At 44.3% G+C, this 60,948-nt stretch overlaps 3 protein-coding genes and 1 pseudogene across 3 annotated transcripts; 2 read left to right on the top strand and 2 right to left on the bottom strand.

Annotated features, from left to right (window-relative positions):
- Window positions 1-24,882: 24,882 nt before the first annotated feature.
- Window positions 24,883-25,818, bottom strand: LOC112059636 (olfactory receptor 14A16-like). Its single transcript, XM_024105964.2, has one exon. It carries the CDS (start codon window positions 25,816-25,818, stop codon window positions 24,883-24,885), a length of 936 nt encoding a protein of 311 aa, XP_023961732.2.
- Window positions 25,819-34,180: 8,362 nt separating this feature from the next.
- LOC112059635 (olfactory receptor 14A16-like) lies at window positions 34,181-35,116 on the bottom strand. The gene has a single exon (XM_024105958.2). It carries the CDS (start codon window positions 35,114-35,116, stop codon window positions 34,181-34,183), a length of 936 nt encoding a protein of 311 aa, XP_023961726.2.
- Window positions 35,117-43,713: 8,597 nt separating this feature from the next.
- Window positions 43,714-44,637, top strand: LOC101945064 (olfactory receptor 4D1-like; annotated as a pseudogene).
- A 6,697-nt stretch (window positions 44,638-51,334) lies between these two features.
- On the top strand, window positions 51,335-52,282 carry LOC101944788 (olfactory receptor 4D1-like). Its single transcript, XM_005286734.1, has one exon. The coding sequence runs from the start codon at window positions 51,335-51,337 to the stop codon at window positions 52,280-52,282; it is 948 nt and encodes a 315-aa protein (XP_005286791.1).
- The last annotated feature ends 8,666 nt before the right edge of the window (window positions 52,283-60,948 follow it).

Genomic DNA, 60,948 nt, shown 5'->3' on the forward strand with positions numbered 1-60,948 from the left:
CAATGGGCAGCAGGGACTGTGGGATAACTACCCACAGTGCACTATTCCTTGAGTCGATGCTAGCCATGGTATTGAGGACACATTCCGCAGATCCATTGTCTTAGTGGGGACATACACGATGGACTGTATAAAATTGTTTTCTAAAGATTGACTTCTATTAAATCAACCACATTCATAGTATAGACATACCCTAAGGCTGCAAGATCAAATGCCCAACATGGGGCTTGAACCCACAACCCTAAAATTAAGAGTCCCATGCACTACCAACTGAGCTAGTCAGGGAGTGCTTGAAGATTTTGGCTGGTTGTGAGAAGGGCAAATTGTCAACACAGGCTGGGAGGCTCACTGTAGCTAGCTGTGTTGACATATCCTGGAGGTGTTTTTGAAAAATCTGTCCTGTACTGCCATTGTTCCTAATGGTTCTACAAGGCATAAATCATTGTCTATATGGTGCCATCAGACAACCCTTCAATAGAGGTCAACAAATTCTTTTCTCTCTTTTACTTGGTCTAATTCCAATGGTTAAACCCCTTATATATACTCTGAGAAACAAAGACATGAATGAGGCCATGAGGAAATCCATCAGCAAATGGGCTACCACCAATGGAAATCTGACTCTCCCAAACTATGACTTTAAGTTGCAATAAGACAGTGATACGAGTTAGTGTTGTCAAAGTGCTTAAGGGAGTTAGATGGCCTTTCAAAAATCCCAGAACTCCAGGAAGGACACCACGAAGCCCAGATCCTCCAGCTAGCTGTAATTAAAGTGCCAATAAGCTGGCCCTGGCCTCTCCACGCTGAGAGCGGCTGTCACGGTTGCCAGATGGTGATCTGACAATGGGGCCAGCCGGATGCTGGAGGTGTGGACCCATGAAAGTTGACAGTGTGATAGTAAATGCGGTCCAAACAGGAGTGACACGACCAATGAGTCTCCACCTGGACAAAGGTGAATGTTGACACTTCGTCTGGGTGGTGGACATGCCAGATGTCCACCAGGGAGTGATGGTCAACAATCTCCTGGAGGATGTCCACGGTGGCTGGACACCGCTCAGTCCCCGAGCAGTCCCACTCCTCAAGGGTGGTGTTAAAGTCCCCGCCCAGGATCAGGCACTCACCAGGATCCAACAAGCCAAGGAAGTTTTTTTGAAAAAAAATCGCAGCTTATACCTGAGAAAGCATAATGGGTTTGAAAAGTCTGAAGAAAGACGCCTTCTCATACAGCTGTTATTTATGACAATGTCGGCACATTTGTTTCGGCTATATTGGCCTACCTAATAATTTCAAATTATTATTTATGAGCCAGGTCTGAATGAACTCTCTCCTGACATCTAGTGATAAATTAGGGATGGATGTAAAGGCTTCAGGACCAGACCTTATTTACATGAACACACCTACTCTGCCTAGGTATCCAGCAGACAGCTGTGTTGTCCAAGTGATCAATTTTGGCTAGTGTTGGATCACAAATCACATAAGTATTAAATGTGGGGATCATGAAATGTTATTATCCTTATTGAGTAAAGGGCAGCATAACTGTTCTTAGCCTGCCTGAATGAGGGAGTCTCCCTCGGTGCTTAATTTGTGCTAGGGCTTGCCAGGGCTTTGCCCCAACACCTCTAGGCTCAGCAGTTCATAGCCCTGGGACCTCTGGGCTTGTCACACCAGTTATGAAAGTAAAAAACTTGCTTATGCCCCAGCACCTATTTCATTACAAATTAAGCATTGGTCACCCTCAACTGAACTGCACTCTCTAAGAAGGAGGTTTGCATGCCATATTCTAGTGAAGAGAGAGGGTGAGGCACAGATGTTTTGCTTGGTGTTGTTGGCTCTGCCTAAGAGTCACAAGCACTATTTGTCCTGCCCATCTCTCCTGTTTAGAGATAGAGCTGATTAGGCTCCATAGAGAGTCTTTTGGTTTGTTATGTGACCGCTAGAGCTGAAACCACTGATAATTAGGTCTAAGTGCTTAGTCCTGCTGTGGGAGAGTGTGTCTGTGGAAAAGACAGCCCAGCCTGCACTGAATCATAGAATATTAGGATTGGAAGAGACCTCAGGAGGTCATCTAGTTCAATCCCCTTCTCAAAGCAGGAACAACACCAACTAAATCATCCCAGCCAAAGTTTTGTCAAGCAGGACCTTACAAACCTCTAAGGATGGAGATTCCACCACCTCCCTAGGTAAACCATTCCAGTGCTTCACCGCCCTCCTAGTTTTTCCTAATATCCAACCTAGACCTCCCTCACTGCAACTTGAGACCATTGCGTCTTGTTCTGTCATCTGCCACCACTGAGAACAGCCTAGTGAAGTGAGGCTGTAGTTCCCCGCGTTCTCTTTCTTCCCTTTTTAAAATATGGGCACTATAATTGCCTTTTTTCAATCATCCTGGACCTCCCCTGATTTTCACCAATTTTCAAAGATAATGGCTAATGCCTCTGCAATCACATCAGCCAATTCCCTCAGCACCCTTGGATGCATTAGATCTGGCAGCAAGGTTCCCCTACTGAGAGCTGAAATCACTGAGAGGTGTGTGGAACCTCGAGAGTCCAACTTGCAGAGACCACAGTGACTCTTCCAGGTGCTTCAGAGGGAATGAACAGAATAGGGAATTATGGAGTGATCCATCCCCTGTTGTCCACTCCTGGCTTATGGCAAACAGAGACTAGGGGCACTGTAGCGGGGTGAACACCCACTCCGGCCCTGGAGGGATTGGAAAAGCCCTGCAGAGGGCTGGGGCTGGGCAAGGTAAAACCCTGGCTGATTGGGGGAAGAGGCTGCAGCTGGGCCATGCCCCAATCAGGCCACAGCTGGCCTGTATAAGAAGGCTGGGAGCCAGGAGCCCAAACAGTCTCTCTCTGCACTTAGAGAGAGAAGGGCCTGGCTGCAGGGAACTAGACACAGGGTACCTGAGTGGAGCGGGGCTGGGGACAGGCTAAGGAGCTCCAGCCTGGAAAGCCCCGGGCTGTGGCCTAGTAGAAGGCCAAGGGATACTCGGGGTTGCAGAGGGCAGCCCAGGGATAGGCCAACGCAGCAGGTCCAAACCCAGCCTTGCCTGTGATGAGTGGCCTATACTGCAGTCTGCCCCAGGGAGCTAGGGCTAGTTGGTGACTGGCAGTGGCCTTATTCTGAGGTGAGGTAGGGATAGTGGATGGGGGTTCCCTGGGGAGGAACTGCCAGGGGACAGCACCCAGAGCAAGGGGCACCGGGGACCTGGGAGGGATATGGAGCCAGTAGAGGACAAGGCGGATCACCGGCCTGCAGGGGACACTCCAGGATGCTGGAAGAGCTGATTCCCCGAAGCGACCAGCAGGAGGCACCGCAGGGGTGCGTCCAACCCTCTACAGGCACTCAGAGCATGGTTTTGCAATCCTGGCTAAAAGCCACTGAACGACTTAACCTCCATGATCTTATCTAGTTCTTTTTTGAACCCTGTTATAATTTTGGCCTCCACAACATCCCTGGCAATTAGTTCCATGGGTGACTGTGAGTTGTGTGAAAAAATATTTCCTTTTATTTGTTATAAACCTGCTGCCTATTAATTTCATTGGGTGCCCCTGGTCCTTGTGTTAAGTGAAGGGGTAAATAACACTTCCTTATTCATTTTCTCCACACCAGTCAAGATTTTATAAGCCTCTATCATATCCCCTCTTAGTTGTCTCTTTTCCAAGCTGAAAAGTCCCAGTTTTATTAATCTCTCTTCATATGAAATCTGTTCCGTACCCCTAATCATTTTTGTTGCCCTTCTCTATACTTTTTCCAATTCTAATATATCTTTTTTGAGATGGGGTGATGAGAACTGCATTTAGTATTCAAGATGTGGGGATATCATGGATTTATATAGTAAAAGTGGAGGAGCTTGGTTTGCCAGATTGATCAGCTAAACTAACCTGTATGAAAAGCCTGCCAAACACCATGCCTCTGGACTGCATCAACATGCAGAAAGCCTTATAAGGGAGTCACTGTCAAATCCAATTTTATAAGAACTTAATGAGGCTGTTAAGAATGCTGGAGACACAACTCAGTTTATGTGAACCAACATGGCTGTTGCATCATACCACACATTACAAACCGGAGGCCAATGTTAAGTGCATTGTCACTTGTCAATCCTGAACTTGGAGACTGGTTTCGAACAAGACTGGCAAATGCTCATTATCTTTCTGAAAAAACTCATCTGACACTCTAGAAGCATGTGGTGTAACAGTGAAAGACTCAGCAGTTGAAAAAGTGAAGAACTCTCTCACCATATTCCAAATATGTTCATACATGGCTGATGATTGCACCAGTGCAAATAGTATTAAGTATCAAGTGTTAAGTCATTGCGCATGTCATTGATGTCTGTGGTAGGCCAGTAGACGCATTCTAGATGTTCAGGTTATAGAAGACACATCAGCTGCATCTGTGACATCTTAGAAGAGTTAAATGCATGTAAATTGAACCCCAAACAGATGGCTGCTTGTGCATTTGATGGAGCTACAAACATGGCTCAAAGACATAGTAGAGTATAAGCTTTGCTTAGAGAAAAGTGTAACTCTAATCTCTCCTATACACACTGCAGAGGCCATCTACTCCAGCAAGTGCTAGTACAAGCTGCAGAATCTTCAAAAGACATTAAAAAGCCATAAATATGATGGTTTTTATACTCTTCTTTTTTTTTTAGCAAGAGTCCAAAAGGACTGAACATCTTGGAAACAAATAGAAGATACACTGGGATTGAAGTTCAAATTAGTCCAACCTGGGAAAACCTGCTGGCTTTCTCATGAGCGATCTTTGGCTGTTGTCTTAAAATTACTGCAACTGTTATTAATGGCTTTGGAAAGTATCCACTGAGATAGGACGGATCTAAGTAGTGAAGCTGGTGGATTACTTTTGCTACTATGTTCAGAGAAGACTATTGCCATTCTCTCTCTTGTAAGTCTCCTGTTAAAACCACTTGGGTCATTATACAATGTCATCCAAGCATCTGCTGCAACAGTAGTAGATCTTTGTCCAGCAATAGAAGCTACCCTTGGTTCAATCAGAGATATCCACTGAAAATGTACTAGAAGAAGCAAAGCATTCAGTTCAGAAGTTGACTAATGAAGGTACTTATACTGACTCCTTAAGTGAAGAGGACAGGAAGTGTTTGTTAAGCCAGCTGAAAAAGTACACAGACTTGATTCTTACAAATCTACAATAGCGATTTCTGGATTCTATCAACCTCCATGTCATTTTTAGAGATGCCTGTCTTATAAAACACTAACAGTTGAGTAGAGTGAGGCACTAACAGCAATGGGGTTGCCATGTGATGAGGATAGAATAGAGAATTTGAACACAGAGTCCAATATCATATGACGAATGAATGAAGAGTTGCCTTCTGCCTAATCATCAGCATGTCATGAAGGACTAGAAGTAACGGACACACAAGAAGACACCAAAGAGTGCAAGAAGTCAAAACGGATGTAGATGTTGTGCTTCCTAGAAGGCTTGAGTAGCCAACTTTAATATTTATGATGATTTTAAAACATGAGTTAAATCTAATAAAATGGATTTTTTTTTCAGTTTTTACTATGTTGCCATACAGCTCACCTTTGCACTCACAGTTTCAACCTTCATTTGCCCTCACCCCCCTGAATATGCCAACACCTCCCCCTAATTTCAATTACTGGAGAAAAGAATGGTGGGGGGAGTGTAGGGAGGTCCATGTGATTATCTCCAACTGCCTCCCTACAGTGGTTTATCCCCACAGACCCACAGCCTCCTCTCCCCACAAACCCAGGAGATCCACCCCCTCTGTGCAGTCCAGGCAGGAGTGTGTTTGTTGCAGGGAGCCAGCATGCTCAGCTGGCCAGTAGCTATGTGAACTCTCCACACTGAGCAAACAGGAAGAGCAATTTCAAAACTTCCTGGGGCTTTGAAACGGAAGGGACGCATGCCAGTGTAGCTCGATGCAGGGCAGCAGAGTTCAAAACAGTGACTAGAGCAGTCACGGTGGGCACTGTGGGGTACCTCCTGGAGGCCAGTTACAGTGATGTAAGGAATGTAGTGTCTACACTGATGCTATGTTTCTCTATCTATGTCACAAAAAACTCTATGCCTCTCGCCGAGGTGGTTTTATTATGCAGGCGTAGCAGGAGAGTTACATCAGTGGGCTGAGAATTGCAGTGTGTACATCACCACTGTTTCGTTGACAGAAGCTCCCTTTTGTCGACAAAACTGTGTAATGTAGACAAGGTCACAGCTAAATATGAGGTAGATAGTTTAGCATAAGTAGTTAGCGCATATTCCAAGGGACCATTCAAGATGAAGTGTCACATTAACATTCCTCCAGTCGTAGAACAAAACAAAGCACACCGAAGCCCAAGTGGCAGCTCTGCAATCTTCTCCCACTCAACAGCCTCTGGAAATGTGCCTCTACCCTGCCCTGGAAGGACCCTTTCTGTACATAAAAGGAGATTCCCTTTTACATATCCCTGCATGCTTCCTTAGTAATGGACCACAAGGGTGCAAATTATGGCCAGTAATGTTGATATTAGTGTAATGGGGAGACATCCTCTGGGAACTGGACAAAGATCCCCAGTGCATTTTGTACAGGCCACCCTAAAGAAATCAGAAAAAACTAACAATTATTTATCCAGAGTTGAACAGCTTTAAATGGAGTGATTGTGGGAGCCTCACACCAGAATACCCCTAACACAGATGACATGGATGGGGCACTGGATCCTTTCTCTATGCAAGCACTTGTCAATGATGATCTCTCTCTCTCTCTCCTCCATTCATCAGTGTGCTGTCTAAAGTCACTGACACACCAGGTCCCGGAATCCTAATTATTGAAAGAAGCCAGCAAGAGTGGAAGAATGACTCCCCATCTATTGAAATGGGATACTACTGGTGCTGTAACGCTCAGTGAGCCAAATCCAGCCCTGGTGTCAGAGGGCACAGCCGTAATGTAGGTAACATTGCCTTACCAGTTTACATTTATTTATTTATTTATTACGCTATTGGGAGTGGTGCATTATGGGCAGCTATCCCACAGAGCACCTTTTCCCATTCTGGCGCCATGGATTGTGGGAAGGGGGCATGGGTGCGGGGCATTCTGTGTCCTGTCCCAACACCCCGTGATGCATCGCTTTGCATCCCAGAAATCCATTTGTTTCCATTCACCTTTGGCGCCATCTTTCAACGGTTTCTGTGCAGTGCGATCTGTCTGCAGGAAATGGGGCCCGAACTGCTGTGACGTATGATGAGTTATCTCGCCAGCATGTCACGTTTGGTTGTCAAACTATTCCTTAAGATCCAAAGTGACAGTGAGAGTGAGGAGTCCGATGATGCTATCGAGCCGCGTCACGCGTACGACATGAAATTGCTTGTGGCATTCATAGACATGCTCAGCACCGTGGAACGCTGCTTTGGGGCTCGGGAAACAAGCACCGAGTGGTGGGATCACATCGTCATGGAAGTCTGGGATGACGAGCAGTGGCTGCAGAACTTTCGGATGAGAAAAGCCACTTTCATGGGACTGTGTGAGGAGTTTGCCCCCACCCTGCAGCGCAAGGACATGAGATTGAGAGCTGCCCTGCCAGTGGAGAAGCGGGTGGCTATTGCAATCTGGAAGCTGGCAACTCCAGACAGGTACCCCGGTCGGTCACAAACCAGTTTGAAGTGGGAAAGTCGACCGTTGGAATTGTGTTCATGCAAGTTTGCAAGGCCATTAATCGCATCCTACTCAGAAGTACCGTGAGTCTGGGCAACGTGCAGGAAATAGTGGATGGCTTTGCACAAATGGGGTTCCCTAACTATGGAGGGGTGATAGATGGGATGCACATTCCTATTCTGGCACCACCCCACCTAGGATCTGAGTACGTTAATCAGAAGGGGTATTTCTCTATGGTTCTCCAGGCGCTTGTGGATCACCGTGGGTGTTTCATTGACATTAACACAGGCTGGCCTGGAAAGGTGCATGACGCACGCATCTTTTGGAACACTTGGCTGTTCAGGAAGATGCAGGCTGGGACTTTTTTCCCAGAGCAGAAGATCACGGTAGGGGAAGTTGAAATGCCCATTGTGATCCTTGGAGATCCCGCTTACCCATTAATGCCATGGCTCATGAAACCCTACACAGGAAGCCTTGACAGCAGCAAGGAACGGTTCAACTACAGGCTGAGCTGGTGCTGAATGACTGTGGAGTGTGCCTTTGGCCGTTTAAAGGGCCGCTGGCGATCTCTGTATGGGAAGCTGGACTTGGCCGAAAACAGCATCCCTGTGGTTATATCCGCGTGCTGTGCCCTCCATAATATTTGTGAAGAGAAGGGTGAGAGCTTCGCTCAGGCATGGACCTCCGAGTTTCAACACCTGGAGGCTGAATTTGCACAGCCAGAGAGCAGGGCTATTACAGGGGGCCAGCGCGGGGCTGCAAGGATTAGGGATGCCTTGAGGGAGCAATTTGAGGCTGAAAACCAGCAGTGATATCTGGTGCCTTGCACGGGAGTGAAGTGCAGTAGTTCCAATCTTTAGGAATCAGTGTCTGCTAAGCAGACAAGCAGACTTGCAGTGCCTATTTATTTCCTGGGCTAAGGAGTCTTTTACTTTATGCAATAATAAAGAATGTTTTCAAAGCCAAAGAATCCATTTAGTGAAAAGAAAAAAAAATATTTATTGAAAAGAAACAAGGGGGTGGAGTGGGGAACTGTACAATCACAGGTTCGCGTATGTCCTGTCTGGTGTGCTGTGCAGTGAGTGCTGCACTTCAGGGCAGCTATACTGCATGGTGATGGGGGTTGAGTGCAGAGGGTAAGGGTCGTGGTTTTCAGGGCTAGGTGGTGAAGATACTGGTGTTGGAGGCAGTGGGTGGCGTGAAGAACATGGAAGTTGGGGAAAATGGGTTGGAGGTGACAGCGGGGCACAACGGAAAGAGTTTTGGGACAAGGGCAGTAGGGGGGGGTGGCGTTTGCATTTGCGGTACTGCTCCTCTTTCTGCATGGCTACGAGCTCCTGGATAGCGTCTGCTTGGCACTCCAGGATGCTTATGAGCCGATCCGTGCTTTGCTGCTGGTGCTCCATGCTTTGCCGCTGATGCACAGCGTTTTCCTGGCAGATCCTGCTTTCTCTCTCCCTCCAGTTCTGTGCTTTCTCATTCTCTTTAATAGATTGCCGCATCACTTCTTGCAGCATGTCTTCTTTGCTTTTTCGCGGACTCTTCCTCAGTCTTTGCAGTCTCTGAGCAGGCGATAAGAGGGACGGCTGAGGTCTCAAGGTTGATGCAGCTGTATAGGCAAAATGCAACATTTAACAGAGGCAGCATTGTTTATACCAGACAGAGTAATGATTCCCCCCCCCCTCCCCGCACTTAAGGAGTAGAAAACACACAGGGTCTACACCATAGCATAATTTTCCCGTCCGAAACAGCAAACATATCCCACGGGAGCTTCAAAATGGTAAGGGGGACTGATTGTTTCAGGGCTGCACTGTCCTCTGGGTTTCTGTGCCTTGGGGAGAGCCAACAGCTTCAGGGAGCACCTACACTGAACACTGTCCCAACATTTTCCACAGGAGTTCGTCCTGGACGATATCTCGCTGCCGAGGGTGACCTGGGAAGCAAGGGAGGGTCTTCTACTGCAATGCGACTTCCACCCTGGCCCATATGCAGCTTGCCTGTGTGCAGCAATGGTCCCCCAACCCCTCGTGGCACAATGGCGCGGACACGTTAGCCTGGCTGGGACAAGGACCACGGTGGCTCTCCCGATAAACCTGCGCAAGCGCATTGCATACGTTCTGGATGAGACATTCGAGGAGATTACCAAGGCCGATTACCGCGATGTGGTAAATCACATCAATGCACTATTCCGCATCTAGGCATGCATGCCTAACCCTCTTCTCCCAAAGAGCCCGCACCGAAAAAATTCCTTCCCGAAAAAAAAAACGCTTACCGGGAACCTGCTCTTCTGTTTGTCCTCCACCAAGTACCGGCCAATGTGACTGGCTACCTTCCTCCTGGCTCAAGAAGAGCTCCTGGCTGAATGGCTCCACGGATTCCGGGGTGTCTCCATCCGGCCCACCACCATCACTCCCGTTTTCCTCCTCCTCCTCCTCTTCTTCCCCCCCGTCCCCCCACTGGTTCTGAAGTGTCCATGGTGGTGCTCGGAGTGGAGGTGGGGTTAACCCCAAGTATCGCATCCAGCTCTTTGTAGAATTGGCAGATCGTGGGGGGAGCACCCGAGCGGCCTTTTGCATCGCGGGTTTTGCGGTAGGCACTCCGCAGCTCCTTCACTTTAATCCTGCACTGCAGGGCATCCCGGTCATGGCCCCTTTCCATCATGTCCTTTGATACCTTCCCGAAGGTATCGTAATTCCTACGGCTGGAGCACAGCTGGGACTGGACAGCTTCCTCCCCCAAACACTCATGAGGTCCAGCAACTCACCATTGCTCCATGCTGGGGCTCGCTTGGCGCGTGGAGGCATGGTCACCTGGAAAGATTCACTGATAGCACATCACGCCACGCAGGGCTGAGCAAACAGGAAGGGGATTTTTAAAATTCCCAGGGAATGTAAAGGGTGGGTCACATGGTTGGTTACCTGAGGCCAGGGCAGTAGAGTTTGAACTGATGACCAGAGTGGCTAGAACAGGCATTGTGGGATACTGCCGAATAACTCTGGAGGCCATTCACAGCGCATTGGGCGGCCACTCTGGTGCCACAGCGCTGCAACGGCAGCGCAATACTCGCTATTCCTCTCGGGGGCGTGGAGTACATGCAGCACTGCAACCACCAAGATACAGCGCTGCAAATGCCTTGCCAGTGTGGACGGGGAGTGAATTACAGCACTGGGGGCGGCTTTACAGCACTGTAACTCGCAAATGTAGCCAAGGCCAAAGACAGCACAAACAAAACCTCCCCCCCGGCAGATTTGAAAGTATCTTCTTTCCCCATTGGTCTTTCTGGTCAGGTGCCAACTAGGTTAATTGAACTGATTAACACCTTACACATAAATGAGTCTGTACTCTGGCCAGGAGAGATTTTATGTTACTGCATACATAAAGGTTGTCACCCTTCCCTTTATATTTATGACAGCATCAGTCTTCACAGCTGAGGATGTGAGGGAGATTCCCAAACCTGAACCATTCTTTATAGGTGACAGATCTGAGGAACTGTCCCAAATTGAGGTTTCATTAGAGGAGTTTTTGGAACAAATTGATAAATTAAACAGGAATAAGTCACCAGGACCAGATGGTATTCACCCTAGAGTTCTGAAGGAACTCAAATGTGAAATTGAAGAACTACTAACTGTAGTCTATAACTTATCATTTAAATCAGCTTCTGTACCAGATGACTGGAGGATAACTAATGTGACGCCAATTTTTAAAAGGGCTCCAGAGGTGATTCCAACAATTACAGGCCTGTAAGCCTGACTTCAGTACTGGGCAAACTGGTTGAAACTATAATAAAGAACAATATTGTCAGACATATAGATGAACATAACTTGTTGAGGAAGAGTCAACATGGTTTTAGTAAAGGGAAATCATGCCTCACCAATCTACTAGAATTCTTTGAGGGCGTCAACAAGCATGTGGACCAAGGGGATCCAGTGGATATAGTACACTTAGAATTCCAGAAAGCCTTTGACAAGGTCCCTCACCAAAGGCTCTTAAGCAAAGTAAGCTGTCACAGGATAAGAGGGAAGGAGCTCTCATTGATTGAAAAAAAGAACAAGGAATACTTGTGGCACCTTAGAGACTAACAAATTTATTTGGGCATAAGCTTTAATGGGCTAAAACCCACTTCATTGGATGCATGCAGTGGAAAATACAATAGGAAGATATATACACACAGAGAACATGAAAAAATGGGCGTTGCCATACCAACTATAAGGAGACTAATAAATTAAGGAAGTGTGGTTTAGCCCACAAAGGCTTATTCCCAAATAAATTTGTTAGTCTCTAAGGTGCCACAAGTACTCATTCTTTCTGCTGATACAGACTAAGACGGCTACTATTCTGAAACCTTTCATCGGTTGGTAACTGGCTAAAAGATAGGAAACTGAATGGAGAAAGAGGTAAATAGTGGTGTCCCCCAGTAGTTTGTTCTGGGACCTGAACTATTCAACATATTCATAAATGAGCTGGGAAAAGGGGTAAACAGTGTGGTGGCAAAATTTGCAGATGATACATAATTACTAAAGATAATTAAGACCCAGGCAGACTGCGAAGAGCTACAAAAGGATCTCTTAAAACTGGGTGACTGGGCAACAAAATGGCAGATGAAATTTAATGTTGATAAATACAAAGTGATGCATGTTGGAAAGCATAATTCCAACTATACATATAAAATGATGGGGTCTAAATTAGCTGTTACCACTCAAGAAAAAGATCTTGTAGTCATTGTGGATAGTTCTGTGAAAACATACACTCAATGTGCAGCGGCAGTCAAAAAAATTTACAGAATGATGGGAATAATTAAGAAAGGGATAGATAATAGGACAGAAAATATCATGTTGCCTCTGTATAAATCCATGGTACACCAGCATCTTGAATATTGTGTGTAGATGTGGTCGCCCCATCTCAAAATATATATTGGAATTGGAAAAGGTTCATAAAAGGCAAAAAAATGATAAGGGGTATGGAACAGCTTCCATATGAGGAGAGATTAATAAGATTGGGACTTTTCAGCTTGGAAAGGAGACGGCTAAGGGGAAATGTGATTGAGGTCTATAAAATCATGACTGGCGTAGAGAAAGTAGATAAGGAAGTGTTGTTTACTACTTCTCATAACACAAGAACTAGGGGTCACCAAATGAAATTAATTGGCAGCAGGTTTAAAACAAATAAAAGGAAGTATTTCTTCATACAGTGCACGGTCAACCTGTGGAACTCCTTGCTGGAGGATGTTGTGAAGTGTGAGACCACAACAGGGTTAAAAAAAGAAGTAGATAAATTAATGGAGGATAGGTCCATCAATGGCTATTAGCCAGGATGGGTATGAATGGTGTCCCTACCCTCTGTTTGCCAGAAGCTGGGAATGAGTGACTGGGGATGGATCACTTGATGATTACCTGTTCTGTTCATTCCCTCTGGGGCACCTGGCATTGGCCTCTGTCGGAAGACAGGATATCGGGCTAGATGAACCTTTGGTCTGAGCCAGTCGGGCCATTTTTATGTTCTTATGCTGCAGCTGCAGCAGTGGGGGCAGATCTCCCGATCCCACCCCTATTGTTACAGGCTGTGGATAGTGCAGAATCTGTTGCTAGCCCCAGTCAGACCCAGGTCACTGAACACCCCCACCCATAGAACCCCAGCATGCCCCAGTCCTGGTGCTTGGTCATGCCGTCCTTGATGGGGTACCGCAGGCACTCTGATATCAGGGAGTTTTCGTTGAGCTTTGCCGGATGCGGGGTTTGCAGAGGGAGGGTAGAAGGATAGCAAAATGGGGTAAGAGGTGCTATGGACAGTAGGGGAAGGGGGGCAGAGCACCCCATAGAGAAGGGCCATGCCCCAGGGGATTCTGGGTTTGAGGGTCCCAACACCTCATAAAGAAGGGCTGTGCCCCAAGAGGATTTGGGATTGAAGTGTTATGCTTGTACAAAGCATACAAGATCGTTTTTAGGGAAGAAGACAACATACCGCATTTATTGAGAATACAGCAGTTAGCATATGCTTTTCAGTCACACATACACACACCATGCACACTGTTCTGCCAGTCGATGTTATAGTTACCAGTCCGGATCAACCTAATAGCCAGTTAAGATATAAGGGTGAAGGCCATCACTGAACCAGATGTAAGAGGGAGCACGTCCGGCCGGCAGCACTGTTAGCCGCACATGCTCTGCATGGGAGGGGAAGTCCGGACATTTACAAATTCCCCCCAGACGCTATTTTTAGCTTAAAAAGCCGGACATGTCCAGGGGAATCCGGACGAATGGTAACCCTAACAAACATAAAATCCTACTACTACAGAAGGGCTCAGGACCACACAGAGAAGGGCCACACCTCAGCAGGGGCTGAAGTCGAAGGACCTGAATCTCCTCTTCCTTAGACCAGACATACTCCATTGTAACACCATGGACTTACCCTGGGGTGAGTGAGGGGGAAATCAGCCCCACTGAGTCCAATGATTACACCAGGGTGAGTGAGAGGGAAGCAGCCCCATTGACTCCAAAGGAGTTACATCTAACTTTTCTTAATGTTGGTGTGTTTTGGTGCTGATTTATTGTGCACAGACAGAGATCAAACCAGGGCTCAGATCCTCACAGCAGGGAGCGTTTCCAGTGCTCAAGGGCCACTTACCAGCTCTTTGGAGGAAATAAAGTGACAGCGTTATTAGCCAAAGGGTCGAGCTCTCAGTTAGGCCCGTCGGCCTTCGAAGTGTTTGGAGTCGCGCCAAATGGATTACGCTGATCACCTGCATGGAGGGAGGATGAGCTGGTTGAAAGCTACCACAGGCTGTGAGTCCGTGAAGAGGGAATGTCCAGTAGTGGCTGACAAACCCGCATGTCATCTGGGCATTTGAGTTCAGATCTAACTCTGAGCCAAAATCTGAACCTCAGAATAAGAAGGCACCTGGCTCTGTCTGAGGGTTTCAAATTGTGGGGAAATGTCACCTGGGCACTGCAGGATATTTAGAAGGTGATAAAACAAATTTTGAAATGCAGTTACCTGCTGGGAGGGAAGGATGATGAGGGTGGAAGACCTGGTGGGAATTGCGGGAGTGAGGTTTGGGGGGCAGCGAGGGGAGGGGGGTTATGGAGAAGGGGATGAATAGCATGGGTGGCTAGAAGATGAGTTGGGGGTCAGAAGATGAAGAGCGGTGGGACACTGGGAAGAGGGGACATGAAGGTGAGTGATGAGGGACTGGGAGAACAGAGGGGTGTGATATCCTGTCTCTTTCAATGTTCAGAGGGCTCTAAGCTCTCTCCGCTCCCCAATGCAAAGCCTCACTTTCCTGTTCGCTTCAGTTTTGCAACGGGAACAATAAAGCAAGCACAGCACCCAGCTGTGTTTCCATCAGCGCTCTCTGTGCCTGTGTGTCTATCTCCTTCTCTGCTGGACCCAGAACTAGAACAAGAGGCAGGGCACCCAACAGCCCCACATTCATCTCCCTTGTGTGTGCCAATATCAGGGGGCTCTCGATGCATCTATGGGTGTCTGATACCCCTCCGTCTCCAGCTTTTGTGATCTTGGGGGCTTTCTCCTTGCCTTGTGGCAGGAGGGGGAATTGAGCCTGTCTCCCTAATCACCCCTCCCAATGTGTGCCAGGGTCTCCGGAAGCGCCGTCCATCAGGGTGTGAAGCTGAGAAGAGGCAAAGGGGGACATGAACCCACAACACACAGGACAGCCTGATGGCACCTGGGTGACTGATATGAGTGGAGCAGTTCACACCTCTCCGAGCAATTGTTTCAGGCTCTATCATCTCCTTAAAAGAGCCTTTTACTTCACTCATTATCCATATCCATGGCCACCTCCAGCCGCCACAATGACCACTAACTCTGACCAACAAGATTTCTTTCTGTTAAAAAACTAGGAAATAAAATGGCAAAAAACTTAATTACCACAGAGTTAAGGTTTTCCAGTGACAGCTTGTGCCTGTCCAGAAGGTCAAGTTCAGCTAAACTCACACTTCTAACAAGGAAATGCAGAATTGAATTAAATGCCCTCATAATTTAGATAGATAGATTCTTATCTAATTCACAGTAGAGTTACTCCACTCACTTCAGTGAACTTAGTCTGCCTTATTGCTAGTGTGAACACAACATTTTTGCATAAAAGCCTGCACATCACATTCCCGTGGAGACAATAATGTCATCAGTTGATTATATCTGTAAAGAAGCACAGAATAAAAACATGGTCATGTGAGAAATCTGGAAATTTTGTTCTTTTTGAATAACTTCCCCTCAGTCAGTTTCCTCAGGGCACCCTTGATCTCCTTGTTCCTCATGCTATAGATGGCTGGATTAATCACCGGAGGCATCACGGAATAAAAAATAGCCACCATGACATCCAGACCTGATGTTGAGCTGGAGGTGGGTTTCAGGTAGGTAAAGGTGGCAGTGCAAACTAATAAGGAGACCACAGTGAGGTGAGGGAGGCAAGTGAAGAAGGCTTTATGCCGGCCCTGCTCAGAGGGGATTTTCAGCATTGTTTTGAAGAACTGAACACATGACACAATTATAAAAGCAAAGCATCTTAAGCCTAAAAATAAGAGAAAAGAAGTAATAACTTCACTGAGGTACGAGTCAGAACAGGTGATCTTGAGCAGCTGGGGTATTTTACAGAAAAACTGATCCACCTTGTTGCCGCCACAAAAAGGAAATGCAAATATGTTCCCAGTCTGCATAGTAGAAATGGGAATTCCACTGATTCAGGCACTAGCTGCCATTTGGACACAAGCTTCCCTGTTCATTATAGTCTCATAGTGCAGTGGTTGGCAGATGGCGACGTAGCGGTCGTACGCCATGATGGTGAGAAAAGCAAAGTCAACTGCAGCAAAGAAAATGAAGGGAAAGAATTGTCCAACGCACGCAGAATAAGAAATCGACCTGGTGTTCAATACGGAGTTGGCTATGGACTTGGGGACAGTGATGGAGATGGATCCGAGGTCTAGTATGGACAAATTCATCAGGAAGAAGTACATGGGGGTGTGAAGGTGGTGGTCAAGCAGTACAAGGATGATAACAAGGAGATTTCCCATCAGGGCTGCCAGGTAAATCCCTAGAAACACCACAGAGTGTAAAATCTGCAGCTCCCGAACCTCGGAGAATCCCAGGAGAAAGAACTCTGTCACAGTGGTTCGGCTGGACATTTTCTTTGTCAGTAATCATGGATTGCCTGTGGAAGAAAGGCAATGGTCAGGCTAGAGTCCTCCTACGTCCTCACCTCTGACAATCACACCACTAGTGAAGAGCATTGTCACACTAGTGTAAATTGCCACAGTTCCCTTACAGTCCATGGATGGCATCCGTTTCCTCCATCTGAGGAGCTAGTCCAAAATGAGGCTTGATAAAACGCAGTGTAAATATGAAACAAGTTACAACCGAAACCCAACAATCTTAGGAATGATGGTATCCTATTGCTACAATGGAGAGCTAGTTTAGGAAAGAAGAGTAAGACTACACCTAAACTATGAGCTAGGGGAGTGATCACATACACTACTTGCAATACCTCGAGTATGGCTAGCACAGTCTGAAAAGTAGTATAGCCATGGCAAAAAGGTAAACTGTGCTGAGTATATAGCCCCAGGGTTCAGGTGGGTTTATACTCAGCATGGCTACTGCAGGTACACTGCTATTTATGCTCACCAAGCTAACACATGAGTATGTCTATGCAAGCTGGTGAATCACAGCCCTAACTTGCTGAGTGGATGTAGCCTAAAAGAGTTTGGCTAATTTAACCTAGCAAAATGCTGGCTGAGAGGGGTTATGATCACTCTGTACAACGAGGGGCTTAACACCAGGGAGGGAGAAGAGCTATTGATGCGAAAGGACAATGTCGGCAGAAGAAGGAATGGGGATAAATTGGCCAGGAGTAAATTCAGCTTGGAAATGAGAAGTTTGTCCCCATCAGAGGAGGGACGATTTAGATTTAGATCGATTTAGACGATTTAAATCCCAATAGGATCCGTTGTGGACAAACAACCTAACTGGTGTTAACATGGAGCTGTGTAGGTTTAGGATGGGGATTATATGACTGGGTTGCCAGTGAGAGCAGGGGATTGGACTCGGTGACCCAGGTCCCTTCCAGTCATTTCTCCTTTGGACAAACAACTTGGACAGGAAACTAAACTTCTAAACCAGCGGCACAGTCTGATCCCCTCTTCCCAAGGAAACTTGACATGGACATACCCTGTGCCCCGAGCACTAGCTCGTCTGTGAGGATTCCACACCGAGTTCTGTGCAGAGATGGCCTGCTACCTGCTAACAGATAGATTCATGGCCTCTGATACCTTCGGCACTTGTATCTCTGTTTATAATGGGCTAGGAACATCCCTCTGTTACTGCTATGTGGCACAAGAGCCTCAGTTGGCCTAGAATAGCCTGTTTCTTCATTAAACCTACACAATTACCTCTGGAAGAACAGAGATATTTTTTTCTCTTGCATTGCACCAGCAGCTCTTGGGATGCAGCCACCAGAGGTACCTGTTGCTCAGGCTGACCTGGTTGCTTGAAGCCGGTCACTAGGAGATACCCAGAGGCAAAGACTAAAAACTAAGGGCCAGGTACAAAGCCAGTGGAAATTGATACAGTTCCATTGACTTCAGAGTAGTTAGGATTATTTACTCCAACTGGGAATCTGGTCCTGTGATTTGAATGGAGGTAGGCTGGTTTACACTGGCTGGGGATCTGGCCCGCTACACAGTTTCAAATCCATATTCTTTGCATGTGAAACTGTTCTGAAGCTGATTCCAAAGTTCCTAACCTGTCTGCACTTTCTTAGGTCTTTGCCCTCTGGGATGAATTACAAGTGAAACTTTTAATGGTGATGGAGAGATTCATTTTCACTTGGGATCGAACAAGGGGGGGCTCCAGGCACCAGTGCACCAAGTATGTGCCTGGGGTGGCAAGCCACGGGGGGTGGTCTGCCGGTTACTGTGAGGGCGGCAGCAAGGCTGCCTTTGACGGCATGCCTGCGGGAGGTCCACTGGTCCCGTGGTTTCGGAGGCAATTAGGCAGTGGGTACGCCGAAGGCGTGGGACTGGCGGACCTCCCACAGGCATGCCGCCAAAGGCAGCCTGCCTGCCATGCTTGGGCGGCAAAATACATAGAGCCACCCCGGATAGAACTTTGGAGAATTCAGTGTTGCTAAGATTTTCTGTATCTTGATCTTCAACTTCTGTGGGATGAATGGCCCAGAATCAGTCTTTCTTTCTTTCTTTCTTTCTTTCTTTTTCTTTCTCAACATTTACATTGTTTTTCCTCTTACTGCAGACAGCACTAAACTAAAGGGCTCATTGTGCTGCAGATGCAATACTGCATGACATTTTAAAAATATTAGTTACCCAGCATGTGTAAATTGGTTGTAGCTCCTTTGGAGTCTACATCCATGATGCCTACTCTGCAGAAGTGTTAATCGCCTACTTCATGTTAATTGTCCACTGCATTTTAATTGGTCTTATACAACATGTGTGATCTCCTTAGTGTAACAATCTGTCCCTCTTGTATTTAGCTTAGATACTCTGGTTTTCTTCTCCAGACCCAAGGAAGAGCTCTGAGAAGTAGGAAAGTTTGCGCCTTCCACCAACAGAAGTTGCTTCAATAAAAGATGTTACCTCACCTACCTTGTCTCTCTCAAAATCTTGACAAGTGTTGCAGGACAGGAAACCCATTTCCCACCCAACTTTACTATTCAAATATTCTTCTGTAGTCTGTGTCTGGTCACCATGTACATGTAGACAACAATAAAATTTAGCTGTCAATCTCAAAGTGATTTATCAAGCAGCGTCGGTATCATCAGTCACACTTTTCAGATTGCACAGAGAGGGGAAATGACTGGCCTGAGGTCACACAGCTGCTCAGAGGAACAGAACTCAGGTGTACTGAGTCCCAATCCTTTAGTCATGTTGGAACGACTGAGGAAGGATGGCCCATTCATTCGGATGCTAACCTGGAATCTGGGAGACCCAGCTCATTTCCCGGCTTTGTCATAGATTTCCTGTGTGATCTTGGGCACATCACTCTCTGGGCCTCAGTTCCCATCTGTAACATGATTATAATAGCATGGCACTGCCTTATAGGGGTGGGGTGAGGATAAATACAGTAAAGAGGTAGGGGTTAAAACAGAGGTGTTTGGAAATATTTGTTCTTTATGACAATGTTGACTTTTTCTCCAAAAAAATTCTAAAGCTGAAGATTTTTAGGTGAAAATTGCCCAAAACCATTACATTAAATTTTCAGCCAAAATGTTTCTTTTTTCATATTTCATTTTTTAAAGAAAAACTGAAAAATTGCAAGCACAGTAGATGTATCATTTAAAAACTCATAATTTGTTGACCAATAATATCAGAGCAAAATGCACGTAGCAGTGTTATATGTGAAGTTATAAACATAAGATTAGCTCATGACTTAAAGTATGTTTTCCAGATAAGCCTGAGGAGTGGACAAACGAGTTCCTCAAAGACAAAGAATAAGCCGATGCCTCAGCCAAGTGTCAACAAGGTTGACGGACCATTATCTGCTAAGTGGCCATGCTTTGGCAGGAAAGGGGACAGGGCAAAATTCTACATTTTAGCAAAGAAACAGTAAGGACTTCCCTTCCACATAGACTGCCTGTTGCCTTGCTCCTGGCTGCAAATGCTTCTCAAAAAGGGGACAGGACTATAAAAAGAAGGATCAGACACCCCAAGACACCTCTCTCTCCCTGTCCATAGCATTCAAAGCACCTAAGGAAACAAAGGAAGCTGCTGTTGGACTCTGGGGGATGGATCCTGACTTAAGGGGGTTGGTCAGTCAGACTGCTGGAAGCATGTGATGAGAAAACTTTGCTTTGAATCTAATAAAGTTTGTTAAGTTAGGCAGCATATTATCTTTATTTTTCTTGTATCCATTTCTGACTTTTATACCTCATTACTGGTACTCACTTCAAATCTATCTCTTTGTAGTTAATAAATTTATTTTATTGTTTTATCTAATCCAGTGTGTTTAAATTGCATAACCATTTAAAATAATAAGATGATATATTATTCTCTTAAAGGAACAACGGATTTAATATATTTGGACTGTCCAGGAAAGGGCTGTGTTAGAGCAGGAGAGCTTAAAAGTGGCGCCACATAGCAGAAAAAATGGTCAATGAGGTTGAGGCCACAATGTTGCAGCCAGGCCACCAAGAGAGTGGGCAAAATCAAGGCCAGGAACCCCCATGTCCATGACACAGCCACCAGCAAGAGGGAGACATGAGTGCTCTCAATGGTGGCATATTGCAGTGGGTATCTGCACATAGTGGTCAAAGGACATGACATCAAGGAGGAAAAACTCTATGGAGTCTCCCAGGAAGAGGAAGTAGGCCTGGGCATGGCAGCTAGAGAAGGAAATGGTCTTCCTCTCATTCACCATACTGGTCAATATCTTGGAGATGAGTATGCTGGTGAGCAGGCCCTCCAGGAGGGAGAAGTTGGTGATGAAGGGACATAATGGACTGGTGAGTCTGGAGAAGAAGGCCCAGAGATTCTGGGTTTGAGATTAACTTGTTATTTTACGTTAATACTCCAGACTTCAGAAGGGGAGAATAATTTCAATGCAATTTCAATTTGTTTGAGAAAGGATAGAAACTGGGGAAGTGTCTGACACCCGTTTGGTATTAGCCTTAAATCCTATCCATAGTCCTAGCCCATATACAACAGGGACTTAAACACGGCTTTATCTTTAAATCTTCAGTGGGCCTACTTATGTGTTTAATGTTAAGAATGTGCTGAAGCGGCTTGTGGAATCAGGGCCTTTGTATAGAATATTCAAAGGAAGTGAGTTTTGTTCAGTGCAGATCCTTAGCTGATGTAAATTCTCAGATTTCTATTGACTTCAGTGGAGCTAGAACCATGTATACCTGCAGAGGACTGAGTCCTTTATTTTTAAGGATCCCAAGTGTGATACTTCCATTTATTCAGAAAAACGAAAGAGATCACGTTTAAAATGTATCCAATCAAAACTGCTAAAAGTTTAAACGAGTACTTCTGATAAATTGTTTGTAAATGAGCGATGGTGTAAGATACAGTAATAAAAATATTTTCTAAATAACATTTAATAAGGACTACTTATAGGACAATCATGCTCTGGACACAGACAATCATTAACAGGAAAAGAAACACAATAATGTTAATAAATTATCTATCTAGCTATCTAGCTAGCTAAAATAATTCACAATCAAATAAAAATCCATCTTTATGACAAAAGGAGGTTAGGTGTTAGGAACGGGAATGGTCCCTAGGGAATGTGAGGGAGATTCCCAAACCTGAGCCATTCTTTTCGGGTGACAGATCTCAGGAACTGTCCCAAATCGAAGAGTCATTAGAGGAGGTTTTAGAACAAATTGATAAACTAAACAGTAATAAATCTCCAGGACCTGATGGTATTCACCCAATAGTTCTGAAGGCACTCAAATGTGAAATTGCAGGACTTCTAACTGTCATCTGTAACCTATCATTTAAATCAGCTTCTATACCAAATGACTGCAGGATAGCTAATGTAACACCAATTTTTAAAAAGGGCTCCAGAGGTGACCCTGGCAACTACAGGCCGGTAAGCCTCACTTCAGTACCGGGCAAATTGGTTGAAACTATTGTAAAGAACAAAATTGTCAGACACATAGATGAACAAAATTTGTTGGGAAATAGTCAACATGTTTTGTAAAGGGAAACCATGCCTCACCAATCTACTAGAATTATTTGAGGGGGTTAACAAGCATGCAAACAAAGGCTATCCAGTGGATATAGTGTATTTTGATTTTCAGAAAGCTTTTGACAAGGTCCCTCACCAAAGGCTCTTAAGCAAAATAAGCAGTCATGGGATAAGAGGGAAGGTTCTCTCATGGATTGGTAACTGGTTAAAAGATAGGAAACAAAGGGTAGGAATTTTTCAGAATGGAGAGAGATAAATAGTGGTGTCCCCAGGGATCTGTACTGAGCCCAGTCCTATTTAACATATTCATAAACAATCTGGAAAAAGGGGTAAACAGTAAGGTGGCAACATTTTCAGCTGATACAAAACTACTCAAGATAGTTAAAAGGGGGGGGGAGGGATAGCTCAGTGGTTTGAGCATTGGCCTGCTAAACCCAGAGTTGTGAGTTTAATCCTTGAGGGGGCCACTTGGGGATCTGGGGCAAAATCAGTACTTGGTCCTGCTAGTAAAGGCAGGGGGCTAGACTCAATGACCTTTCAAGGTCCCTTCCAGTTCTAGGAGATGGGATATCTTCATTAATAATTATTATTATTGTAAGTCCCTGGCAGACTATGAAGAGCTACAAAAGGATTATCACAAAACTTGGTGACCGGGCAACAAAATGGAAGATGAAATTTAATGCTGATAAATGCAAAGAATTCATTGGGAAACATAATCCTAACTATATATAGATATATATACAATGATGGGGTCTAAATTAGCTGTTACCATTCAAGAAAGAGATCTTGGAGTCATTGTGGATAGTTCTCTGAAATCATCCACTCAATGTGCAGCGCCAATCAAAAAAGTGAAGAGAATGTTGGGAATCATCAAGAAAGGGATAGATAATAAGACAGAAAATATCATATTGCCTCTATATAAATCCATGGTACAACCACACCTTGAATACTGAGTGCAGATGTGGTCACACCATCTCAAAAAAGATATATTGGAATTGGAAAATGTTCAGAAAAGGGCAACAAAAATGATTAGGGGTATAGAACAGCTGCCATATGAGGAGAGATTAATAAAACTAGGACTTTTCAGCTTGGAAAAGAGGCAACTAAGGGGAGATATGATAGATGTCTATAAAATCATGAATGATATAGTGAAAGTAAATAAGGAAGTGATATTTACTCCTTCTCATAATACAAGAACATGGGGCCACCAAATGAAATTAATAGGAAGTAGGTTTAAAACAAACACAAGAAAGTATTTTTTCACGCAACGCACTGTCAACCTCTGCCTTTGACTATCATATATGTAGTGTTCACAGCCATGCACCAAGATGGTATTCTAAAACTAATAACTTCTGAAATCCTTTCTCAGCTTGGATGTGAGTAGATCTACACTGGATGGCATATGGAACACCAGATGTGTGCATGTGATGGCACTTTTCCACTTACACCAAGGTTCGAAAAAATGACCCCAGACAAGTAACATACACTAGTGTTTATATTACTATTGAGTGTAGCCCAGAGACTTTGGGCCAGAACATCATCAGTATTATATTGGTGATGTCAGTGGATCTAATCTGCATTGGTGCTGGTCTAGCTGAGTTGGAAAATGTGACCCTTACATCTCTGTCACCCTCACTTTTTCCAGGGTGCTGTCAGCCAAATCTGGATCCTTGTGTGCACTGGCCATTGGCCAAATCCTGATCTCTTTGAAGTGAGGGCTAGACTTGAATGGGATCCAATTTTGGCCTCATTATTCCGAGTGAGATTTTCTTTAGGAGACACTGGAAAAAGTTTGTCTTCAGAACAGCCTTTCCACCACAGCACCAATGACACAGATTTCAAATAATCATTTAAGTTAAAATGATAAAAACATGCCTCCCCGAGGCTCTTTGTTCCCCAACACATCATTAATAATACAATAATACCCCAACAGTATAAACATAATCATTTCAGCAGGAGCTCCACCATGCAGAAACCTCTTTTGCACCCTTTTATCATTGTGGGAAGCAAACCTTCAGCGCGCTCAGAAAAACCCCATCAAAGAGATGACATATGGGCACCCCTGAGAGAGGACAAACATTGAAAAACCTGTCAAACCAAACACTTACTGCGTCCCTGGGCTGTTCCACCTCCAAAACCACCTGGAACAAAGAAACAAATCAAACCACCAACCAACCAGCTAAACAAAAAGAAATTACAAAACAGAAAAACAAACAACAAATGCAATGATATTTGAATCAGATTTATCATCACCCAAAATAAGAAGAGCCATAGACCCCACTAGGGACTTTTGCTCTGGCTACTGATATTATCTGCAAGGTGCTCATATAGTATGGTGATGGGTAACAGTCTATAAATACTAGAGAGAGAGAGAGAGAGAGAGAGAGAGAGAGAGAGAGAGATTCTGATCTTATTTACATTCGTGTAAACATATAAAAACTCTTTTTTTCTTCAGTCAATTTTCTCTGAATTTTTACTAGTGTAAATACCCAATTCTGTATAAACAGCATGTTATGTTTTCATGAAGACAATAATATTGTCAGATAGTTATATTTATAAAGAAACACAGAATGAAATCATGATCAAAGGATAAATATGGACATTTAATTCTTAATGATTAACCCCCAACCTATCAGTTTACTCAGTGCACCTTTGAGCTCCTTGTTCCTCATGCTGTAGATGATCGGATTCATCATTGGTGGCAACACAGAATAGAGAACAGCCACCAAGAGATTCTGAACTGATGGAGAGCTGGAGTTGGGTTTCAGGTATGCAAAAGTGGCAGTACAAAGGAATAAGGAGACCACAATGAGGTGAGGGAGGCAGGTGGAGAAGGCTTTATGGCGTCCCTGCTCAGAAGGAATTCTCACCACTGTGGTGAAGATCTGAACATATGAAACAATTATGAAAACAAAGCAGCTTGAGCCTAAGCACACACTAAATATGAGAAACCCAACTTCACTGAGGTCTGAGTCAGAGCAGGCGAGCTTGAGGAGCTGGGGGATTTCACAGAAGAACTGATCTACCATGTTGCCTTGACAAAAGGATATTGCAAATGTTTTTCCAGTGTGCACTGCAGAGTAGGGAATAACACTAATCCAGGCACTGGCTGCCATTTGGACACAAGCTCTTCTGTTCATCACTGTCTCATAGTGCAGTGGTTGGCAGATGGCGACGTATCGATCATACGCCATGACGGTCAGTATGGCATAATCTGCTGCAGCAAAGAAGGCAAAGAGAAAGACTTGGGCAACGCATCCAGAATAAGAAATCGATCTGGTGTTCATGAGGGAATTGGCCATGGATTTGGGGATGGTGACAGAGATGGAGCCAAGGTCTAGGATGGACAGATTCATCAGGAAGAAGTACATGGGGGTGTGAAGGTGGCGGTCGAGGGTTATGGCTGTGATGATGAGAAGGTTCCCCAGCAGGGATATCAGGTAAAGCAGTAAAAACACCACAAAGTGTAAAATCTGCAGCTCCCGAATGTCAGAGAATCCCAGGAGAAGGAACTCGGTCACAGCTGTTTGGTTGGACATTTTCTTCCTCAGTACACTGTGTGATGTCTGTGGAGGAAATGAGAAGGACAATGATCAGGATTAGAGTGACAGAGAGACTGACCCTGTTTCTCCTTACCCTAATATCTCATTATATGAATGTCAAAGGTACACAGAACTCGTCACTTGCAATGATTATGTATTGCTAGTGCTCCTTGCTTTTGACAATTAATCAGTCATATTACCACACTAATGTAAATTGGATCAGCTCCTTTAAAGTCAATGAAGCTTTGTCACTTTACCCCATCTGAGGATTTGGCCCAAGGTGTGGTTTGATAAAATGCAGTGTGAAAGATGGAACAAAGCACACTCCAAACCCAACAGTTTTCTCAAAGAAGGTCCCTCTATTGCAGCCATCACCAAGCTCAGAGTTTGGTTATGAAATTAATAGATTAAAATGCCAACACAACCTGATTCCCACTTTGCAGAGCAATATGACATAGACTCCTGCAGCATCGCAAGTAGCAGCTCATCTGTAATTTTTCTACCCCAAGCTCTGTGCCTAGACGGCCGGCTGCCTGCTTCCAAACTGATTTATGGCAGCACTTCTGCCTGCGTGTAACAATGGACTAGCAGCATCCCTCCATCATCATCATGTTGTATTGTTTACTCTGTGCAACGTGGTGCAGTTGCTGTCAGGACGCCTGGGCTCTGTTCTTGTTTCTGCCAGTGAACTGCTGTGTGATGTTGGACAAGTCATTACCCCTCTTTCTGCCTCTGTTCCCCACCCCCTTCTCTGCTGTGTCTGCTAGGATTGTAAGGGCTTTTGGAAAGGGGCTGTGGGGCAGATTTTCAAAGGTATTGAGGCACCTAGTGAGATTCTCAAAGCATCTAGGTCCCCAACATCCATTGAAATCAATGAATTGTGAGCTCCTAGGTGCTTCTGGAAATCCCACTATGGGCCGAAATACCTTTGGAAACATAGCCCCGGGTCTTGTTATGTGTAAGTTCTGCACACCCATTTACACCATATATACTCAGCCAGCAGCAGTATGGAGCTAGGCCAGGAGTTCAGGGTTCCACTCCCAGTTAGCTCCCGTATGTCCTTGAACAGGGTCAGGATAGACAGGCTTTGGCAGCTTGGTTCAACTCTAATCCAGGGTTAAAAGGGGCTAGTTTGTATTAAACGCACTCTGTGTGCTATCAACTTTACCAGTTATTCAATTACCTTCTTGCAACTATCCCTTTGAAAGAGAAATCACACAGATGCAATAGAATAAATGGACTTGAAATTAAAACTTTAACAGAGAATATTAATGTTCCCCAACTTATTTAAAGTTTAAGGCTGCTTGGGAATTTTTAGCTGTGTCTTTTATAATGGAGATCATTTTTTCAGCTAAACAACAACAAATTTCAGAATCTGTCTGCTTTTCTCAAACATTTTGGGTTTATTGCGTACACAATCTGAACACTCAAAAAACAAACATTTTTGCTGTGATAAAAAAACATCCAGTTTTCAGTAGAAAGTTTTCATTTTCCAAAAATTAAAAGAAAAATAGATTTTGCGGTTTCAGTGAAAAGTCAACCTTTTCCTGAGAGGCGGAAAAATTCCTATCAGCAGTAGATAATTGATTAAACTGAGAGTAAAGTCTTCACGTGTTCATATTGTAATTCATATTTATCATCTGAATTTCCCCCTGTATGTTGATCCCCAAACATATTTAATTAAAATAACAAACTTACTGTGCTGATCTTTGTGGATTTTTTTCCCCAACATATGACGCATTCAATCATCCAGCACCAGGATTCTTTGGTCAATATCTATCTATATACCACCTAGAAGCTAAAGGAACAAGTATCTGAGCGTCTTTCACCCCTCACTCTGTGACTGAACTAGACTCAGACCTGCTGGTCTCTGCAGGCGATCTGTGTGTAGCTGGCTTTGATTTGCACTGGCATTAAAGGACCCATGCTGCAGGAAGGTGATTTATTCATGTCTATTTCCTAAGGGCTGGCAGGACTCACTCCCTGTAGCCCTGCACAGCTCAGCAGCAAAGGCCCAGAGGCATAGATGCCTTGGTGATAAAGCCAAAAGGGTCCTTCTTATCCTCTAATCTGATCCCCTGCCTAGCACAGGGCCTACAATCTCCCCCAGGGTTCCTTCATTCCAGCCGAGCTTCTGTGTTATCTGTTGGCCAGGATTACAAATGATTTAAGCGTCTAATTAGACGGAGAAAGGCACTGATTGGGATTTATCAATGCTCCTATGTGAGCTAAGTGGCTAAATCCCATGGGCATTCAATCGGAGTTAGGTGCCTAAACTGTTGGTGCTTTGTAAATCCCAATAGGAACCTATCAGCTTCTTTAGGTGCCTAAACCCCTTTGTAATCCTGGCACTGCATCTATTTTGTTGACTTCCAAGGCCTGGGCTTCTCTGCAATTCCAGAAAATGACGGCAGGGATTTGCAAAAGAGCCTAAGGGAGTAACACATGTACATCTTGGGCTTCTAACTCCCTAAGACTCCCTTAAGAATTGCGACCTCAAATGATAGCAAGTAGAGCAGTCAGCGGTGGCTAGGGAAAGGAGGTCAAGACACCGGGAGCTCCTGTGATCTAAGCCTGACTATGCACTATGTTACCTCAACTCTCTGTGCCTCAGTTTACCAAAACAATTAATCTGAGGGATATTAACTGATATGGGAAGAACAATTCATAAAGACTCATTTATTTAGAGCTGATCCATGATTCCGTTTTGTTTGAGCTTTGAATGAATTTTCACAGATCTGGGTGAAATATTTGTCATGTTATTTTTTTCAAGCAGATTTTCCTTGTTTTCCACAGGAACATAGGAATTTCCAGAGACCAGTGCCTTGGGTCTGACTGGGGCCAGCCCCAGATGATGCACCACCCACAGCCTGAACAAAGGTTTGGAAAGTGGGGAGATCTGCCCCCAGTGCATCAGCTGCAGCATTCACTGCCTGAGTCTGCTGAGAGCCTGAGACAATGGCTCTGGAACAGGGGAATTGCCCCACACATCTCCATGGGGTTTGAACTCTCAGCCCCACTTCTCTGAGGACCCCACCCCATCAGGGGGCTCAGTGTGGAGAAGAAGGGGAAGAGCACAGCAGTCCTGACCCCATCACCAAAGCAGATACACCCTGACTAGGAATGTAAGGACTGGGGGGACCACGATTGCCCTCAGCCTGTCTGTGGGCACCTTGCTGATCCCAAGGGGTGGGGGAGAGTCACCCACTGCCTCTTCTGGGAGGGAGCAGGGGTCCCATGTCACCATCCCACCCACCACTGACATTTCATGTGGGCACAGGGTCAAGGGGACCAAGCCCCATGCATGGCCCTGGAGTGTCTGAACCCAGCCCTGAGAGTCAGCAGAGCTTTATGGGACTAGGGGCTGGTCTACACTACGAGGTTAGGTTGAATTTAGCTGCATTAGGTCTATTTTATAAGCAAGGTGATCCAGTACCAAGATAGGGATATGTGTTCTGTCTATTGCCCCACCACAGTTAGGAAACCCCATTGCAGCAAACCATCCACTATGACAGGCACATTTCCCAGAGTCACTACCCTTGTTAGAAGAAGGTTACTGATTGCTTTGGCTACTTGGACCACAGCAGCCCCCACAGTAGATTTGCCCACTCCAAATTGATTCCCGACTGACCGGTAGCAGTCAGGTGTTGCAAGCTTCCACAGGGCTATCGCCACTCGCTTCTCAACTGTCAGAGCAAGTCTCATCTTGGTATTCCTGTGCTTCAGGGTGGTGAAGCACTGGAATGCGTTACCTAGGGAGGTGGTGGAGTCTCCTTCCTTGGAGGTTTTTAAGGCCCGGCTTGACAAAGCCCTGGCTGGGATGATTTAGTTGGGAATTGATCCTGCTTTGAGCAGTTGGTTGGACTAGATGACCACTTGAGGTCCCTTCCAACCCCGATATTCTATGATTCTTTGATTCTAACTCACAAAGTTCCAGGAAAGTGGCCTTACGCATGCAAAAGTTTCTCAGCCACTGGGAATCATTCCATACCTGCAACACTATGCGGACCCACCAATCTGTGCTTGTTTGCCTGGCCCAGAATCAGCCTTCCACTGCATCAACCTGTTCCACGTTTGTGTCCATGTTCTCCTCACAATCATCCTCGTGCTGGTGGCTCCTAGCCAGGCTATGCGCATACTGCAGGATAATGTGCGAGGTGTTTACAATGCTCACAAGAGCAGTGCTCAGCTGAGCGGGCTCTATGCTTGCTGTGCTATGGTGTCTGCACAGATAACCCAGGAAAAAAGGTGCAAAACAATTTTTGCCATTCCTTTCAAGGAGGGAGGGAGGGGAATCTGACGACATGTACTGAAAACCACCCGTGACAATGTTTTTGCTCCATCAGGCATTGGGAGCTTAACTCAGAATTCCAATGGGCAGCAGGGACTGTGGGATAACTACCCACAGTGCACCACTCCGTGAGTCAATGCTAACCATGGTATTGAGGACACACTCCGCAGATCTACTTCGCTTAGTGGGGACATACACGATGGACTGTATAAAATTGTTTTCTAAAGATTGACTTCTATTAAATCAATCTAATTTCATAGTATAGACATACCCTAAGGCTGCAAGTTCAAATGCCCAACATGGGGCTGGAACCCACAATCCTAAAACTAAGAGTCACATGCTCTACCAACTGAGCTAGACAGGGTGTGCTTTAAGGCTTCTCAAAGGCACAGATAGTGCAGAAGGAGCCCTAAGGCAGTTTCTTTGCATGCTGAGATTCATTTTCTGACATTTGCCTTCTTTCCTGGTTCCTTCTCTCTCCAGCTAGCAAACAGGGCCTGTTACGAGGCTAGTTAAATGCTGGCATCTAGACCAGAGAAGTGGGGTTCATCTAGCAGCTGCTCAGAGAAACCTTTGTGGAAGGTTGGAATTTAGGATTTTCCCACCAGGAGGAGTTTCTGTTGCACTCATCCAGTGAAGGAGAGTCTGAAAAAGCTTCTCAGCTCCCAAACAGGAGCCAGACAAAACAGTTCCCCGCAGACTGCCAGATGCCTATTTTTGCAGGGAATCAGATCCCCCTGTGGTAAAACTCCTCCAAGGATGTGCAGCTCCAGGAATGTCAGAGAAGAGAATGACTCTTTATCTTAGGAGGTGGGTGAGGGAAACCTGCAGGTTCTTAGGTCCCTCTAGTGTCTGATGAAACCATTTTTGGGGAACGGGCCAGCGTAACCAAGGAAGACAAAGACAGGAAAGAAGGGCTTGCAGCTGCTGTGCAAACACTATGTTCCCAGGGGCCCAAGAAAAGCAGGGGGGTTCAGCGCTTTGGCTGCTTCCTGAGGGCAGAGAACTCACAACACGGCAATGCTCGGAGCCCCGTTACACGGAGTCAGAATGCTATCAGCTCACAGCGAGGGGGAGCAACACCCCTCCCTTAGTTCTATGCCAGCGCTCCTACCAGTTGTGTGTCCTTCCCGGAAGAGGGTGCAGGTAGGCTGCTGAGAGGGTGGTGGCGTAAATGAAAGCAGCGGAGGCCTGTTGCTCTTGAGTTTTCTTTGTGTTGGTCTTGTGATTCTGAGGGAGGAAGCTGAAACACCAATTGAGTTTGCTTCAGTGCCTTCGGTTGAGCTCAGTTTGTGACCCTGAGCACCAGGGCCGGATTAACTTTTTGTGGGCCCAGCGCCAAACATATTGCTGGGCCCCCATGTGGTTGTGATGAACCCCTTCCAGATATGGTCCTAGCGTGACAGCACCATTGATGCCATAGTAAATGTGGTATTGCCGGGATGGGATGAAAACATTTATTCAAAAACAAAATAAGATATTTGAAGCCAAACTGAGACCTTCACTCAGCCCATAGAGAACAAACTGAGCTAACATCAATGTACTCAGAACACCACTGAATTTGGTTTGTGTGGGAGGGGGGTTGTTTGTTAGTTTTGTCTTTTTCTTTAAGCACTCAGGGCTGGCTTAGGACCCTGAACACAAGTGCTTAATTAGCTCACTTATGAGGCATATTAAGCCCGGATGCAGCAGTCGGTGGCGTCGCACCTGCATCTCCCCATCACCACCACCTCCTCCACCCAAAGTTATGTTTCCTAAATACATTTTTTGAAAGCTGCATTTTCTACTTTGGTACAATAATGTTTACAAAACTTTGGGGCGGGGTGTGGGGAGGAAAATTCCTGGTGCCCATCTTTTGCAGGGAGAAAGGGTCACTGAAACACACACACTTTACCACAAAGGCTACCACAATCCAGCCTCAAGTTCCTACCCCAATCTTCACACCTGGGCTCTCCTCCCATCCCTCCTACTGTCCCCATCCCACACAACTAACCCCCTAACAAAGGCTCTCCTCAATCTCCCTGCGACTGCCCACTCCCTACACACTTTCACCCCAGGGCTGTCACCTCCCTCTCTTATACTACCCCCTTCTACACACACACACACACACACACAGAGCCAACCCCCACCTTCAACCCAGACTCTCCCCCCCTCCCTCTGCCCCCACCACACCAACCCCCACCTTAACACCCTGCTTCTCCTACACCACCCACACAGAGTCACCACCAGCTCCCCCATCCCACACAGACTTGCCCCACAACTGCCCCTTTCCCCCAAAACTGGGCTGTGCCCCCTCCCCTCCCCAGAATGCAGGGAGGTAGTTTCTGAGCATTCCCACTGGCTGGGGGCATGGCAGCTAGCACTGACAAGTCCCGCTGTCACTGCCCCCCCTGCTCCCAGGCACCACAGACAATCCGTGTGTGAGCAGGTGCTGAAGAGGTGTGAGAGGAGTGCAGGGTCAGGGTCAGGGGGCTGGGGTGGTGCAGGGGTTAGGGTGGGCAGGGGGCTGGGGTCAGGGGGTGCTCACGCAGGGGGCTGGAGGGGGTATGCTCCAATTCCAGCCCCTTCCCCAAGGCCTCACCCCAGCTCATTTTCTCCTCCTCTCCAGGTTTGGACCTGCTGCCTTGGCCTAGCCCTGGGCTGCCCTCTGAACCCCCAGAACCCATTGGCCTTCTCCTAGGCCGCAGCCTGGGGCTTTCCAGGCTGGAGCTCCCCAGCCTTTCCCCAGCCCTGCTCCACTCAGGTACCCTGTCTCAACCCCCTGCAGCCAGGCCCTTCTCTCTCTAAGTGCAGAGAGAGACTGTTTGGCCTCTGGCTCCCAGCCTTTTTATACAGGCCAGCTATGGCCTGATTGGGGCGTGGCCCAGCTGCGGCGGCTTCCCCAATCAGCCAAGTTTTTAGAGCTGCAGCCCTCTGCAGGGCTGCTTTTAACCCTTCAGGGCAGGAGCAGGATAACCACCCCGCTACAGGCCTACTCAAGTGTTTAATGTTAAGAATGTGCTGAAGCAGCTTGTGGAATCAGGGCCTTTGTACAGAATATTCAAAGGAAGTGAGTTTTGTTCAGTGCAGATCCTCAACTGATGTAAATTCTCAGATTTCTATTGACTTCAGTAGAGCTAGAACCATGCTGAGGACTAACTCCATTTATTCACAGAAGCGAAAGAGATCATATTCAAAATGTATACAATCAAAACTGCTAAAAGTTCAAACAATGAGTACTTCTGATAAGTTGTTTGTAAATGAGCGATGGTGTAAAATATAGTAATTAAAATCTTTACTAAATAACATTTAATAAGGACGACTTATAGGACAATCATGCTCTGGACATAGACAATCTTTAACAGGAAAAAAACATAATAATGTTCATAAATTGGCTCTTTGTTCCCCAACACATCATTAATAATACGATAATACCCCAACAGTATAAACATAATCATTTCAGCAGGAATTCAACCATGCAGAAACCTCTTTTGCACCCTTTTATCATTGTGGGGAGCAAACCTCTAGCGGGCTCAGAAAAACCCCATCAAAGAGATGCATATGGGCACTCCTGAGAGAGGACAAACATTGAAAAACCTGTCGAACCAAACACTTACTGTGTCCCTGGGCTGTTCCACCTCCAAAACCACCTGGAACAAAGAAACAAATCAAACCACCAACCAACCAGCTAAACAAAAATAAATTACAAAACAGAGAAACAAACAACATATGAAGTGATATCTCAATCAGACTTTTTATCACTCAAAATAAGAAGAGCCAGAGACCCCACTAGGGACTTTTGCTATGGCTACTGATATTATGTACAAGGTGCTCATATAATATGGTGATGGGTAACAGTATATACTAGATAGATAGATAGATAGATTCTAATCTTATTTACATTCATGTAAACATATACTAACTCTTTTTTTTTTCTTCAGTCAAGTTTCTCTGGATTTTTACTAGTGTAAATACCCAATTCTGTATAAACAGCATGTTACGTTTTCATGAAGACAATAATATTGTCAGATAGTTATATTTATAAAGAAAAACAGAATGAAATCATGATCAAAGGATAAATATGGACATTTAATTCTTAATGATTAACCTCCAACCTATCAGTTTACTCAGTGCACCTTTGAGCTCCTTGTTCCTCATGCTGTAGATGATTGGATTCATCATTGGTGGCAACACAGAATAGAGAACAGCCACCAAGAGATTCTGAACTGATGGAGAGCTGGAGATGGGTTTCAGGTATGCAAAAGTGGCAGTAGAAAGGAACAAGGAGACCACAATGAGGTGAGGAAGGCAGGTGGAGAAGGCTTTATGTCGGCCCTGCTCAGAGGGGATTCTCACCACTGTGGTGAAGATCTGAACATATGACACAATTATGAAAACAAAGCAGCTTAACCATAAGAATAAACTAAAATTGAGAAACCCAACTTCACTGAGGTCTGAGTCAAAGCAGGCGAGCTTGAGGAGCTGGGGGATTTCACAGAAGAACTGATCCACAACGTTGACACCACAGAAGGATATTGCAAACGTGTTTCCAGTGTGCACTGCAGAGTAGAGAATAACACTGATCCAGGCACTGGCTGCCATTTGGACACAAGCTCTCCTGTTCATCACTGTCTCATAGTGCAGTGGTTGGCAGATGGCAACATATCGATCATACGCCATGACAGTCAGTATGGCGTAATCTGCTGAAGCAAAGAAGGCAAAGAGAAAGACTTGGGCAACACATCCAGAATAAGAAATCGATCTGGTATTCATGAGGGAATTGGCCATGGATTTGGGGATGGTGACAGAGATTGAGCCGAGGTCTAGGATGGACAGATTCATGAGGAAGAAGTACATGGGGGTGTGCAGGTGGTGGTTGAGGGCTATGGCTGTGATGATGAGAAGGTTCCCCAGCAGGGATATCAGGTAAAGCAGTAGAAACACCACAAAGTGTAAAATCTGCAGTTCCTGAATGTCAGAGAATCCCAGGAGAAGGAACTCGGTCACGGCGGTCTGGTTGGACATTTTTTCCTCAGTACACTGTGTGATGTCTGTGTAGGAAATGAGAAGGACAATGATCAGGATTAAGGCGACAGAGAGAATGGCCCTGTTTCTCCTTACCCTAATATCTCATTATGTGAATGTCACAGGTACACAGAACTCATCACTTGCAATGATTATGTGTTGTTAGTGCTCCTTGCCTCTGACAATTAATCAGTCATATTATCACACTAGTGTAAATTGGATCAGCTCCTTTAAAGTCAATGGAGCTTTGTCACTTTACCCCATCACAGGATTTGGCCCGAGGTGTGGTTTGATAAATTGCAGTGTGAAGGATGGAACAAAGCACACTCCAAACCCAACAGTTCTTTCAAAGAAGGTCCCTCTATTGCAGCCATCACCAACCTCACAGTTTGGTCATGAAATTAATAGATTAAAATGCCAACACAGCCTGATTCCCACTTTGCAGAGCAATATGAGGTAGACTCCTCCAGCATCGTAAGTAGCAGCTCATCTGTAATTTTTCTACCCCAAGCTCTATGCCTAGATGGCTGGCTGCCTGCTTCCAAACTGATTTATGGCACCAACTCCCAGCTGCACTTTTGTCTGCGTGTAATAATGGACTAGCAGCATCCCTCCATCATCGCTGTGTTGTATCGTTTACTCTGTGCAGTGCAGTGCAGTTGCTGTCAGGATACCTGGGCTCTGTTCTTGTCTCTGCCAGTGACCTGCTGTGTGATGTTGGACAAGTCATTACCCCTCTTTCTGCCTCTGTTCCCCACCTGTTTCTCTGCTGTGTCTGCTAGGACTGTAAGGGCTTTCGGAAAGGGGCTGTGGGGCAGATTTTCAAAGGCATTGAGGCACCTAGTGGGATTCTCAAAACATCTAGGCCCCCAACACCACTTGAAATTAACGAGTTATAAACTCCTAGGTGCTTCTGAAAATCCCAGTAGGCACCATAATACTTTTAGAAACATGGCCCTATATTTTGGTATGTGTATATTCTGCACACCCATTTACACCATATATACTCAGCCAGCAGCAGTGTGGAGCTAATCCAGGAGTTCAGGGCTCTACTCCCAGTGAGCTCCTGTATGTCCTTAAACGGGGTCAGGATAGACAGGCTTTGGCTGCTTGGTTCAACTCTAACCCAGGGTTTAAAGGGGCTGGTCTGTATAAAACAGTCTCTGCGCTATCGACTTTACCGGTTATTGAGTTGTTACCTTCTCACAACTATCCCTTTGAAAGAGAAATCACACAGATGCAATAGAATAAATGGACTTGAAATTAATACTTTACCAGAGAATATTAATGTTCCCCAACTTATTTAAAGTTTAAGGTTGCTTGGAAATTTTTAGCTGTGTCTTTTATAATGGAGATTGCTTTTTCAGCTAAACAACAACAAATCTCAGTGTCTGTCTGCTTTTCTGAAACATTTTGGGTTTAATGCGTAAAGAATCTGAAAACTCAAAAAAGAAACATTTTTGGTGTGATAAAAAAAAATCCAGTTTTCAGTAGAAAGTTTTCATTTTCCAAAAATTAAAAAAAAAGAATAGATTTTGCGTTTTCAGTGAAAAGTCAACCTTTTTCTGAGAGGCAGAAAAATTCCTATCCGCAATAGATAATTGATTAAACTGAGAGTAAAGTCTTAACATGTTCATATTGTAATTCATATTTATCATCTGAATTTCCCCCTGTATGTTGATCCCCAAACATATTTAATTGAAATAACAAACTTACTGTGCTGATCTTTGTGGATTTTTTTCCCCAACATATGACGCATTCAGTCATCCAGCACCAGGATTCTTTGGTCAATATCTATCTACATACCACCTAGAAGCTAAAGGAACAGGTATCTGAGCATCCTTTCACCCCTCACTCTGTGACTGAACTAGACTCAGACCTGTTGCTCTCTGCAGGCGATCTGTGTGTAGCTGGCTTCGATTTGCACTGGCATTAAAGGACCCATGCTGCAGGAAGGTATTTATTCATGTTATTTCCTATGAGCTAGCGGGACTCACTCCCTGTAGCCCTGCACAGCTCAGCAGGAAAGGCCCAGAGGCAAGTGCATAGATGCCTTGGTGATAAAGCCAAAAGGGTCCTTCTTATCTTCTAATCTGATCCCCTGCCTAGCACAGGGCCTACAATCTCCCCCAGGGTTCCCTGATTCCAGCCCAGCTTCTGTGTTATCTGTTGGCCAGGATTACAAATGGATTTAGGCATCTAATTAGATGAAGACAGGCACTGACTCGGATTTATCAATGCTCCTATGTGAGCTAAGTGGCTAAATCCCATGGGCATTCAATGGGAGTTGGGTGCCTAAACTGTTGGTGCTATTGTTAATCCCAGTAGGCACCTATCAGCTTCTTTAGGCGTCTAAGCCCCTTTGTAATCCTGGCACTGCATCTATTTTGTTGACTTCCAGGGCCTGGGCTTCTCTGCAATTCCAGAAAATGATGGCAGGGATTTGCAAAAGAGCCTAAGGAAGTAACGCATGTACATCTTGGGCTTCTAACTCCCTAAGACTCCCTTAAGAATTGCAACCTCAAATGATAGCAAATAGAGCAGTCAGCAGTGGCTAGGAAAAGGAGGTCAAGACACCAGGAGCTCCTGTGATCTAAGCCTGACTATGCACTATATTATCTCAACTCTCTATGCCTCAGTTTCCAAAACACTTAATCTGAGGGATATTAACTGATACAGGAAGAACGATTCATAAAGAATCATTTATTTAGAGCTGATCCATGATTCTGTTTTGTTTGAGCTTTTAATGAATTTTCACGGATCTGGGTGAAATATTTGTCAAGTTATTTTTTTCAAGCAGATTTTCCTTGTTTTGCACAGGAATATAGGAATTGCCAGAGACAAATGCCCCGGGTCTGACTGGGGCCAGCCCCAGATGATGCACCACCCACAGCCTGGAGCAAAGGTTTGGAGAGTGGGAGATCTGCCCCCAGGTCAGCAGCTGCAGCATTGTCTGCCTGAGTCTGCAGAGAGCCTGAGACAATGGCTCTAGTAGAGGGGAACTGCCCCAGACATCTCCATGGGGTTTGAACTCCCAGCCCCACTTCTCTGAGGACCCCAACAACCCCACCCCATCAGGGGGCTCAGTGTGGAGAGGGAGGGGAAGAGCCCAGAAGTCCTGATCCCATCACCCAAGTAGATACACCCTGGTTGGGAATGTAAGGACTGGGGAGACCATGATTGCCTCTGCCTGTCTGTGGGCACCTTGCTGATCCCAAGGGGTGGGGGAGAGTCACCCACTGTCTCTTCTGGGATGGAGCAGGGGTCCCATGCCACTGTCCCACCCACCACTGACACTCCACGTGGGCACAGGATCAAGGGGGAAGAGCCCTATGCATGGCCCTGGAATGTCTGAGAGTCAGCAGAGCTTTATGTGACTAAGTGTGCCTCTTTCCACAGGCTCATGGAACAGCCCTGCTCAGGGAAGTGACTCCTGGAGGAACCATAAGGGAGGTTCCCTGTGAGTTAGTGGCTGGTTGGAGACCTGCACCATAGCGATTTAATTCATTCTCTTATCACATGTAATCTTGAAGATTCTCGTGATCCACGCCAATGACTCACCCTGCTGAGCTCTTTGTCTCAGCAATACCTTGTGGCAATGAGTTCCCCAGGTCAATGGACTTATGAGCTCTTCAGGAGAGCTTCTTGAACATTTTCTATCTAAACATTTTGTTTGTCAGAAAATGCTATTTCATCAAAACAAAAACTTTTCTCGGGAAAGGGTTGGATTCGATTAATCTTCTGGTTTAATCTTTTTTTTTGTTGTTGTTAAAGGTGCAAAAAAGACTGAAATGTCCTGTTCTGACATTTTCCAGCTCAAAATGTTTTTTTCATTTTGATATCTCATTTAATTTATACTAAAGAAAAGGTGAAAATCATTAAAAAGGTCAAAATCAAACAAAACTTTCCTCTGGAGCATAGGGCGCATTGCCAGGTGGGATCACCTGGGCATGCCTCAGCTGATCAGTTCCCTGCCTTGGACACTGGTGGCATCTCCGTCTCTCCCAGTCTTTGCCTGTGGCGACAGCGTAGTCTGCTGAGGACTGAACTGCTTTAATTTAACTAAAGTCTTTGGGCTCAAGATGGGGGTAACTGGGTGAAGTTAAATGGCCTGTGATACACACAAGGTCAGGAGAGATGATCGAATGGCCCCTTCTGGCCTTAAACTCTATGAAACTATGAAAATTATCAAAACAAAGTGTTTCCATTGACTGAATGTATTTATTTATTTTAAGATTATCTGTTAATCACTCAATGCTTAAATGTCCAGGGTAACAGTTCCCTCATCACCTAAGTTTTTGACTTTGAGCATAAGCAATGCCATCTCCTTCTAGGTGTTCGGACGTCTATCTCCCAGAGTGATCCACAAACCAGAGAAGTTACGTATTCACCTACATAGTGTTCATGAGGGGCCCAGTCTGGTAGGTGTGCTTAGAGGACACCTACCAGATCTGGTCCCATTCAGACCCTGTCTGTCAGAGGCAGAGGAAAGATTGATGAACTTGAAAATTTGCCCCATCCATCAATATTAGCTAGTCCAATAAAAGATATCACCTACCTTGTCTCGCTCAAAAAATGTGTTTAGCTGGTCGAAAATTTTGAGGGATTATTTTTCTTTGAAAAACTGCATTTTAATTAAAGTTAAAATATGAAAAAGTATTTTCAGAAATTGTGCAATTTTTTTTCAAAGGACAACAAAAAACTGGGGAAAAGCACATTTTTTGTGTTTCCTCCGACACTACCCCTGTTTCTCTACGTTCAGCTCTTTTTATAAGGAAAATAAACAAATAATAATAATAATAAAAGGATTGAAATACCAAAACCAGAACATTTTCAGTTAAAATATTCATTAATTTTTTCAAAAATTGGAAAATCAGTTCTTTTTATATACTTAAATATTAAAATGTTTTTGAAATATTTCAAAAATAATTATAACAAGTGTTTTCATTCCTGAACAACTCTATATTTGTAATAGTGAACACTCTGAAAAGTGATTCAGTAAAAATGGCCTCTTCTTACTTAATACACAGATTTACTAACCATGTGTAGCCGAGTCAGATTTTCAGCAACAAATATAAATAAATAAATTGTAAATACTGTTACTCCTGTCAGCCCTTAAAAGACAGCACAGATCTGGGGAACTGGCTGGTGGCTATTCCTGACTGGCATATTGGCAGCACAATTGTGAACTGATTTTTCATCCGTGACTCCTTTGCGAAATGACAGAAAGCAGCAGGAGTGCACAGGGGTACATGTAGGCAGGGTGTGAAGGAGACGGGGCAGCACAGGGGTACATGTAGGCAGGGTGTGAAGGAGACAGGGCTGCACAGTTAAAGCTTGGTATTGCCTCTAGAACGTTTGTTGCTGGTTATGACAGAGAAGTTGAGACACAGCTTCACACTCAGGTCCCAGGCTGAACTCATGGAACATGTACGTAGGGAATTAAAGTTTAATTTGTAAACTGATGCAGTGTCCAAATGGCCCGGATAAAGTCATTTTACAAGCACATTTCAGAAAGTTGTACAATAGAACCTAGAAGCTGTCCTCAGTGAGCAGAGGGTGGGATGTCAAAGGAGTCTGATGGATCTGAATATTTTCCCTTCAATAGCCACTCATGATTTTTGTTGTTGTTTTGTTGTGTTGGTGCTTTAGTGCCTATGAGCCCCAGTCCTGGACCAGGACTACATTGTGCAAGGTGCTGTATAAACACAGAACAAAAAGACCATCTCAGCCCCAAGGAGCTTAACTCCATGCCCTTCTGGAACTAGCTTAGAACCCAGTCGCATTGACTCCTTTCCTCCTGCTCTAACCCCTTGATCACATTTCTCTCCCAGTGCCAGCAATAAAACTTACTGGAATTCCCTCAGACTGAGGCCACTCAAATGTTCATTTCTTTCCCTGCATCTCAAATACGTCCCTTGTGTCCACCCTGCCTGGCAGGGGAACTCCAGAGCAGGCTGAGTTTGGGTGGCTAAATATATGTTCCATTCTATATGCATCCGAAGAAGTGGGCTGTAGTCCACGAAAGCTTATGCTCTAATAAATTTGTTAGTCTCTAAGGTGCCACAAGTCCTCCTGTTCTTCTTAAAATAAACATGTAACCGAACTGAACCACTCCAGGGATTTCTTAATGATTCCCCTTGTGGCAGACTCCCTAAATCTCCAAAGAGTCAGGTCCCTTCATCCTGCCAGGAAAGCTGAGGGAGATTTCAGAGAATCTTTCATCCTAGAGCCAGCCTTACCTCATGTATCAGATATTATATTAGAGGAAGATTTTGGGGGCTGTCTCATTTTTGGAACCAGGTCCACTTCCCCAGCCTCTCAGTACAGCAGTGATCAACTCTGAGATGTGACTTCCCCAGGCCTTTCTTGCTCATTTGAAGGCAGCTGGGTATGAGGCCATGCACACGGCAGGTTATGCGAGGTATTGACTCTTGATTCCTAAACTGTGCAATGTGATATTAGGGATAGGCATTGTTATTGCCGGATAGGGGGATGCTCAGAGCCCATAGTGAGAAGGAAGGAGAGATCTGGTTGGGGAGATCACACTGAGGACTTGTACTGTTTTCTGTTTGAAAGGGTTTTACAGCTATTTGCTGAGCTGTCAGTTAAAAAGAGTTTGGAGGATAATAGCCCACAGACCCATTCTTCTTCACTGGGGCCCAAACCCGCTCTCAGCAGCCCTGCCATACTTGCTATGACTCTCTGAAACCTTCCCGTGACTAGCTGTGTCCCCAGGTTCTCCCACAGCAGAGAATCTGTGGAGCTCAGATCTCCAGGGTAGGTTAGAGCTGGAAAACAGATCACAGGGAAGTGCCCAGATCGATGGATAAAACCATAGTGAGATTCCCACCATGGGTTTTGTTATTTCTTTCTCTTAGTATAGTCCAGATTCTGTAGCTCTCCAGCAGCTGTGGACTGGAGTGGTCACTGGGCACTGAACTCAGGCATTGTGAATCCCAGGGAGTTTTTTAAGTGTCTGAAAGCCAAAGTCCCATTGTGAATCTAGCCCTAAGGTCCTCAAGTGGTTAAAAGTGGCTTACTTCACACAGATCAAAGTGCAGTCCAGGCTAATCTAATGTGTCTGTTTCTTTGATTCTATTGGTTGTACTCCATAGAGATTTTTATGGGTCTGCTACAGGGCTTGGATCTAAGGGCTCTGTTCCTTCAGCATGACCAGCTTTTACATGATGAGGTCATTAGTTCAATCCTCATGGATGTTCTACTAAAATTTCCTCAACTTATGCTCTCCACAAGCCTAGGGAATCTCTGAGGTGGGCTGAAAGATACGCTGGTGGGCAATGCCTCCATCTCCATTGTCTTCATTCAAAGAGGTCTGCATAAGCACTGATATGACACCCAACATCATTGCCCCTGAGTGCCCCACAGTCCTGAAAACACTTAACCTCACCACACACCTGCAAAGTAGGGAAATTCTTGTTATCCCTGCTTTAGAAATGGGGAATTGAGGCAGGAAGGCTGGGATATTCAAAGCATCTGAGGGGTTCAGACATCAAACACCCTTTGAAGTTCTATAGGAATTGGGCACTTATCTTGCTCTCACTTGAAAATCCCAGTCTAAGAAGGGGTTTGAGTTACCCATGGTCACAGACAATTTCCACGTCAGGGCAGAAATGGAAACCATCACCCCACAGTCTTTGGCAAAAAATGTCGGCAAATTGGGGATGGGGGAAATCTGTTGGGTTTTTTATTTTTACTTCTTTTTCAAGTTTTCATCAGAAAATGTCAATCAAAATGATTTTTTCTTTAATTTTGATTCAAAATTTTCTTCTGTCAAAAGAAATGTCACTGTAAAAAAAGAGGTTTTGATGGAATCAAAATAGCCGATGGGAAAATGGCTTTTTTTGATGAAAATGTGTGGATTTCCAAGACCAAAAAAAATCAAACTAAAATGAAACTTTTTCTTTCATTTGCATGTTTGTAGTGTTGTTGTAGCTGTGTTGGTCCCAGGATATGAGAGAGGTAAGTTGGGAGAGGTAATATCTGACTGGACCAACTTCTGCTGGTGAAAGAGACAAGCACTGTGGAACTTGGAGCTTGACGCTTTCACCAACAGAAGTTGGTCAACTAAAAAAATATGACATCACCCACCTTAACATTCTCATTTCACTTGGTTTCCTTTCTTAATCTTCATATGGCAAATTGTGAGAGAAAGTGTTTTTTTCACTTTCTCACACTTTTAAAATTTCACTTCTAGAATTTTACAGTGAAAAATGTGGAGTAAAGTACAGCAGTGAGAGACAAGGAGAAAAGAAACTGAAAATCCCAAACCTGACACTAAGCACCATAATTTGGCAGTTCTGTTAAACTAGGGCTGTAGGAAGGTGAAAGGGTGCTGTGATGAACAGGGGGTTATTTTGGTGAGTAGACTACTCTACTTCATTCCCAGGACTACAGGATGGAAGATCACAATGGGTTTGCTGAATCAGGGTCTAAAACAAGTCCAAAACAAAGTGTATTTTGTAATGCGGATTAAAAATAGATTTAATATAAGTAACTTAAAGGGGGCGAGAATAATACAATTCATAATTATTGTTTTTTCTGTTCAGTTTCAAGGTATATTTTATGGATATTAAATGGATGAGCAGAACCTCACCACCACAGTGACTGAATTTGTTCTCTTGGGCCTCACTCAGAATCATCAACTGAAATATTTTCTTTTCATGGCTGGGAAACTTCATCATCATGGTGATCACTGACCACAGGCTCCACACCCCTATGTACTTCCTGCTGGCCAACTTGGCTTTCATGGATGTCAGTGTATCATCGGTCAATGCTCCCAACTTGTTGTCGGGTATCCTCTCCAAGCGTAAAACTGTCTCAATCAATGCATCCTCCAGATATTCTTTTTCCATTTGATCGGGGGCGCAATAGTGTTTTTTCTTGTGGGAATGGCTATCGATCGGTATGTGGCCATCTATAAACCACTGAAATACCTGACTATTATGAACCAGGGAGTGTGTGTGGAGCTAGTGGCACTGGCATGGTTGGGTGGATTGGCTCACTCTGCTGTTCAACTTGGACTTCTCCTCCAGTTTCCGTTCTGTGGGCCAAACATCCTGGACAACTTCTACTGTGATGTCCCACAGGTCATCAAACTGGCCTGCACTGACACCCATGTAGTCAAACTGCAGATGGTCTTCAACGGTGGAGTGATCCTCATCATATTATTCATTTGTCTGATAATTTCCTACACCATCATTTTAGTCAAGATCAGGACACATGTCACGGAAGGGAAACGCAAGACTCTGTTCACCTGTGGAACCCAAATTGCTGTGGTGTGTGTAATATTTATACCCAGCATCTTCATCTACACTCCTCCCTTCAAGCAGTTCACCCTGGAGAAGGTGGCCTCAGTCTTTTTCACTGTAGTCACCCAAATGCTGAACCCGAAGATCTACACGCTGAGAAACGCTGAGATGAAAAAGGCCATCAGGAGACTGATGAGCAGAATCCTGTTCTCATGGAGGAAACTGAAGACATCGTTTACCTTTGAATGAACATTTCTGTTAGAAACCAGACCCGAGTACATCAGATGGCAAATATATTCACCATGTGAAATGCGTATCCCATCCAAGAGATCCCATACCGCACACACCTGAAAAACTGTGTTCAAGAATAAATTACAGATCAAGGGCCACAACCTCCATTGACATCTATTGGGCAATGTGTTAAAAAGCACCAATACCTCCACTGGAGCCAGCAAAGCCCACCTGCTGTAAATCAGTATAGCCGCATTGGAGTCAATAGGCCAAATCCCCAGCAGATGTAAAGCTGCATAAATCCATTGGAGCCAATGTGCCAGGTGCCCCAGCTTATGAAAAACAGTTCAACTCACCGAAATGTTTTCTAACAGCTGAGGATTGGAACTTCAGCTATTTTGTTTGTTTTTTTAAATCTATGAATACTGAAAACAAAATCATACAGATCATAGTCTCCTCAGGAGAAGGAAACAACTTTTTCATATATGTTGAAAAAAGTATGTATTATAAATTTTTCTTAATTGGCATGAGGGTTTTATCATAGAACAGTCCAACAGCTGAATATAGTATTCTAGTATCATACGGCTCAGTCTTTTTACTCATCCACATTTTCTTGTTAGTTGCATTTCTCATAAGATTAGTTAGCAATATGAGTTAATTAATTCAATCTCTTTGTTTCTATTTCTATTTCTAACTTCACAAGTTACACTTAAATTCTTTTTGGTTGCATTTTCTCAGAAACCTGACGTAAAAGTGAACTTTTAAACTGAGCTCCTCTACCCTTTTTATCATGAAAAACATATAAGGTATCTTTTTTATTGAAATTAGAATATAAAGTGAAAAATATTATCATTCATATTCCAGAACTTTGTGGAGATAAAAATAAAAAGTATAAAATAAAAATAGAATTAATTTAGTCTTTGGGCTTTCCTTTTCTTCCCCCTGTTCTCCTTCTCTCTTTCTTTTTTAGTTAGAAAAAGGGGGAAAGTAAAAAAAGAGAAAAATGGTACAGAAGTAGTAAAAAACAACAACAAAAGGAAACAAATCTGAAAAAGAAAAATCTAATCATTGTAGTTCAAAATGTAATGAATATTTATTTGTCTTTTTAAAAAACAATTTATATTCAAAACCTTTGACATGAAAATGTTTTTGAAATTTTTCAATAGTTTTGTGAAATGTTTTGACTTTCCCAATCAGCTTTATGTTTATAACTTGTTAGGAGTTAAATTGCTGTTCCACAGTGAAAACTAATTAATCAAGAAAAGGCCTCGTCTTGCTCAAGAGATCAGCAATCCATGTGTATCAGAGACTTTCAAAGGAACTTGCACTCCTAAAACCTTAAGTGCTTTTGAAAGTCCATATTTATCTCCTGTAGTGATGGAGACCATATAGTAAGCACCAAAACAAAAAAATAATAGATAGAGAGCCTGGTAAAAAAGCATAGCTGGCATCAAGTCCACAAGGTCAACCAATTTAGATTCCCTTTGGAAACATGGTAGGCAACTCTAAAGTGAAGGAGTTTTTCTGGAATTGGCAAGCTCGCAGCCTTACAAGTTAGAACTCTATTTTTCTCTATTCTATCTACTCCAAGTTGTACAGATGGATCTATTCTACTAGTAGAGTTGGGTCTATTCTACTGTATTCTGAACTAGTACAGGATGGTCTATTCTAATCTATTCCATTCTATTCTAAACCAGTACAAGTGGGTCTATTCTATTCTGTTCAAAGCACAAATAAGGATCTCATCACAGTTGATACTGAACTACCCAGTGAAATTAGGAAATAGAATATTTTAACTGAGATCTTTATACCACTGACATAGTCAATTACCATATTTCTGTTGAGTTAGAATGCTGAAATTTGAGGACATTAATTGGCTGCTGAGGCCAAAATGAGATCAAATTTGAATTGGACTTTTCAGTCAGAGGTCATCAAAAGCTCATCAGTATTTTCATCTCACCCTTGTTCTCTCCACTACATCCAACTCACTTCCTGGACCTGGCATAACCCCAAGAAATCTTGACTACTCCTCTCCATCTCTAACCCTATGGTCAGGTTTATCTCCCAGATCCAAGAAGAGAACCCAGGGGTCAGGAATCAGAGCCTGCAGCAGATCGAGTTTCCAGGCAGCCTCATCAGTACAGCTGGCCTGCAGCAGGGTGCCTGATTAGCCACCCCACCTGATTGGCTGCAGAGGCCAGCAGGCTGGCTCCTAAGCCAGCAGCTAGAGCAACTCACTAGCCTTGCCATGCTCATGCTCATCACTGAGCCTGCTTATGTGTTAACGTGTTCCTGCTGCTCCTGCCTCACACCCAGAGTCCTACCCCGGCCTTGAACCCCTCGTTGTCTGCTCACTCCAGTTCCTGCCCTCTGCTTTGCCCCCTGGCTTTGGCGCCGAACTACTGATGCTCGCCCTGATCACTAGGTGTCTGGCCCACTCAGACCACTATGCTAGAACACCCTTGTCCCGGTGGGCTGACACCAGAAGACTTGGGATTTCCTTTCTTTGGAGGCTAGACAAATACCCAAGTCATCCCGTTTCCCAGGTATCCTCCTCATGTTGACCCAATAAGTCTTGGAGCTCTGGGGAAATTCCAGAAGACTGAAAGAAAGCTAATGTGGTGCCAATTTTTATAAAGGGTAAATGGGATGATCTGGGAAATTATAGGCCTGTCAGCCTGCCATTGATCCTGGGCAAGATAATTGAGTGGCTGATACTGGACTCAATTCATAAAGAATTAAAGGAGGGTAATATAATTAATGCAAATCAACCTGGGTTTATGGAAAAGAAATCCCATCAAACTAACTTGATATCTTTTTCTAAAGTGATTACAAGTTTGGTTGATACAGGTAATAATGTTGACCTAATATACTTAGTCTTCTCTAAGGCGTTTGACTTGGTACCTCACAACATTTTGATTAAAAAACAAGTACGATATAAAATTAGCATGGCACATGGTAAATGGATTAAAAACTGGCTAAGTGAAAGGCCTCAAATTGTAACTGTAAATGGGGAATTGTCATTGAGCAGGTGTGTTTCCATTGGAGTCCCACAGGGAACAATTCTGGGGTCGACACTATTTAATATTTTTATTAATGCCCTGAAAGGAAAGATAAAATCATCACTGATAAAATTTGCAGATGACCCAAAATTTTGGGGAGTGGTAAATAATGAAGGGGACAGGTCACTGATTCAGAGCAATCTGGATTGCTTGGTAAACTGGGCACAAGCAAATAATATGCATTTTAGCACAGGCAAAATGTAAATGTATATATCAAGGAATAAAGAATGTAGGCTGCACTTAAAGGATGAGGGAGTCTATCCTGGGAAGCAGGGACTCTGAAAAGGATTTGGGGGTCATGGTGGATAATGAGCAGAACATAAGAGACTAGTGTGACACTCTGGCCAAAATAGCTAATGCGATCCTGGGATGGATAAACAGGGGAACCCAAAGCACTTATGCAACCACTGCTGGAATAGAGAGTCCAGTTTTGGTGCCACAATTGAGGAAAGATGTTAAAAAATTTGGAGATGGTTCAGAGAAGAGCCACTAGAATGATTAAAGGATTTTAAAATGTACCTCATAGTGATAACCCAAAGAGCTCTGTCCATTCAGTTTAAGAAGGAGAAGGATAAGGGGTGACTTGATTTCAGACTACCTAAGTATCTACACAGGGAACAAATATTTAATAATGGGCTCTTCAATGCAGCTGAAAAAGGTCTTATATGATTAAGTGTCTGAAAGTTGAAGCTAGACAAATTCAGACTGAAAATAAGGTGTAAAATTTTAACTGTGAGCGTTATTAATCCTTGGGATAATTTACGTGCTGTAAGAATTATTTTGGGGACATTGTCTGGGCTGTGTTATACAGGAAGTCAGGCTAGATGATCACAATGGTATCCTCTGGCCTTGGAATCTAGGAGTCTCTGAACTCCAGTAAACTCTGTAAATTTCCAAAGACTATTGAGTTTGGTTGGCTAATGATAAACATGAAGCAAATGAAACACTGCATGAACTTATTAATGATTGCCCTTGTGACAGAATCCCCAAAGCTGTGAAGTAGCATCTTCTTGATCAGGCCCGGATGAAGCTCAGGGGGATTTCAGGGAGTGTTTGATGTTAGTGGCAGCCTTAGCGCATGGGTCAGATATGGTATAAGGGGAAGATTTCTCGGGCTGTCTCCTCTTAGGAATAAGATTCCCTTCCCCTACCTGTTCGGAGAGCAATGATCAGCCTTGAAATGTGACTTCCCCAGCCATCCTCAATCATTAAGAGGCAGCCGGATCTGATATCACCAACACAGCAGGTTGCATGAGGTAGTGACTGTTTTTGTACATAATCTGCAAAGTATTACTAGCCATGGGCTTTGTTACTGCAGGGGGGAAGAAGTCGGTGGGAGGCTTTTCAAAATAGGCTTGGGTTTTAGAGAAGTCTAAGTGAGTTAGGAGGAGATCAGCCCACTGAGCCTTTACTACCAAAGCTATCTGAGACCTTTGTAAGACTAGCTCTGTCTGACAAGGCTTCTCCTTAGGCAACGGTTCTATGCTGGTCTGATCTGAAAGCCATTATCTCTGGGGCTGGCTGGAGCTCGGAAGTTAAAACCTGAAAAAGCCAAGGGAAGTGCCCATATCTGCTTATGAAACCTAAGTGAGATTCCCTGCACCTAACTCCCTTATTCTACTTTGACAATCCTAAACTGAGAAGTGATATGAGTTATGGAAGGTCCCAGAAGGTGTCCATGGTAGGGCAGAAATTGAACCCAACTCCCCAGAATCCACAGCCAGTGATTTGCCCATAAAGCCATTCTCCCCCTCTCCGCCCAGTACAGAGCACTGTCATTTAAGAATGAGATATTTAGGGCTGGTTGATATTTTTTGCCATAAAAAAAGAGGTTTCCTCAAAACCTAAATTTTGGGGAGGAAAATCAAGTTTCCCATTTTGTTATCAGAATATTGGAAATGGACATTTCATTTCTTTCTTTTTCATGTGCAAGAAAAGTGAGAGAAAGTGTTCCCCACCCCACGCACACCCTTTTTTTCACACATTTTCCTCTCATTCCAGCCTTTGGAGAAAGTGAGGTAAAGTAAAAAATAGAGGGAGATTGAAAGTTGCATGGCCTAGGAGAAAGAGCACCAAACTGGAACTCAGAAAAGCTGTTCTCATTCTGGCTCTGGAAGTTAAGTTTTCCCATCTGTAAAACTGAAATCAGGATAATGAACTCTGCTGTAAGGTGCTTTGAAATCTATGGATAAAATGTGCTATAAAGAGGTAAGTGCTATTAAAATTGAAAAGCATTAGTTTTATTTTCCCAAAAAGGAAACAAAGTCAAAATTTCGCATAGAATTTTATATTTGAAAATAATGTGTTTAAAATTGCTATGAAAAGTTGGATTTGAATTTCATTTTCTTTGCTTTAGAAATGTAACCATGACTTTTTAAAAACAAAACTAAAAATCAAACATTTCACTGATGTTGTTTGATTAATAAAATTAGTCTTTCAATCTGCTCTAGGGATTTTCAAAAATACTAATGTGAGTTGAGCATCCGTAATGCCATGGCAGCTTTGAATATTTCATTGTAGATGAATACCTGCAAATCTTTACGTGTTCACAGTTTTCCAATGAAGATGTCTAAAGTTTAGCACTAGAATACATGTGTACCAAACTATGGTGAGGTGATTTTTCAGAGATGTTGAGCAAAAGCTATTCCTGCTAAAGCCAATCAGACTTAATTCCTTCTCTTTATGTAGCCACTCTAAGGGGTCAAAGACCATTGTTTTGTTAAGGCGGGATAGAGGAATTCAGTACCTCTGATGGGGTAGAAAACCCCAAGCTATCTGTCTCTCTCTCTCTTTCACCTAAAAAGGCCAGCACCTTTGGGCCTCTGGGAGAGATCCTGACCACGGTAAGAGTCAGTCACTATCTTGCTGGAAGACAGTGAGTGAGAAAGGCCAACTCAAGCAAAGCTTTGAACCAAAACTTGCTGGATAAATCTTAAGACTTTTAGCTGCGTGTTTGCACTTTTATTTGCTAGTAACCATTTCTAACTTTGTCTCTTATACTTGAATTCACTAAAAGTCCTGTCTTCTTTTTTTTATAAATTGGTTTCATTTTGTAATCTAAACCAATCCAATGCTGTATTTCAACTGAACTGTTTGGTAACTCCAATTAAACTAGCAAACTATTGAATATTGACTCTGTACAGAAGCAATGAAACTGGGGTTACCTGCAAATAGTAATCAAGGCTGGTGGAAGCCAGGGTGTGACTGGTATGTTGTTGATAGACACCCCTGATGAGAACCTCTGGTCTGTGAATACATCCACTTTGTGAATCTGCCTTCTTCCCAACCCTGAGCCTCTAGGCCACATGAGGAATCTGGGGCCCGTGAGAGTTGTGCACTATCAGGGCTTCAGGAAGATGAATGGAGACAGTTGTTAGCAGGGGGCATTTTGAGTGTGTAGGTTGCTCCTGTTCACTCCCAAAGACCCCAAATTGGATATGATCACTGGTGGAGCTCAGAAGTTCTGCTGAAGCAGGGGTACTCACCATTGGGGCTGAGTACGCAGTCTGGAATTTGGTAAACAAAGAAAATTTCCAAGCAAGTGTATCAGTTAACATGGAGTTAATATTCTTTTAATAACAGTAATGTACTGGGATCACATCACATTTATTATCATCACTGTTCCTTCTTCAGGCATATTTTGAGGTTAATAAATGGAGAAGAAGAACTTCACCACCCCAGTGACAGAATTTGTCCTCATGGGCCTCACTCAGAGAACTGAGCTGCAGCCGTTCCTTTATGTGACTTTCTTAATAGTCTACATAAACACCTGGCTGGGAAACTTCATCATCATCACCACTGTGATCTCTGACTACCAGCTCCACACCTCCATGTATATCCTGCTGGCCAACTTGGCTTTCCTAGACATCAGCGAATCATCAGTCAGTACTCCAAAATTACTCTCAGATCTCCTCTCACAGCATAAAACCATCTCATTCAATGAGTGCATCCTTCAGATGTTTTTCTTCCACTTCTTTGCTGGCGCTATGGGGTTTTGCCTTGTGGGGATGGCGGTCGATCGGTACATGGCCATCTATAAACCACTGCAGTACTTGACTATCATGAACCAGGGTGTATGCATGAGGATAGTGGCATTGGCATGGCTGGTTGGATTGGCTCACTCTGCTCTTCAGACTGGACTGCTCCTCCAGTTACCGTTCTGTGGTCCAAACATCCTGGACAATTTCTACTGTGATGTCCCACAAGTCATCAAACTGGCCTGCACCGACACTCACTTGGCTGAAATGCAGATGAACTTCAACAGTGGGGTACTGATCATAATAATATTCATCATTCTGCTTATTTCTTACACCGCCATCTTAATCAAGATCAGGACACATGTCACGGAAGGGAAACGCAAGGCTCTGTCCACCTGTGGAACCCAGATCACTGTGATGTGTTTGCAATTCATACCCAGCATCTTCATCTATGCTTGGCCCGTCAAGCAGTTCACCCTGCATAAGGTGGTCTCAGTCATTTACTCTGTAATCACCCCAATGCTGAACCCGATGGTCTACACCCTGAGAAACGCCGAGATGAAGAAGGCCATCAGGAGACTATTGAACAGAATGCTGTTCTCATGGAGGGAAAGACAGACATAGTTTATCTCTCAATGTCCATTTGTGTTAAAAACCTGATCTCACTCATATATCAGAGATCAGATATATGTGGCACGTGAAATGTGTGTGTGGTCAAATAAGATCAAATCCTGCACACTCATGAGAATCTCAGTTCACAAATGCGTAATAGATGGAGAGCCAGAACCTCCATATAAGGAAGAAAAGCAGTCAGAGGAAATAAGACGTAGCTCCATATCGGTAAATAGTCCAGATCCCCAGCTGGAGGAAATGGGGGCATCTCACTAAATGGTTTCCACCAGCTGGGGCTTTGACACTGAGAACTGCTGGTCAAAATTATTCTAAGACTGATTTCAACTAATGAGGAATCCATGAAAATCAATATCTTCTAAAAAAAATCTGTTGAATAAATTTTGTATCATAACTAATGGACTGATTGCGATGAAGAAATTACTATCAGATGTTCCAATAATGAATAAGGTCATTTTTTTTACTTTATGGCTAATTCTGTTATCCCTTATATATATACACAGCACTTATCTGCATTTATCATGTGAAGTCTCATCAAAATCTTTTAATAATCTTCACAACTTACTTTAAAAAATAATTGGTTTTAGTTCTCTACATGCTGTTTCTATTTCTATCCCTATCTTCACAGGTTAAACTGAAGTTTTCTTTGCTTCCTTTTTCTGCTAATCTTGATACAGAATGGGAGTAGAATGGGAAACATTTTTGATGGATTTTTTTATAATTATCCTTTTCATTCATAATATACACGTTTTGATTTTTCCACATTTACTCCTTTTTGAAGAAAGAAAGAAAGAAAGAAAGAAAGAAAGAAAGAAAGAAAGAAAGAAGTTGAAATTTATGTAAAAAGGGAAAACATATTTGAAATTTTATTATAAGAGAAAAAACACAGTTCTTTACAAAAATTTCAAAATTAAAAAATATATTTTTGTGAATTTCCAAAAGATATTGTGATTCCTTGTTTTCTTTCCGAACAAGTTCTATGTCTTCAAAGTTTAAAAATGGGCAATTCTTCCTGAACAGATCTTCAGTAAATGTGTATAAGAATTGGATTTTCATATCCAAAAATGAATTAAAACTATTTGACCTCCTGTAAGACCTCCTGAACCAACACTGCACTGAGGCATCTGATGAAGTTTGTTCTAGCCCACAAAAGCTTATGCCCAAATAAATTTGTTAGTCTCTAACATGCCAAAAGGACTCCTAATTTGTTTTTACTGCACTGAGAGAACAGCTACATGCTATTTCTGGCAGTAATACCTTAAAAAGCACTGGTATTCAGCTGAAGTGCCTGGAAGCATAGAGAGAAGGGGTCGGGGGTGCAGAGGGGTCACTGAGGGCAGGGTGGGAAGGGGACAGGGACTGTGCAGGGGTCACAGGTAATAAATCTGCAGACTCTGACCAGCAGTCCAGCTACTCTCCAGAGCAGCTTGCTGTGCACCAGGCCCTTTGCAGGGAACTGCTAAGGGCAAGGATTGAAGAGCCAGCTGTCATCCTTCCATGAGCTCTAGCACTCTGTGGCCTGGTCCCCACTTAGTCCGGACTTCGGACTAAGGTACGCAAATTCAGCTACGTTAATAACGTAGCTGAATTCGAAGTACCTTAGCCCGGACTTACCGCGGTCCAGACGCGGCAGGAAGTCTCCCCCCGTCGACGCCGCGTACTCCTCTCGGCGAGCTGGAGTACCGGCGCCGACTGTGAGCACTTCCGGGATCGATCCGGGATCGATTTATCGCGTCTTAACCAGACGCGATAAATCGATCACAGAACATCGATGGCGTGCCGCCGGACCAGCCGGTAAGTGAAGACTAGGCCTGTTTGTCTTAGGGGGAGCTTCTGATTCATTTATCCTTAGTTATGTTAACTGAAGGGAGAATTCACAGCCGTCATTCTCAGCAAGCTCTGTGATTCATCCACTAATTAGTACCTCCCCGTTTAATGGTACAAGGAAGTAAAAGGAAACTTCAGGAGCGCTATAACTCATGAATCCCAGGGTCCAATGACCCCAGATTTGGATAACGAACACTACCCTATGCCCCCATGAGGCACACCAAACTTCAAAGCAATCGGAGTGACTGTTCAGATTTTAAAGCACTTACAAGAGTTAAGCTTTAAAGCATATAAAATGGCTGGAATGGAAAACTTCTGGCCATTTCTCTGTATTGATGCATGCGGACTGTCAAAAGTGTACCCTTCCTTAAATACAGAGAGAGTCCCCCAAAGACTGAGAGAATAAACTTGGCAGATTGAAACCATTTTGACCCATATCACATTAATGGTCTGAGCTCTAGCACCGTACAAAAAAACCACACCTGAAACTTTTTATCTCTGCAACTCTTAGCTCAAATAACTTTTGAAAAAAATGCTATTTTTTTCAGGGCTTTTATCTCCACAATTCCTAGCTCAAATGACCCTAAATTTGGGTCACTAACCCTACCTTGAACCCTGTTGAAGCCCACCAAATTTCAAAGGAATCTGCCTAAGCATGTCTATATTACAGTGCTTAGAAAGGTTAACTTTTAAACAGTAACCACAATGCAACTTTAGTTATACTGGTGCAGCTGTGCTACTATAATATTAATCAGTTCATTTACAAGCTGGGTACACAACTCACAGACTTCTGTCTATTAACCATAATCTTGGAATATTAAAACAGGGTGATGGTGTTAAACAATGAGAACTCAGATGGAGTAATAAACATAAAAGTAGGCATCACAGTACAGATATTCAGCTAGTGTAAACTGGCTTAGCTCCATAGCACTATGCCAATTTACACCAGTAGGGATCTGGCCCTTCATATTTGTTCAACCTCTCTGACATACCTACAACCAGGGTGAATTAGAAAGAAAGAAAGAAAGAAGTTGGGCCATTCATCCCAATAAAAATTGAAGATCAGATAGAGAAAATCTTAGCAACACTGAATTCCTCCAAAGTTCTATCCCTAGTGGGAATGAATCACACTGCAACCATTAAAAGTTCCACTCTTGTAATTAATCCCATGGGACAAAGAGCTAAGAACACACAAATGGGTTCAGAATTTTTTTCTCATCTTTGGTTTAAGCTCACAGGCAAAGAATATAGATTTAAAACGGCGTAACAGGCCAGATGCCCAGCTGAAATAAAAGGGCCAGATCCCCAGTTGGTGAAAATAGCCCTAGGTACTATGAAGACAGTGGAACTGTATCAATATACACCAGCAGAGGACCTGGTCCTTAGTTTTTACTGTTTGCTTTCGGGTTCCACTTAATGACCTATTTCAACCAGCCAGGGCAGCCTGAGCTGTGGGTTCCTCTGGTGGCTGCATCCCTAGAAGGGTTAATGTGATGCGGGGGGAAATCCCTGCTCATCCAGAAGTGATTATGTGGAGTTAATGGAGGAACAGGCTTTTCCAGGACAGATGAGTTTCTGGCACCACTAGGCTCTTAGCTATTCCAGGTAACATGTTGGTACTATAAGTATATATTTTATTCTGCAAACCCCTTGGGACACCCTTTGTGCTTCAGCCCTGCCTTGTTTTTAACTAAGGGTCCTTCCAGGGATGCTGCCATTGTGTGAGATGTAGGGCAGGTGCTGTCCTCCCTCTGTGGGTTTAGGGTCAGCTAGTGCAGGTTGTCAGGGTGGTTTGCTCCAGAGGTGAGATCAGAGCTGGGCTCACAACCCTGGAGACTGGATTCAGCTATTTAGCCCCAGAACAGGGATATCCTGGGCTGTGACCGTGTCTGAAGCCTGCACAAGGCAGGATCAGCTCTAGAGCTGAGAGGGGCTTTCGGTCTCATCCTGTTTACTCCTTCACCTCTCAGCTAAGCCTGCCCAAGGAGGGGAGCAGGAAGTGCCCATCTGTGGAGTGGTTCCCTGTTTGCTGGGAACTGCCGAGACCCAGCAATTTCAGCAAAAGGGCATGGAAACGGCTGTGGGCTAATACAGCGATGGAGGCATGAGAGACAGACAGATAAATTGTAATCCTTCTGCCAGGCAGAGTTCGGGTTCAGTACACAAAGGTTCCATTTCAACAATACAATGCAAAACTGGCTCGAGCCTCCACCCAGTGATCTGGGAAAATTACACACACACCCTTGGGTGCCTCAAAGAGGCAATACTTTCCCTCTCACAAGCACAGAGTCTAGGTGCAGCAAAAAATCTTTAATAACAGGAGGTAAACAACTTAGCATTAAATTGGGAAAACACCACAACTAGGGTTCATAAACACAAGGCATGAACCAGAAGACCCATCCCCAAGTAGGTTGGGCCATGTCCTTTCCCTTTGGGTTCTTGAGTCCAGAAATCTAAAAGTCACCCCACTCACAGTTGCTGTCCTTGGTCAGTGCAGCCCCAGAAGTTCATCTGCAGAGTTTACCTCCCAGCCTGGGTGGAAGGGGGGGAGGTACAGAGGCACCTTATACCAGGGGTCTCAAACTCAATTTACTTTAGGGCCAGGGCCAGTCCTCAAATCCTCTCAGTGGGCCAGTAATGTCACTGAAGATGGTGTTCACATCAGCTCCCAGCCCGTTTCCCACCCTTTTCCCTCACTCCCTTGGCCTCATGCCGCCGCAGCTGACTCTGTCTGGTGACTACTGATGCTGCCTCCATGGCTGACTCTGCCCAGCAACTAATGATACTGCCTCTATGGCTGACTCTGCTCAGCAACTAGTGATGGTATCTCTGTCCCTCTCCCCCAGCCAATGGGAGCTGCGGGGAGAGGGGGCACCTGTAGCAGACAGCTGGCAGAGTGGCTGCATGGGTCTCTCCTCTGCAGCTCCGCTGGTAACAGCAAGGATAGGGAAACACTTGCAGGGAGTGGAGCTGCCCGAGGTCAATGACAGGTTGCCGAGTGCAGTCCCTGGAGGGTCCCAGGAGCAGCAAGATCAAGCAACATTTTGGGGAGGGCATGTGAATCTCCCTCCTGCCACCCCCTCCCCTCAGCTGGCAGCCATGAGGGCCAGATGAAAGAACTTTTTAAAAAGTTTCCATGGGCCGCAGTGGGGAGGTTCTCGGGCCGCAGATGTCCTGTGGCCCAGGAATTTGAGACCCCTGCCTTACACACTCCACTGCTCAGGCCCTCAACAGCCGATTGCCACACCTCTCTGTGGGGTTCTGCCCTAGTCTTCACCCCCAGGTGCCCAGGTCTCTCCACTAGCCATTCTGCTAGCTGCACCTCTCTACCAGCCACCACGCCTCTCCATTAGTCATTCACCAATATGTCTTCAGGGCCCCCACCCTTAAAACAGCTGTCAGTGATTTCAGCTGTTAGTAGGGGAGCCTCACTGCTGGGGCACATGGATAGTCTTCTTGTACCAGAACCACTAGCCAAAAGTAGGTCTAATGCTGAGACCTAGGCATCAGTCACTTCAGTTCTGCAACATGTAACAAGACTCTTGGTTGAGTCTAAATTAACTCTGCTATTACACAGCAAAGTCAAATTGGTGTTTAGGACCCTCAGACAGGGCCCACACCACCAGATACAAATCCCTGTCTCCCCCATTTCACAAGTCCCTGGGCTTTGGAACCCATGTCCCTTACCTAGCAAATGCTACTCAGTTGAGGGTGAGTCCCTCAGTCATAAAAATGCTATGTACAGTACAGTTCTACTGTCCTTGATGCACATAACCAGGATAACAACCCTTTATTACTTTTGCCCCAATAACAAAGAGACTGGGGATCCCACAGCAGCCAAAGTGGCCATTTGAGCAAGCAGTACCATCATGCTACACAGGATGGGTGTACCCATGCAAACGAGATCAGCCCCTGAAGTCCTTTTCCACAGCTCACCACCAGATGTCAGGGGAGAGCTCATTCTGACTCTGCTTACAAAATAATGACAAAATAGTCAGAATCCTGCTTCAGAGGGAATGAACAGAGCAGGGCAATTATCAAATGATCCATCCCCTGTTGTCCAATCCCAGCTTCTGGCAATCAGAGGTTTAGGAACATCCAAAGCATGGGGTTGGGTCACTGACCATCTTGGCTAATAGCCATTGATGGACCTATCCTCCATGAGCTTATCTAATTCTTTTTTTAACCTAGTTATACTTTTGGCCTTCACAAGATCCCCTGGCAATGAGTTCAACAAGTTGACGGTGCGTTGTGGGAAGAAGTAATTACTTTTGTTTGTTCTGAATCTGCTGCCTATTAATTTCATTGGGTGACCCCTGGTCCTTCTGTTATGTGAAGGGGTAAATAACACTTCCTTATTCACTCTCTCCACAACAGTCATGATTTTATAGACGTTTATCATATCCCGCTTTAGTTGTCTCTTCTCTAAGCTGAACAATACCAGTCTTTTTATCTCTCCTCATATGGAAGCTGTTCCATACCCCTAATCATTTTTGTTGCTCTTCTCTGTACCTTTTCCAAATCTAATATATCTTTTTTTGAGATGGGGCAACCAGAACAGCATGCAGTTTTCAAGGTGTGCATGTACCATGGATTTATATAGTGGCATTATATTTTCTGTTTTATTATCTATCCCTTTCCTAATGGTTCCTAACATCCTGTTAGCTTTTTTCGCTGCTACTGCACATTCAACAGATGTTTTCAGAGAACTATCCACGATGACACCAAGCTCTCTTTCTTGAGTAGTAATAGCTAATTTAGAACCCATTATTTTGTATGTATAGTTGGGATTATGTTTTTCAATGTGCATTACTATGCATTTATCAATATTGAATTCCATCTGCCATTTTGTTGCCCATTCATCCAGTTTTGTGAGATCCCTTTTTGACTCTTCACTGTCAGCTTTGGACTTAAAAGGTCCTGAGTCATTTTGTATTGTCTGCAAATTTTGCCACCTCACTGTTGGCTCCAAGATCATTTGTGAATATGTTGAACAGCACAGGTCTCAGTACAGATCCTTGGGGAATGCAGCTATTTACCTCTCTCCATTCTGAAAACTGACCATTTATTCCTATCCTGTGTTTCCTATCTTTTAACAAGATACTAATCCATGAGAGAACATTCCCTCTTATCCCATGACTGCTTACTTTGCTTAAGAGCTGTTGGTGTGGGACTTTGTCAAAAGCTTTCTGAAAGTCCAAATGCTCCATATCAACTGGATCACCCTTGTCCACATGCTTGTTGACTCTCTGGAAGAATTCTGATAGATTGGTGAGGCACGATTTCCTTTTACAAAAGCCATACTGACTCCTCCCCAACATATCTTGTTTATCTATGTGTCTGATAATTCTGTTCTTTAAAATAGCTTCAACCAATCTGCATGGTACTGAGGTTAGGCTCACCAGCCTGTAATTGTCAGGATTGCCTCTAGAGCCCTTTTTTAAAAATCAGCATTACATTAGCTACCCTGCAGTCATTTGTCCAGAGGCTGATTTAAGTAATGGGTCACATACCACAGTTAGTTGTTCTGCAATTTCTTATTTGAGTTCTTTCAGAACTCTTGGGTGAATATCATTTGGTCCTGAAGACCTATTACTGTTTAATTTATCAATTTGTTTCAAAGCCTCCCCTATTGACGCCTCAATCTGGGACAGTTCCTCAGATTTGTCACCTAAAAAAAGTCTCATGTGTGGGAATCTCCCTCACATCCTCTGCAATGAAGACTGATGCAAAGAATTCATTTAGCTTCTCTGCAAAAGCCTTGCCTTCCCCGAGTGCTCCTGTAGCATCTTGACCATCCAGCGATACCACTAGTTGTTTGGCAAGCTTCCCGCTTCTGCAGTACTTAAGAAAAATTGCTCTTAGTTTTTGTGTGTTTTGTTAGTTGCTTTTCATATTCTTTTCTGGCCTGCCTAATTATACTTCTACACTTGTCTTGCCACAAATCAGTGTGTAAACAGGGAGCTGGCCATTTATGTGGTGTTGGGGTGGAATCATTACAGACAAGCTGCCATGTAGGAGGCTGGGTGAATCAATGTTGTATTTCTCTGGAAAGTGGGAATCAATATTTTAGCGTTATCAATAGTATTAGCCATGTTAGTATTTAAATTTCATGCCCAAATTTAGAGCCTGCTGTTTGTCATAATTGGGTACCATATTGGCTAGAATTGTTGGATTTGGGTTGTACTTTGTTCCAGCCTTCATACTGAATCTTATCAAGCCACATCTTGGGTCAGATCCTCAGATGGTGTAAACTGACCCAGCTCCCTTAACTTTAAAGGAGATAATGAAATATTCACTAATGTGATAATGCATTTCATTAGTGCTCTGACTGACAAGGGTGAGGAGCACTGCCAAATCCTAGTCAGTGGAAGTGATGAGAGCTGTTCGCCCTTGATGTTCCCATCATGAGATATTATGGAGAGAGAATTAGGTCATTTTCTCTCTCAGTCTAATCTTGATCATTGCCTTTCTCCTTCCATCCACAGGCAGGACATAACTGTCTTGTTTTACAGATCTATATCTGTCAAGGGCTTACTACATAAAGTTTCCCTTTGCTAAACCCTTTGCTAAACCTGTATTCCTTGCCTCCCTGCCACATTCTTCTTAAAGGGATTCAGCTAGAAGCCCAGAGTGAGCACAGCCTAGGTGAAGCTCTGGCCGAGTTCTAAGGCAGCTGGACAGTGGCATCCCATGGACAAAGGAAGAGTGTCAGAAAGGGGGTCTGAGCTGGAGAGTGTTTCCTACAGCCCCAGAGCTAGAAACAAAGATGAGACTCTACCCAGAGGCAGTTATCTTGGAATACATGGCTCCAATTGATTGGGCTCTCTTGC

Source organism: Chrysemys picta, unplaced genomic scaffold (genome assembly GCF_011386835.1).
Source record: "Chrysemys picta bellii isolate R12L10 unplaced genomic scaffold, ASM1138683v2 scaf44, whole genome shotgun sequence".
NCBI lineage: Eukaryota > Metazoa > Chordata > Testudines > Emydidae > Chrysemys > Chrysemys picta.

Excerpts from the sequence above, each read along its gene's own strand:
- LOC101944788 (XM_005286734.1), top strand. The coding sequence starts at position 51,335 with ATGGAGAAGAAGAACTTCACCACCCCAGTGACAGAATTTGTCCTCATG.
- LOC112059635 (XM_024105958.2), bottom strand. The coding sequence starts at position 35,116 with ATGTCCAACCAGACCGCCGTGACCGAGTTCCTTCTCCTGGGATTCTCT.
- LOC112059636 (XM_024105964.2), bottom strand. The coding sequence starts at position 25,818 with ATGTCCAACCAAACAGCTGTGACCGAGTTCCTTCTCCTGGGATTCTCT.